At 36.2% G+C, this 72,089-nt stretch overlaps 2 protein-coding genes across 9 annotated transcripts; both read right to left on the bottom strand.

Annotated features, from left to right (window-relative positions):
* Nucleotides 1-35,115: 35,115 nt before the first annotated feature.
* LOC148843957 (uncharacterized) lies at nt 35,116-35,670 on the bottom strand. Its single transcript, XM_088959475.1, has one exon. The coding sequence runs from the start codon at nt 35,668-35,670 to the stop codon at nt 35,116-35,118; it is 555 nt and encodes a 184-aa protein (XP_088815601.1).
* Nucleotides 35,671-36,122: 452 nt separating this feature from the next.
* Nucleotides 36,123-57,972, bottom strand: LOC148843956 (uncharacterized). Of its 8 annotated transcripts, none has more exons than XR_016103758.1 (8): nt 57,537-57,969; nt 56,946-57,437; nt 48,247-48,396; nt 47,124-47,207; nt 43,886-43,933; nt 43,336-43,766; nt 40,020-40,093; nt 36,123-36,417 (listed from the first exon to the last, which is right to left on the bottom strand). XR_016103758.1 is itself a non-coding variant. In XM_088959676.1 (7 exons), exons 1-7 carry the CDS (start codon nt 57,589-57,591, stop codon nt 36,187-36,189), a joined length of 1,491 nt encoding a protein of 496 aa, XP_088815802.1. In that variant the 5' UTR covers nt 57,592-57,969; the 3' UTR covers nt 36,123-36,186. The 8 variants fall into 8 exon arrangements, 6 of the variants coding, with proteins under 6 accessions (XP_088815802.1, XP_088815797.1, XP_088815799.1 ...); XR_016103757.1 differs by lacking the exon at nt 36,123-36,417 and adding an exon at nt 38,496-39,316; XM_088959676.1 differs by lacking the exon at nt 40,020-40,093.
* Between the last annotated feature and the right edge of the window lie 14,117 nt (nt 57,973-72,089).

Below are 72,089 nucleotides of genomic sequence, written 5' to 3'. Positions count from 1 at the left end.
CGCAGATGTCCAAAACCATCAGGTTCATGACCATTGTCTTCGGATGATGGGTAATAGTAATGAACTTGAGGCTCTTGGATCCGGGCTTGAACATGTCACGAAGGTGGATGCCATCCTAAATTCTTTGCCTCCTTCCTTCTATCAGTTCATTATGAATTATAACATGAACAAGCTAAATGTTAGCAACCAGGAACTCAACAATATGTTGTATAGGGCCGAGGAACTGATTAAGAAGGATAAGCCCATTACCATGCTTGTTGAAATCGGCAAGTCGGGCAAGAAGAAGAGGAAGGCAAAGAAAAAGCCTCAGAAGAAAACTACTAAGTCTAAGAAGCAGAAAAAAGACAGAGCATCGGATGCTTGTCACTTCTGCAAACAGGCCGACCACTGGAAGAGGAACTATCCTCAGTACTTGGAATCTAAGAGACAAGGTATATTCGAATCCTGTGTCATAAAAACCAATTTGTTGGTAAGCTCTGCTTCCTAGTGTATTGACTCCAGGGCTTCGACTCATGCGTGTAACTCACTGTAGGGGTTTAGGATAAGCAGAAGACTGAGTGACGGAGAAGTAACTCTTTATTTTGGGGACTTCTACAAGTGTTGCAACTATAGCTATAGGAACTATAGAGTTAATTTTCAGAGAATGAACTATTGTATTAAAAGATTATCTTTATGTACAGAATTTGAGAAGAAATTTGATTTCTATATCAAAACTGTGTGCGGATGGATATTCTATAACTTTTACCGATGATTACTCACGATATGATTACGTGTACCTAATGAGACACAAGTTTGAATCATTTGAAAAGTTCAAAAAGTTCAGACAAGAGGTCAAGAAACAGTTAGGGAGAGAAATTAAGACCCTTCAATCAGATCGAGGTGGCGAGTATCTCTTTGACGAATTTAGGGATTACTTAAAGGTCAATGGGAGAGTATCACAGCTAACTCCTCTTGCTACACCACAACTAAACAGTGTGTTAGAGAGGAGGAACCAGACATTATTGGATATGGTCCGATCACTACTCGTACACTCAAAGTTGCCTACATCATTTTGGGGTTATGCATTGGAGACTGTGATATACGTGCTGAACCGGGTTCCAATCAAATCAGTTTCGAAGACTCCCTATGAGCTTTGGACTAGAAAAAACCAAGTGTGAGAACTTAAAGATTTGGGGTTGTCCAACACAGGTTAAAAGAACGAGTGCGAACAAATTGGAATCTAAGACCAATCGTTGCCTATTCGTAGGCTACCCCAAAGGCTATGTGGGTTACCTATTCTATGACACAGGAGAACAGAAGGTGTTAGGTAGTCGAATTGCCCATTTCTTGGAAGATGATTATATCCTGAACAATCATTGTCAGGAAGTTGTGCTTGATGAGGAGAGCTCAGGGGTAGTGGGAGGTGTCCCACAAGCTCCAGGTAATGACCAACCTAGAAGATCTACCCGGGTTTCCAGGCCTCTAGTTCATTTCGGCTATGACCAAGATAGTTGCCTGGTGAAAGCTACGACTAGTGAGGAGGATCCCGTGACTTATACAGAAGCTATGTTGGACATAGATTCCTTGAAGTGGATAGATGTCATGAGAGTTGAGATGAACTCAATGGAGACCAATGGAGTTTGGACTCTAGTAGACCCGCCCCCTGGGGTAAAAACAATTGGTTGCAAATAGATCTATAAGATGAAGAAGGGCCCCGACAGTAGGGTTGATACCTACAAGGCTTGTCTTGTGGCGAAAGGGTACACTCAAAAAGAGAGAATCGATTATAAGGAAACCTTTTCGTCGGTGGCCATGCTTAAATCCATTAGGATCATCTTATCTATAGCAGCATACCATGATTATAAGATTTGGCAAATGGATGTCAAAATTGCAATCCTGAATGGAGATTTTAGTGAAGATATCTACATGCAGCAACCACAAGGTTTCATAGCTGCAGGTCAGGAATACATGGTATGTAAATTAAATAGATCCATATATGGACTTAAGCAAGCTTCTAGGAGTTGGAACATCCGGTTTGACTCTACCATCAAAAGGTTTGACTTTGAGCAAAACCCGGATGAGCCCTGTGTTTACAAGAAATCCTATGGGGATAAGTTACGTTCTTGGTCCTGTATGTAGATGACATTCTACTCATTGGGAATGATGTAGGAACGTTAACTACAAAGAAAGTATGGCTTTCACAGCAATTTTCCATGAAAGATCTTGGAGAAGCCTCCTATATACTAGGTCTTTGACTTTATACAAATAGATCGAAGATGATAATAGGATTATCCCAATCTGCTTATATTGACAATATAGTCAAAAGATACAGCATGAAGAACTCCAAGAAAGGAAATGTTCCTTTCAGGCATGGAGTCAATCTCTCCAAGGGCATGTCTCCCAAGACACCCGAGGAGATTGAGGGCATGAAGGACATCCCTATCCCTCAGCCGTAGGGAGCATCAAGTATGCCATGCTGTGCACTCATCCTAACATCGCTCAGACAGTGAGTGTGGTGAGCAGATTCTAGGCTAACGTAGGGCAGGAGCATTGGACTGCTATGAAAAATATACTTAAGTACCTTCGAAGGACAAAAGAGTTTTGTCTAGTTTTTTATGGTAGTTCACTATAGATCCAGGGGTATACTGATGTTGACTTCCAGTCAAATCCAGATGATAGAAAGTCTACATCTGGGTATGTTTTCATGATAGGATCGTGTGTTGTTTTCTAGAAAAGTAGCAAATAGGGGTCCACGACGGATTCCACAACCGAAGCCGAACACATTGCCGTAAGTGAGACTCCTAATGAACGAATGTGTTCATTATGGAAATTGGAATTCAGCACATCACCCATTCCACTGTTGTGTCACAACACTGGATCTACGAGAGATTGATGTTAAGAGGTAGCATCAGCGGAGAATGTGGCAGACCCATTGACTAAGCCACTGACACAGAAAGTGTTTGAGAAACACGTGGAAAGTTTGGGACTCCGGCTTATACCAGATTGGACCTAAGTCCAAATGGGAGCTGTTAGACAGTGTACATTATGACATTTAATGTAAATGAATAAAGTACATATTTGATTCATGTTATTATGGTGTGTTTCTGTGCAATACCCTTAAACTGGACACATATGAGACTTGTGTTAGTTTAGAATCTTCACAGCCGTTTAGATCTGGGGAGATTTATCCTGTCAAGGCTGACATTGATGTACCGCCAAGTTGGTTTGGGTGGCTTGTCTCAGCTGCCAGGGTGAGACCTGGGGTACATGCAGTGTGAGTTTTCTTGAAACCTTAAACCGGATCAGAATTCCAGTATTGCCTTGGACCTTGGAGATAGATGGGAAAAATTGGCATGTTACACTGACCCCTAGACTCGATTATGATACTGACTAGGTGTCAGATTGGGTTGTCTTTGATATGCTAATTAGTGATATCCTTAGAGGGGGTCAAAACCTGGGTATGTTGGGATAGTCCGAGAATTCATCTGAGTGGGTGATCATAGTGACAGGATCAACCCCTTTGTCAGACAAAGTGAATGATCAGTTACTACTACTTTGTATCAGGTATATCCCTCTCTTACCTTTTGGTTTCAGATCTGGTATGGTTTAGGGTTCAAGATTGATCTTTGAAAATGCAGTTTTCTAAAATAGGGAATGTGATTCTCACATGGGAAAGAGAGAAATTTTTGAAATTTTGCCCAACCTACATAAAAGGTTCGTCCATCCATATGATAAATCTCTCATCCCTTCAATACTTTCATCCTTTATCTCCCTTTTTTATTTGCTCACTTATTTAACTATTTGCTTTCTCTCTTTGCTTTTTTACATACCCTTTTATGTCTTTTTGTTATTTTATTATTTTATGTATTATAATCATTTGTTTGTTTGTTTATATATGTACACATTTTTGGTCCTCTACCTAACTCAAAATTTACTCTAACTCCTATAACATTTAGAGCAGCATAGTTGTTATTCTTGAGGTAATTAATTATTCATTTGTCATTGTTCTAAACCCTCTCCTTTTTTTTTTTGCTTTTTTAAGTCGCGTATTTTTCTTACTTAAACGACAACATCTTTGGTGGATACAAAATCCCCTTAAATGCAATTCTAATTCTAGATTAAAAATTCCCCAAAACAAATACTCCTAAATCAACTATCAACTAGAGAAGTAAAAGAAATAGGAAATAAAATTATAATCCATTATGTATAAGCTTAGCAAACATACACCATTCAAACCAATCCACGTGTCAACAACTTATAGGAACTAGTTTTCTAGTTCTATCGATTCTCTCCCCTCCTTCAACTTCCAATCATGGCAAGATGTAGAGAAAATAAAGCTTACCTAAATGAAATGAGCTGTTGCAACAGGGGGTATTCAATTTCACATCACTTTGGATTGCTTACACTCAATCTATAATGCTGATTCGGGTAACCAGGACATCAGTGGGAGGAGATGAGCTTCCACTCAAATAATGGTGGCTATCGTAGGTTCTATTTTGCTAGCAAAGAAGTTAGAGAATAGGGAGGGGTCTTTGTTTGGTTGAGGACCTGAGAATGATAAAAGGGAAGAGAGATTGAGAGAGGGACGGAGAGAGGACGAGAGAGGAAAGAAGGAGAATAAGGAATGAGAAAGGGGCCGAGAAGGGGATGCTGCCACTACAAGGAGTTGCAACGGTGGTCCACACATGTTTTGATTGTAAACAGAGATGTTAAAGGGCAAAAATGGTTGTGGTCAATAGAGAACAAGTGAGAGAAAAGAAAGAGAAAAGGAGGAAAAGAGAGGGGACAAATAAATTGTGTGAAAGAAGGGACAAAAAAAGGGATACCACCGTAGCTAGGAGTTATATTGCCAATAACGTGAAGCGGATTGAGCATAGGATGTCGGGAGAGGGAGAAGGAGAGAGAAATGAGAGAAAGATAGAAGGAGAAAGGAAAGAACATGAGAGAAGATATCAGAGGGAAGGAGAAGGTCGCCATTGTTATCTCAGATTGGAAAAGATGATGAATGATGGGGGATTTTGGGTAAAAAAAGAAGGGTGGAGATGGGTTTGTGTATAGATAGTGTTTTTGTGTGTATGGGCCAATGAGATTAGCCGAAATGGAACAATTTTAGATGAAGGGGCAAACAATGGTAACCTTGGCTGAAAATTGTCAAGGTAAGGTTTTTAGGTATTTTGGATCGATTGGTGGGGTCAGATTAGCCCTATTGGGCCCACATCAAACATGTTTGAGGGGGTAGTGATTCAATTAATCTAAAACTTCAAAATGGAATCTTGGTGTTAAGGAGGGGAAAACAAAGGTATTTTGAGGTAAAATTTTACAAGTGGGTGTTTTAGCATTTTCGATTGAAAGGAAAGATTATATTGGCCCAATTGGGCCTGGATCAAGCATATTTAAATGGCAAATGATTCGGTCATTTTAAGCTGAAATTTCATAAGTAGGGACTTTAGGATGTCCAAGATCATATGATAACATCTAATTGGTTCCGAAAGGTCAAGATCATGGGAGTTCGGGTCTACAAAAAGGGTCAAAATGGAATATTGGTTTGATAGAGTAGTCAATGGAGGAATTTTAGATTAAAATTCTATGGGCAGGTATTTTGACATGTCCGAAATTAAATTTTGTAGTTAGTTTGATTCAGAGGTGTTAGGATCAAGGGAGCCTAGGTTATGGGTGTTTAGGCTAATTAGATGGCTTGAAACACAAATTTTGTTCGATTTTGGGGTAAATTGGGGGATTTGAGCTATAATTTTACGGGTCAACATTTTAGGAGGTCTTGGGTCTAATGGTGGTGTTTGATTTAATGGTCGAGGTGTAAATGGGGGTTAATCAAGGTCATCATATTGATATCAAATAGCTTTAACAGTGGATTTAAGGGGCTTTTATGCTGAAATTCAGGTTCTTTGGTTTTTTGGTGTTACAGGGGGTCTAACTAGTTCAGGGGGTGGAGGCGCCCTAAACCGCCCCTTGAACCGGTTTCAGAAAAAAATAAAAAAAAATAAAAAAACAATATCGATTCATCTGATGTGCCCCTAACAGTGTATCAAGCATATCGATATTTTGAACCTTGCTATAATTATCAAAAAATGACTAACATAGGCTGGTTTGGAATCACCACCCGTCACTTAAGTGAAGTGGAAGTGATGGGACCTTTTGGAATTATGTCAAAAATCATCTTTGCTTAATACTTATTCAAATCCCAAGGCACTAACTCTTTTGGGTCCATTAGGTGGGGCCTACATAGGATTCCAAACGAGCATAAGTACAAACACAAATGCATAATCATAAATCTCCATACAATGAGAATCTAAAACATCGACTAGAAAACAAAATGAGATTATCCTATTGTAAGGAAACCCTTTTTGCTAATGTTTATTTACTCATTCATTTTATTGTGTTATTATTTGCTTATTTACCCTTATATTTTTTTATTTGTTTTATCCCTTTCTTTTTTTTTTCTGTTTATTATTTGTTTAATTCCCCTATTTTTTACTATTTTAGTTTATTTACTTGTTTTTTTTATTTTTCGGCTTTCATTTCATCCTTTATCTCCCTTTTTTTAATTACTCACTTATTTAACTATTCACTTTCTCTTTCTATTTTTTACTTAACCTATTATATCTTTATGTTATTCTAGTGTTTTTTGTATTATTATCATTACCATTTTGTTTGTTTGTTTGATTGTTTGGTTATATATGTACACATCTTTTGTGTACTTCCTAACCTGAATTTTACTCTAACTCCTATAACATTTGGACAAGCACAGAAATCAGTTGTTATTCTTCAAGTATTAATTCTTCAGTTGTCATTATTCTAAATCCTCTCTCACTTTTTTTTTTTGGTTTTTTTTATTATCTTATATTTGTTTACTTACTTAAACAACAACATTTTCTGTGGATACAAAATCCCCTCAATTGCAATTCTAATTCTATATTAAAATTTCCCTAAAACAAATACTCGTAAATCAACTATCAACTAAATAAACTATACCAAAGAAGAAACATAAGGTCTTGTTATTCCACTATTCAACCATCAAATGAGATAATCAAACATTAAGTTAATATTAATCCGAACATAATAAAGAGAGAAAATAAACTCTAATCTTCACAGCATAATGCTTCTAAACAAATGACAACTTCATGAACATTGGAAATTACCAATGAAAGAAAATAGATAATAAAGAATTAAAAGAAACAAAAAATAAAACTATAATCCATTCTCTATAAGCTTAGCAAACATACATCATTCAAACCAATCCATGCAATGGTCAACATACTTGGAGAAAACTACAATGGAGTTGGGAAGGCGTTAAGAACTTATAGGAACTAAACTCCTGATTCCGTCAATTCTCTCCCCCCTCCCTCAACTTACAATCAAGGCAAGATGTAGAGAATACAATAAAAGAAAGCTAGAAAGAAGACTAACTATAGGGGGCATAAAGCTTACCTAAATTGCGTTGTGGCTTGGAATGAGCTCCTGCAACAAGAGAAATTTAGATTCACTTTGTTTTGGATCTTTTGCACTCGAGCAATAATGTTGACTTGGGTAACCAGGAAATCGATGGGAGGAGATGAGCTTCCAGGTGTGAGTTGATGATGACTTCAAACAATGGTGGCTATTGTTGGTTCTATTTGGTGGACAAAGAAGTCAGAGAACATGGAGGGGTCTTTGATTGGTTGGTGATTTGGCCCGATCTCGTAGCATGGGGACACGTGGACATGACCTAGCATAAGTGGCAACTCAGCATGACAACTTAGCCACAATTCAGCGTAGCAAGTTCGTTGAAGCCCGGCCGAACGACTCGGCGGGTGTGACAACTGGCCGGGAAGCAAGGCCCAGCTCACCCCGAGCCCTAAGGGCGGAGCGCCCCGAGCTCCTTACGTGCAAAGGGGCCTGAGCTACCCTTGAGACCCGAGCTCCTCCTAAGAAGTTTCAAGCTCTTCCTTCCTAAGAAGGGAGAACCTCAACTTTTGGCTAAGCGTCCCGAGGGAAAACCACCTCAGATCCTCAAGCTGATCTTGGCTGGCCATTGGAGGGAGGATGGTGGGTTCAGCGAAGGTTGCTCCGAATGTAGAGGGAAGTGGAACAGTCACGGGTGCCATCGTCTGAGGCACAATTAAACTAGGAACCCCGTCTGTAGAGAGGGGGACAGTGAACTGTCTGATGCAGACGGTGGGTAACTGGGGTTGTTCCTTAGGGGTGTTTCGGTGCCCGGCATTGCTAGAGGAAGCCATGGGTGTCGGTGATGCTGATGAGTTCTTTGGAGAAAGTTGCACAGAATTTAAAGGAAGGTCTTTTGAAGCGTTCCCACAGACGGCGCCAAATGATACTGCATGATCTGGGCACTCCTAGCTGGCTGAAACCTGGCTCCTAGCTGTGACAAACGGCACCTGAGACGGAGAGGAACATGAAGGATTCCTGGGGAACTCTCCCGTCAGAAACACTCCGATGGCTAAGTTAGAATTATGAGGAAAACTCAAGGAAAGCATAGAGAAACTTAAGAGTGCTGAAAGTGCTAGCTTCAATACCTTTGCTTTGCGAGGGTTGGGGTCCTCTCATACCGGAGCTCAGTCACGTCAGGCATAACCACCACTGCCCTAGTGAGAGACATGGGCGCTGCCACCAGATCCGGCATGTACGGATGTCAGGCGAAACTTCCCTGCAGGTTGCCAAGCTACTTTGCACCGAACCGCCTAGGGCTGAGTTACCCTCCACCAAGGTGCCGAGGTACCCCAAGGTGCTTACATTGGAGGCTAACCTTAAGCAAGTAAGAACAGGAGTGTCGACGGTGCTGTTCTGAGGTGGTTCTCCCTCGGGACACTTAACCAAAAGTCAAGGTGCTCCCTTCTTAGGAAGGAAGAGCTCGGAACCTCTTAGGAGGAACAAATAGTACTAGAAACTAAGTTAGGTTGTAACTAGGATAGAGACAACCTAGTTACGTAATAACTAATAAGTAATAAGTAGTTATATAACTCAATTCGGTTCGGTTTCAGTTTTCATGTGAAAACCGAAATCAAACCAAACCGTCAGTTTACCCATCTTTGCAACCCGAAACCGAATGGTGGTGAAGAAAAACCAGCTAACTCAGGTTGGGTCAGACCGGGTTGGTCGATTTGATCGATTTGAATTTTGTTATGAACAACCCTAACTTTTATGGAAATATTGTTTTGCAAATATTTGAATCACTTTAGTTTCTTAGATTTATTGCTAATTCATATTCTTCCTCAAAGCCTTTTAATATGTATTTCTCTTAATACTTGTGAAATAGGGAAAGAGAGTGGTCTTGGTACCTTGAGGCTTATCTCTTATTCTTTAATGGATGATTTCTTCCTTTATTGCTATCAACATATCCCTTGAGATATTTTTATAGAAAAATTAAAAAAATGTTTCTTGTAGTTTATGAAAAGCACTAATTACTATTTGCCAAAGTTGATTTTCAGTCTTATTATAAGTGCTCCCCATTCTACTTGTTTTTACTAGTTTTTAACTTGATACCCTACTACAACATATTGCCCTCTTAGCTTTCTATTCATTATGATACCTTTAATTTCATCACCAACTAGAGCCTAATGCCTAGGTCTATAATAACTCTTACCTTTAATGCCTTCCAACTATATACCTTTAGTTTGGAGGTATTGGACTAATACAAAATGTTTTATTTGGGAACAAAGTGATTTAATGCGAAGTTTTAAAGAAAGAATCATATAAGAAAATGGCATTAGTGTTTAAACCCCCACAATTTTTATTTCATTCTAATTTTGTAAGTTGTTTCCTAATTTTTTTAAGTCCAATTGGATAGGTAGTACACCATTATTGTATTGGCTAATTTCGACCATCCATTAAATAGGAGCAATTAGATTAACCATTTTTGTAAAGTAAAGTTTAGAAATATTTGTGTTGCTAATATACAAAAGTGAGTTATGAATCAAATTTGTTCTTTTAGAAAACTATTCCAAAGTGTTATATAAGCACAAAAATAAAATCCACAATAGTCTTGAAACTTATAACCTTAGTCCTATTCTTACAAAATTGTAGTATTTAATACATCATTGGTGAAATTGTGGATGCTTATATCATGGGTTAATCGAGGTTCTCAATAATAAATAAAAGTTAAATTCATGAACGAATGTACTTTAATCAATAATTTCTCATTTTATTCTCTTGCCCCTTCTTCAAAATAAATTTTTTAATCAACATATAAAATCATTATTGGATAATGTAGATGTCTCAAGCATACCTAAATGGAGTTACCCAATATAAAATTAATTTGTAGCGATAGTATCTGGTGTTAATGTAATATACTACTTTTGAGTTAGAAGACACAAAGCATGCAGTCATATTATATGAGGGGTTTAATAATAATTACACCCATTAGATATTTCATCGGAAATATATATCTTATGGCATGTTTGAAAGTGGTAAGACTATAAATAATGATTCAGACTTAGGGGAAGACATGCATTGGCTATTGTATAATGCATTTAAGTTCCAAACTCAATAAATAAAACAAGTGATTTAGAGCATAAATCTATACATGAACATTATGTAGTAGTTGAAAAGTTTTTTAGCTATTTAGAAATATTAATTAGGAATTATATCTGAGATGTAAAAAACTTACCAAATTATTTTTCTTTGTTTAATTATATCATATAAAATGTTTTTTTTATGGAGCAATAAATCTTTTACAATATTGCTAGAGTTGTTAAAAGATATATATTCTTTATTAGTAAATCATTATCAAACTCCGTTTATGAGACCAAAAAGATTATTAATGACTTAATACTAAACTGTAAAAAAGTCAATGCATATTAAAATGATTATATGTTATATTAGAAGAAAATTGTTAATAATTAATTATGTTCTAAGTGTAGTGCTTATAGTGAAACATGATCAAATATTTAAATGATGAGACATCAATCTTGAAAGGATAAACAAATTTAAAGAAGATATTACACAATTTTTCATTGATGGAGCATTGTGTCATCCTATTGATTCCCCAACTTATAAAACATTTAACAATCAACATCCAAATTTTATTTCAAATAATCATAATGTGAGACTTTGTTTAACATTGAATTGTTTTAACCCAATTAAGATAAATAACATTAATTATAACAAACATTTTATTGTTTTAATTGTATATAAGTTGCCACTATATTTATGCATGAAGCAATGATATTTCATATTATCCTTATTTGCTTTTGATCCTAATGAATAGGGCAATGACAATGATATATATTTATAACTTCTAATAAATGTATTAAAAGAATTATAAGATGTTAGAGTGGATACTTATGATGTTTCAAATAACAAAAACTTTTGAATATGATAGTTTATTTAGATGGAGTACTAACGAGCAATATGTTTGTCCTTATTGCAACAATGATATTTATTTTTAATACTTATAAAGAAAAGTCATAATGTACATTATATGAATTATCAATGATTCCTCCTATTTGGTCATACGTTTAGAAAAGATATAATATCTTTTAATGACAAATAAGAATGTGTCATGCATAAAAGAAAATAAGGGCTTTATTTTTTGTGATACAAATTTTGAACTAGGTTATTGTCAAATTTGTGATTATTTGTTTGACATGCAAAATGCAATGATTAAGATGTCAAAAATGTATTTTCTGACATCTTTGTGTCATGAAAGGAGCACATTACTGTATCAATTTTTTGAATACATTTTGTATTTTTATAATAATTGGTCTATTTGACTAAAACTTTAAGGCATTTAATAATAGGGTCCATCCTTATAATGATTTCAAACAAACAAGAAAAGTGCAAAAATAAGTATATTGTGAATTTACTTTACAATCTTAAATTGAAAAAAGACTATTTATGCAGAGTACATATTTGTATTTACATTACAACCAAATACAATCAATGGTACAACTAAGACATAATAATGATAGCTCTATTAATTACTATAATTAAAAAAAATCTTTTTTTAGTTTTCATATTAGAAAAATAATTTATTGTGTCACAATTTAGATGTAATGTATATTGAAAAAAATGTTTGTAACAAAGTGATTGCAACCTAATTGAATATATAAGATAAAACAAATGATGACATGGATGTTTGCTTGAATTTAAAATACATGACTGTAAGATAAATACTTTATTCACAGTCTACTACAAAAAAAAAAAAATTACTTATTACATTTTTACATTAACACCAAGAGAGAAATTTTCTATAAAGTGTTAAGGGAATTGCTATTTTTTATGGATATGCCTCCAATAGTTTATGACGTGAATTTAAAGAAGCATCGGATTTTATGAGTTAAGAGCCATGATTGTTATATTTTAATGCAATTAATCTTGTTAATTATATAAAGAATTTACCCAAAAGTGTTAATTCATGTTTAGTTACTAAACAAAGTCTTAAAAGTATTGTGTTTTAAAGTTGGAAAAATAAAAGATATAGAATGTCTAAAGTCCTAAATTGTATTTATATTTTTTCATTTAAAAAAAAATTCTCATTCATTTTTTAATATTATAGTACACTTGCCTATTCATTTAATTAGTGAGGTAAGAATTGGTGGTTTAGGCATTTGCTAAAGAATTATATATTTTATCTATAGCATTAATATTACATTTTCTAATAAATTATATATGTTATATTTAGGCATTTTCTCAAATTAAAGTTTTATATGCAAAGTAAAAGTTGATTAAAGGGTTCTATCGCAAAAAAAATATATAGTAAACCAATCTACTATATAGTAAATAATTTTTTTTTGTTCAAGGTATTTGCAAAATATAGTAAATCATTTTGTATACCAAACTATACAAAATGATAAACACGATAATCTTACTATCGAAAAACAATCACTTTTCGTACAAAAGGTTATGCTATGGAAAAAAGTTATATGTTTGAGTTATATTGTGATTCAGTTATACAAACTCACTAATATATGTTATTTAACAATGACAAACTATGTCTCTCTCATGAATAAACTCTTTAATTTTATATAATAAAAAAAAATATATTTTTATCTTATCCATGTTAATTCACATGTAGAGAACATATAAATGTTATTAAGTAATAATTCGTCATGCACAACCAAAGGAAATTGAATACATTCATAATAGTACTTAGTATGTTTCATACACAATTTAGGGACAATGTAAGTGATTTAGATATAACCGTGACATTTAGTGCATGTTAATTCACATGTAGAGAACATATGAATGTTATTAAGTAATAATTCATCATGCACAACCAAAAGAAATTGAATACATTCATAATAGTACTTAGTATGTTTCATACACAATTTAGGGACAATGTAAATGATTTAGATATAACCGTGACATTTAGTGCATGCCTGAACTTTTAAATTAATATATCTTATATCTAAATAAGCTTATCAGTTGCATATTTCAATTGATAAACAATTGTTAAAAGAATTAAATGGATGACATTATTTCAAACAAGATTGTAAGGAGATTTAAGAATTATATTATAAATGATTTTGAGTTCCACGCTAAAGATTATGAGTAGAGAAGAACACAATATATAGTTATTTTAATTGCCTAAGCATTATACTTTACGAGTGAAAATAATATGAATCTTATTAGTAAAGATGTAACATATTATGGTGTCTTAATTGATATCATCGAGTTGGATTATAATGCCAGTGTAAGTGATAAAAATCCTATTGTTAAAGATATGATATATTATGGTGTCTTTATTAATATAAGCATTAGAAAAATCGGCTCACTTTGCCACTTGGGCAGGAAATGGAGTTGCCACCCATCAGATTAGGAAATAGAGGTGATGGGATCTCCAAGAATGATTTGACTCCAAAGCCTGTGGCATCGGTCCAACCAATCCGATTAAGACTCAGATGGGAGAGTGAAGGGGTTAGGCACCCCTCTCCTAGGTCTAATAGGTGGAGCCCACATGGGATACTAAAAAGCACAAACACTGCATATTAGACAAACAAATGAATAACGGGTATCCAAGCAAGATTATTTTAAATTCAATAATTTGACAAATGCATGATTATTTTACCTTTTTTAATCGTTATTCTATTTGTCCATTTTTAATATTATATTTTATCATACACTTTTTTCTTACCTTTTTTTTATTTCCTTTCCATTCGCCACTTTATTAATATTTGACATTTTGAGATAGGGAATGCAACATACATAGATTTTGATAACAATGAAAGGGCAATTTATGAAAATTTACGCTTCAATGATACTTATTGAAAACAACAAGAATAATCTTAATTTACTTCCAAAAATGCTAAACTTATAAAAATATCAGCTTATTCTATGATGAGCTAGAGCATTGAATTTAATTTAATATGGAAAACAAAAGAAAAAGGGAGAGATGTCAGAGGGATGAGAGGGATAGATAGTGGAATCAATGGAAAAGGAGGGGGAGAAAACAGAGCTAGAATCGGAAATCATACGATTCGTATCGTCGGTACAGTTCATGCTGCAGTAGCATCAAGTTTTTTCATATTTCGATCAAAACAAAAAAAAATAAAAAATAAATGAGAAGAAAACAACACAGTCAGTTGGGTTGACTGTTAAACTCATATAACTCGCCTGAAATGAAAGTAAACCAGAGGAAACGACACAGTCATTTGGGTTGATCGTTAATCTTGGTATACCTCGCATGAAATGAAGGTAAACCAAAAAAAATTGTAAACAACGCACATAAAAAGATAGAGGTTAATAAGAAAACAATAAATAAAATTAAAGTAACATCCATGATTTGCAAAAGTTGGTTCAGTGACTACTTCATCACCAACTTTGATTATCTTTTCAGATCCCACTCTATTATAAGGACACAGAGGCATCCAAATTTGCTTAAACATAGAACAAGAAGAGATGAACCAAAAGAAACAATGTTGTTATTATCATGAATGTTAATATCAGATAGTGCCCATTAAATGAAAGTAAATTGATGCATTAAAAAAAAGAAAGCAAAAAAGAATGCACATATTAAAGAAAGAAACAAAGGTTAATAAGAAAACAAGGAATAAAATTAGCAGAAGTTGGTTCGATGACAACCTCATCACCAAATTCGCTTATCTCTTCATATTCAACCTAAAATGACATAGACTTACTAAAAAGGTTACAGAACCTACTTTAGCTAATGTTGGCATGTAATAAAGCCAGAAACGATGGTCGAAATATTATTTAGATTCATTGCCATTCACTGCTACGAGTTATGGCTTCAATTCTTGATTGGGATTTGGCTTTAGCAGGGACTACAAAGTCGAACTACGAACAGGGCAGAGGATGGAAGAGAGGAAGAGGGAGATAGCAGAACGTGTAGGATTAGGGAATGAAGAGGGCTTGAAGATATTGCCGTTATCGCCTTCTTCTCTTCGAGAGGTAGGAGACGATCAATAGTGGCCTCCCCCCTTTCTTTCTACTCTCTACTCGAAATAAAGCTCTTGGTCTCCTTTGAAAGAGAAAACCGAGGGCAATTTCATAAATTTAGGAAAAACTAGGGGAAACAGACAACTTTGCTCACACGGGCCAAAGAGGGCTTAAAGGGTTAAACCAGGGTTTGGTTCGATGATTGACAGAAATGGAGTTTTTTCCAATGGGCGGGTAAATGGGGGTATTTTTTTACTGAAATTTGATAGGGTGGGGTTTTTGGAAGTCTCAAGTTGTCTAGTGTGGTTGGATTGGGCAAAATAGGCCCAGATCAGACAAATACGAAAAATGTTTGATTCAGCTAATCTGAGGTTTCAGAATAGAATCTAGGTGTGATCAAAGAGCAAACATGGCCTATTTTGGATGAAACTTCTCAAGGTAGGATTTTTTGGTAGTTTGAGATTATTGGTAAGGTCAGATTGGATCAATTAGGCTCAGATCTGAAGGATTAGAGATTCAGTCAATCTGAAACCTTGAAACAAAATCTAGGTATGATTAGGGCAAATGAGGAGTATTTTTGGTGAAAATTGGTAGGGTGAAGTTTTTGGGGGTTTTGGAATGATTGGCAAGTTAGATTGGCCCTAATTGAGCAAACCTAGAAAGGGTCAAAATGGAATCTAGGTGCGATAGAGGGGTACTAAAGGAGTTTTGGGCTGAGATCTCATAAGGTAGGATTTTTAGGCAGTTTGAGATGATTGGTAATGTCAAATTGAGTCAAATAGACCCAAATCAGGTAAATTTAGAATCCGATCAATCTAGAGCCTTGAAATGAAATCTTGGTGCAATGGAGGGGTAAGCAAAGTTGTTATGGGATGAAATTTTATAGGTAGGTGATTGGAGGTGTCCAGGATATGGTGGTGATGTTTGATTAGTCTTGAAGAGTCAAGATCATAAAAATTTTGGGTCAATAAGATGTTTCATAATGGAATTTTGGTTCGAGAGAAGGGATAACAAAGGTGTTTTGGGATGAAATTTTATAGGTGGGTGTTTTGAGGTGTCCAGGATATGATGATGATGCCTTATTAGTCTTGGAGAGTCAAGATCGTAGAAATTTTGGGTCAACGCGATGTTTTGGGATGAAATCTTGGTTCAGAGGAAGGCAAATGGGGAAATCTGGGGTTGATCGGTTTAGATGTATCAATATCAAAGGAATCTAGGTTATGAGAGTTTAAGTTAATGAGATCGACCAAAATGGAATCTTTGCTTACTAAAAGGGTAAATGGAGGAATCTTGAGCTGAAATTTCATGGGTAGGTGGTTTGGGAGGTTTTGGGTCTGATGGTTGTGCCTAATCTAATGGTTAAGGTGTAAGTGGGAGTCGATCATGCCATTAGATAGGTATCAGGATTTAACGGTGGATCTGAGGGCTCTCGAGATGAAATTCGGGTTTTTTGGGTTTTGGGTCTTTCAGATTGATCAGAAGGGTCTGATCGAGAATTTGGAGTGAATTGGAGGTTCAGACGGCGGATTGAGCAAAAATCGGGTGCTAACAATTGATACCATTGAGTTGGATTATAATAAAAGTGAAAAGTTATAATGTTGAAGAGTGATTGTGTTGATGTTCTATTCTAAGCTAAAGGCATCAAGATAGATAAATTAGGTCTCATCCTAGTGAATTTAAAATGGCTCTACTATATTGATCAACATTTATCTGATGAGCCATACGTGTTTGCATCTCGAGTGGTGTAACTTTTCTATGTTCAAAATCCTATTAAGCCAGATTGACATGTTGTTATAAGGACAAGACTTAGGACTTATTTGATATGCAAGGGAAATTATTGAGTAGATATGTTAATCAATATTTGAAGATCCATAATGCACTAATTAATGTTTAGAATATGTTATAAATGTTGGTGAAGATGTTGATAGTTAAATTAAGGAAAATATTAAAGGGACAAGGGACAAAAATTGATAGAGTTTTACCACTTAACATATCAATGGAATTGAATAATAAAAATGATATTGAGCTTGATAATAATGATGGTGATGATATCATTTATGGTGATAACAAAGAAGGCACTGAATATGACTTTAGGGACCATAACGAGGATGACATTGATTTTAGTTAAATGAATGAGAACGATAATGACTTTGAAGATGGTGATAGGGATTATTAAAGCATAAGAGTTTATAAATAATTAAATTTTTTAATGGAATTTAATTTTGGCCTTTTGGTATTTAAACATGAGACTTAATCTAGCTTAATATATTATTCTTTTTTAATCATGCTTAATATATTTTCTTTTTTTTTTTTTGAAGATAGTGGTTTAATTTTGGCTTGTTGGCTTCTTTCCTTGATCTTGGTTAATGTATATTTGTCTTCATTATTTTTTTCCTTTCTTGTTAATTGGTTAGATGCTTTTTTTTACTATTAATAATTGATTTTATGTTTGTCTTTGTCTTAACAATAATAATCGTATTCAATTGGAAAAAAAATTGAAGAAAGACATCTTTTTTATCCCCCACTAAGTTTAAGTGTGTTGGTTGACTTCCATTTGAAGGTCTCTTCTTTCTTCTCAAAGTGATTAGAACCAACCTCAGGATTGGAGCTTTAATCTTTTATGATACCACTGCATTTATGATACTAAACTCTTTTGATTTCTCCAACTTTTTTAATTGCTAGGTCTATAGTTTGAAGTTTAAGGGAAATGGCAAAAATTTACACCAGGCCTTTGGAGGTAATATTTGCATTGCAAAAATTCACTAAATTAAAGAGAATTTTACCTTAAATTGCATTTAATAAGTAAATGTGAAGAACTTACACAACATACCCATCCATTTCTAGCATCTAACTTATGTGGCAAACTAAGTAACATAAGTGCAATTATTATTCCCATCAAGGTTCAAAATTTCGCAATGTATCGGTCCGTATCGGCTGATACGTAACATATCTTTAAGGGGTCGACACGGGAAACACTATAAAATCCTTTCTATCATCTTTTTTGCCGTGCCAACCCGTATCAGGGGTGTATCAAAGGGCGTATTAGGGGTGTATCAAGGTGTATCGGCGGATACAGTGTGACTTTTTTGTAGCCAAAAAACAAAATAAAAACTTTTAAGAAAAAAAAGCTTCTAACTCTCTCTAAAAGCCTTATATCTCTCAAACTCACCAAATCATCCCTACACATTCTTTGGTTATAAGATCTTTAAAAAAACCCAAAAGGAACATCCAAAACTCAAGATTGTTTATGTTTTTTTTCAAATTTTTCAAAATTTACAAAAATATATATTTTTCCAACTTATTTGATAATATGTTGCAATATTTTGTATTTGTTTTTTGGTTTTGATGCTTGGAAATGCTTGTATATAGATTGATATACTCTCCTTGTATTGATAATCCTATATGTTTTTTTTTTGTGCTTTTAATAGATCTATGTAATTTTTTAAAGAAAATTCAATAAATATAAAATGACAAAAAATGAAAATTTTATATTTTTGCTGTAATATACCCATAAAGATTGATTGTGTCATAGATCTATGGGTGATCTACCATCTCCATATATCTATTGAAATTTTTATAAAATATTCATTTTTTGTAATTTTTGAAAAAATTATTTATTATTATTTTATTGTAAAATAAAGAATATTTTTTTTAACTTTTTGTAATTTTAGAATAAAAATATTTATCTTTTCTAATTTTTTAATTCATAGATCTATTGAAATTTCTTGTAAAATATCTATTTTTATTGTTTAAGTATTAGAATATAATTTTTTTTCTAATTTTTGGCCTGACCTAACCATAATATTTACCATGTTGTAAATCTATGGATGATTTATCACATCCATAGAGTTATATATTGTTACATTTTTAAAATTTTTGTTATAATTTTTGGAATAGAAAATAAAGCAATTATTTGAATAAAAATAAATAATTGTTTAAAAAATTATAGAAAATGTTTCCTTAAATAATTATTAGGCTTATACTTTGTAGTTCTAACCTTATTAGAGAATACCCTTATGTGTGCATATGTTCATTATGATATACTTTTTCATAAAAATCACTAAAGGATGTGATTTTCATTTATAAATAGCTTATTTAGGCCTTACATTATTGATTTATTGGAGTATCTATAGTGTTTCCATGTGTTTCCATGCGTATCTTAATTTTTTGTCTATATTCATGTGTATCCAAGGTGTATCCCAATACATCTCTTAAATTTGTCTTTTGATACACTTAGTGTTTCCGATACTTTAAACCTCGACTCCCATAAAGTAGGTTATGAAGGAAAGCAAATCCTTTAATCATTTTATCCCCTTATGCCCTACTCTTCCCCATTCCCAACACCTCTTGAAGGAAAGGGGCATCAATGGGAAAGAAGTTTCATTTGCTACCTCCATAAACTCTTGGAGGTAACTCAACCTCTAAAATTTTGGAGGTGTTTTACGACAACTGGAGGATATGTGTGGAGGTGCAACCAAATGAGCACCAACTACTAACTATGTGTTTGGAAGCATGGGCATTTTATGGGACCGGTTTTCAAGAAAAAATTGCCCATGCTTCCAAGACCCATTTTTCACAAAAAAAAAAACGCTTTTGCCACGTAGGCAGTGAGCAACACTATGTTGTTTGGTAAGGTGATTTTCATTACCGTTTTTCATACGCACCACATAGGATCAGTCAACAATTGGGGAAAATGGTTCACCGATGCGTGAAATGTTGGGGGGGTCCCAATTTATGAGGCATGCCCGATTTTTCAATAAACGCCTGAACTAAACATTCATATATATGAGCGTTTGTTGAAACGCCTATGTTGATCCAACATGGCACCGTTTTTTGAAAAACAACCACGGTTCCAAACATTCCCTAAAAAAAGCAATGTTTTCAATGTTCAAAAGTCTGCTCAATGCTACTAAACACCACCTTAGTGAATTTATTAATCAAGAAAACCATACTCGAAAAATAGATAAAATTGTTCAAAGAGTAGAAGGGATGAGAGATTCATCATATGGATAGCCGAACCTTGCAGGTAGGTAGGGCAAATTTTCAAAAATTTCTCTTTCTCCCATGTGGGAATCACATTCCCTATTTTAAAAAACTGCATTTTCAAAAATAAATCTTGAACCTTAAATCGGACCAGATCTGAAGCCAAAAGGTAGGAGAGGGATGTACCTGATATAGAGTAACAATAACTCCCAACGAAGGTGTTCACGCCCAAGGAAAATGCCAAAGACTGCTCCCACTGAAGATGACACAGCGTAGGGTGTAGCAGAATCAACAGGTGGTGGAGAACTAACTGGCAATGGCGGCAGCAATAGAGGGAGGCAGGAGCAGAAAATGGCGTCAGTCTTACTACAATTGTCTTCTCTCTTGAATCTATAATCAGCTTGGGTGAATTGGGGTTCGCCCTCCTCCTCTATTTATAGCCTTAAAGAGAGCTCCTCCTAATCCTATTAGGAGTTTCCTAATCCAAAACTCATTTGGATCTGGACTCTCTTTAAGAGATAAGGATAAACCCTTATCTTATCTATAGATAAAGATCAGCCCTCATAATCTTATTAGGAATTTCCTAATCCAAATCTTTATTTGGATCTGTACTCTCTAAGTGGATAGGGATAATTCCCTATCCTATCTACTGATCTAAATCCCAGAACTACCCCTCTTTAATTAATCAAGTTAAACCAGTTCAATTTGGGCTTTAGGCCCATTAAATCTATGTGCTCATTCAGCCTCCAAACTGCTGCCCAGTTGGGTATCCTTGTATGGCATGGGACCCAAACATTGATCCACACATCAACCACATGGGTTCAACCCAACCTCTATTACAAGGCCTGGCCGAATTCACTGTAGGAAACAATGAACCCTTGAGCCCATCACCATGGGATCTTAATGGGCCCAACACTCACACTAAGTGGTCCCTAGGTCAAGCCACCTTATAAAATCCCAAGGACTATGGGCAGATGCAAGATTAGCCCAATCAGGTATTACCCTCAATGGTCTTACACTTAACCTCTCAGCCCATAATGATCAAACACTGCCTGACAAGAGAGGACCTCTCCCTCGGCTGCAAGGAACAGTGCTGCACTCTCTACTCACATGGATCCCGGGAATTAAAACCTTTTGCAAACATTTTGAAACAATAATATATATATGTGCATCCTCGATCATTACCTTTGTCCGACAAAGGGGTTGATCCTGTCACTATGATCACCCACTCAGATGAATTCTTGGACTGTCCCAACATACCCAGGTTTTGACCCCCTCTAAGGATCTCACTAATTGACTTATCGAAGATAGCCGAATCCGACACCTAGTGCAGTATCATAATCGAGTCTAGGGGTTAGGTGTAATATTCCAGTTTTGCTCATCAATCTCCAAGGTCCAAGGCAATACTGGAATTCTGATCCAGTTTAGTGTTTCAAGAAAACCCACATTGCATGTACCTTAGGTCTCACCCTAGCAGCTGAGACAAGCCACCCCAACCAACTTAGCGGTATATCAATGTCAGTCTTGGCAGGATAAATCTCCCCAGATCTATCCAACTGCTGCACAACTAACACGAGTCTCATATGTGTCTAGTTTAAGGGTATTACACAGAAACACACCATAATAACATGAATCAAATATGTACTTTATTCATTTACATTAAATGTCATAATGTACATCATTTTGATTGGAGCTAAGGGCATACACTGTCTAACATCTCCCACTTGCACTTAGGTCCAATTGGGTACAAGCCGGAGTCCCAGACTTTTCACGTGTTTCTCAAACACTTTCTGTGTCAGTGGCTTAGTCCATGGGTCTGCCACATTCTCTGTTGATGCTACCTTTTAACATCAATTTCCCATAGATCCAATGTTGTCACACAATAGTGGAATGGGTGATGTGCTAAATTCCAAATTCAAGAATGAACACCTTCATTCATTAGGCAACCTCACTTACAGCAAACAGCACATGATCCTATCGTGAAGATATAACCAGATGTAGACATTCTACCATCTAGATCTGACTGGTATTCGGTATCAGTATACCCCTGGATCCGTAGTGAGCTACCATCGAATACCAGACAAAATTCTTTTGTCCTTCGAAGGTACTTAAGTATGTTTTTCACAGTAGTCCAATATTCCTGCCCTGGGTTGGCCTGGAATCTGCTTACCACATTCACTACCTGAGCAATGTCAGGACGAGTGCACAGCATGGCATACAGGATGCTCCCTACGGCTGAGGCATAGGGAACGTCCTTCATGCACTCAATCTCCTTGGGAGTCTTGGGAGACATGCCCTTGGAGAGATTGACTCCATGCCTGAAAGGAACATTTCCTTTCTTGGAGTTCTCCATGCTGTATCTTTTGACTATTTTGTCAACGTAAGCAGATTGAGATAATCCTATTATCCTCTTCGATCTATCTCTATAGACTCAAAGACCTAGTATATAGGAGGCTTCTCCAAGAACTTTCATGGAGAATTGTTGTGAAAGTCACACTTTCACCGTAGTCAACATTCCTACATCATTCCCAATGGTTATGTCGTCTACATACAGAACCAGAAACATAATCTTATCACCACTGGATTTCCTGTAAACACAGGGTTCATCCGGGTTCTGTTCATAGTCAAACTGTTTGACAGTAGAGTCAAACCAGATGTTCCAACTTCTAGAAACTTGCTTAAGTCCATATATGAATCTATTCAATTTACATACCATGTGTTCCTGACCTGTAACTATGAAACCTTGCGGTTGTTGCATATAGATATCTTCGGTAAGATCTCCATTCAGGAAGGCAGTTTTGACATCCATTTGCCAAATCTCGTAGTCATGGTATGCTGCTACAGCTAACAGGATCCTAATGGATTTAAGCATGGCCACTGGCGAAAAGGTTTCCTCATAATCGATGCCCTCTTTCTGAGTATACCCTTTCGCCACCAGACGAGCCTTGTAGGTCTCAACCTTACCATCGGGGCCCTTCTTCCTCTTATAGATCCATTTGCAACCAATTGTTTTTACCCCAAGGGGCGGATCTACTAGAGTCCAGACTCCATTGGTCCCCATTGAGTCCATCTCAGCTCTCATGGCATCTACCCGCTTCAAGGATTCTATGTCCAACACAGCTTCCGTATAAGTCACGGGATCCTCCTCACTAGTCGTAGCTTCTACCAGGTAACTATCCTGGTCATAGCCAAGACGAACTGGAGGCCTGAAAACCCAGGTAGATCTTCTAGGTTGGTCATTACCTGGAACTTGTGGGACACCTCCTACTGACCCTGAGCTCTCCTCATCAAGAATAACTTCCTGACGATGATTGTTCAGGATGTAATCATCCTCCAAGAAATGGGCATTTCGGCTACAGAACACCTTCAGTTCTCCTGGGTCATAGAATAGGTAACCCATAGCCTTGGGGTAGCTTAAGAATAGGGAACGGCTGGTCTTGGATTTTAATTTGTCCGCACTCATTCTTTTGACATGTGTCGGACAACCCCAAATCTTCAAGTGTCTTACACTTGGTTTCTTTCCGGTCCAAAGCTCATAGGGAGTTTTCAAAACTGATTTGGTTGCAACCCGGTTCAGCACGTATATCACAGCCTCCAATGCGAAACCCCAAAAAGATGTGGGCAACTCTGAGTGTACGAGAAGTGACCAGGCCATATCTAATAAAGTCATATTCCTCCTCTCTGAAACACCATTTAGCTGTGGTGTAGCAGGAGGAGCTAATTGTGATGCTATCCCGTTAACCTTCAAGTAGTCCCTGAATTCATCAGAAAGATACTCGCCACCTCGATCCGATTGAAGGGTCTTAATTTCTCTCTCTAACTGTTTCTCGACCTCTTGTCTGAACTCTTTGAACTTTTCAAATGATTCAGACTTGTGTCTCATTAGGTACACGTAACCATACCAAGAATAATCATCGATGAATGTAATAAAATACACGTGTTGGTTACGAGTCCTAAAACTCATGGGACCACATACATCAGTATGTATAAGGTCAAGTGTGTTTGTACATCTTTCAGGCTTACCGTTAAATGGTCGTTTCGTCATCTTACCCTGAAGGCAAAGTTTACAAGTCAGAAGATCTTCTACAATTAGAAAATCCAAAGGACCATCCTTTACCAACCTTGTGATACGATTTAAGTTAATATGGCCATGTCGGTAATGCCACAGGCACGTGGGATGAACTGTATCACGGATTCTTTTCTTGGGGATGTCAACCAACATAGTTTCAGCTATGTTAGTTTCCAGAGAAGGATGAAGAACATAGAGACCATTCTCAAGCTCTCCGTATGCGATGAATTTGTTATTTCTTTTAACAGTAATCGTATTACCAAAAAGAATAGAATATCCATCCGCACACAATTTTGAAACTGAAATCAAATTTCTTCTCAAATTTTGTACATAAAAACAATCTTTTAGTACAATAGATCATTCTCTGAATAATAACTCTACGGTTCCTATAGCCATAGCTACAACACTTGTAGAAGTCCCCAAGTAAAGAGTTACTTATCCTGAACCCCTACAGTGAGTTACACGCATGGGTCGAAGCCCCGTAGTCAATACACCAGGAAGCAGAAGTTACCAACAAATTGGTTTCTATGACACAGGATTCGAAATTACCTTGTTTCTTGGATTTTAAGTACTGAGGACAGTTCCTCTTCCAGTGGCCGGTTTGCTTGTAGAAGTGACAAGCATTTGATGCTCTGTCCTTATGCCTGTTAGACTTGGCAGCCTTCTTCTAGGGCTTTCTCTTAGCTTTCCGCTTCTTCTTGCCCGATTTTCCAGCTTCAACAAGCATGGCTATGGGCTCATCCTTCTTTATTAGTTCTTCGGCCCTCTGCAATATATTGTTGAGTTCTTGAATGCTGGCATTCAACTTGTTCATGTTATAGTTCATGATGAACTGGCTGAAGGAAGGAGGCAGAGAATTCAGGATGGCGTCTACCTTCGTGACATGGTCAAGCCTAGATCCAAGAGCCTCAAGTTCATTAATGTAACCCATCATCCGAAGACAACGGTCATGAACCTATTGGTTCTTGGACATCTGCGTAGTCATGAACTGTTTTAGGACCTTCTGACGAGTAGAACAATTCTGCTCCTCATACATAGTCCTTAAACTATCCAATATGTCCTTGGACAATTCGATCTGATTTAACTGTCTCTGAATCAGATTATCGAAGGAGGCAATAATGTAGCAACGGGCTAGGGAATTCTTCTCTTCCCATTCCTGGTAGTCCCTCCTTCGGGCCTTAGAAGCCCTACCATCCGGACGCTCCGGGGCAAGATTCTTAGCTACTTTGTCTAATTTTTTAGATGTTAGGACCAGCATAAGATTTCGGTACCAATCAACATAGTTAGGTCCCTTAAGTTTGTTGTCGTCCAACAGCTTAGCGAATTGTCCGTTTGCCATTTCTGATAAAAAGCAAACATTAGTCCACAACCATATTTGATTCATGTTATCCACATAGATATGGCTTTTAATCTATGTTTCATTCCCATTTGTTCATCTCCGAGATTTCCCTCCTATCTCAGTGACGGAAACTGTGAATTGTGTCTTTGGGAATGTGGGAAATCACATAGGGTGCATGGAGCCAACTGTTTCAGCTACATAACCCCACCACCTTTCTATGAAAGATCATATCCACTCATCGTATGAGCTTTCCCTTTGGCCTCTGTCAGAGAAGGTTCATTGCCATTTTAGGTTAAACCTTTCTGTCTAGTGAGTGCTCACCCATCATTTTTGTGAACGCCAAGGTACCATGAGAGAGTCTTTCATTTTAGGATAAGCCCCTCTCACATTGGTCTATGACGCCCCTATCATCTTATGAAACATTCCAATAGATCCAGCAGCAAATGGATAGCCCAATTTTATGATGCGTTTCCTCATTACTGAATGACCCACCTTCATGCTAATGATGGAAGGCCTTCAGAGAGTTCATCATATGAATCTCCCTATCACATGCACTCATATTTCAGGAGGGAACAAAAGTTACACCCTATTTTAATTTAGGTCAAACCAAAGTGGCTCCCGCTGACTTTCATAAAGCCAGATTTCGGTGGGTCTTAAATGGCTAGGGTTCCGGATGGTTCCTCTTTAGGAGAGGTGTGGGGCCCACCACAAAGGGAGGACATCCAATGATCTTAAGGACACCATGGCAATGATGTGCATTCAGCCATGGTGTGCACAAGAGCCACTACCGTATCAGCATGGCCCAAGTGCTTATAGCACATGAACGTTGCACATCACACATCCATACATTGATAAAATTGATCCAATCAATTAATATCTATAAAGCCCATTATTAAGGCCCATATTTATCCATAATATTACTAATTAATATTATCTAGGTATATGGGTTGAACTGCAAAGAGCAGTTCGGCCCATATAGCTTTTATGTAATTAATGGGCTTAAGTAGTTTTAACACTTTAAAACTGAGCTTTACAAGTGTGGTCCAAATTAGGTCTTGCAATTAACCATCAATCCATTGACCCAAGAGTAAAAATTAGGGCTGAGAACAGCCCCCATCGAACCGCAGATTCGGTCCAACCGGTTTGGTCCAATCTGATTCGAATGGGTCTAGGGTTTCATTTTAAATCCAAGAATTAATTCAAGATTTGACCTGAAATTAAATTACTGATTAAAGATAATCAAGAATCAGTACTAGGCTATTCGCAAATCTGCTACCTACAAAACAAATGTCAGATTACAGTTTGCAGTTTCATAAAATCTCCTCCTTCTGTGCAATCTACTTCGATCTTGAATGAAAATAAAATAGAAAAAACCTAAATTTGTATTAATATTACATCAAATTGAATTCTTATACATTCAGTCTAGAAGATTAAAAAAAGATTATTACAGACCAAAAGTAAAAGAACTGCTAAAACACAGATTTCTTGTGCCAATAAAGACTTCGATCTCCACCGTACAAACAACCCATAAATCAAGAAAAATATAAAGAATCATTCTAAATATAATTCATATTTATAAAGATTTAATTTCAAATCAACAGCCCTTAATCTAGGAACCGATTTCCCATAAATCAATTATCTGCACAAATCGGGTAGAATGCCATCTGCCCATTTGCGCAGTTTCAGATCAGATCTATTTGGGTTCAAGATTTGAACCTGGCTCTGATACCACTGAAGGGATGAGAGATCCATCATATGGATAACCGAACCCTGCAGGTAGGTAGGGCGAAATTTCAAAAATTTCTCTCTCCCATTGGGAATCGCATTCCCTGTTTTAGAAAACTACATTTTAAATGATCAATCTTTAACCCTAAACCGGACCAGATCTGAAACCAAAAGGTAGGAGAGGAATGTACCTGATACGGAGTAACAGTAACTCCCAACGAATGTGTTCACACCCAAGGAAAACGCCAAAGACTGTCCCATTGAAGATGACACAGCATAGGGTGGAGCAAAATCAACAAGTGGTTCTTCAGTAAGAACCAAACTCTTCAACAAGAATTCGATGGAGGGTGTGAGAGCACAACTTCAGATCAGATTTTCACCAAAAAATTATATCAAGAACATTTCTTAATCACTCCTACTGGTGGAGAACGAACTGGCAATGGCGGCAGCAATAGAGGGAGGCAAGAGCAGAAAATGGCGTCAATCTTACTACAGCTATCTTCTCTCTTGAATCTGTAATCAGCTTGGGTGAATTGGGGTTCGCCCTCCTCCTCTATATATAGCCTTAAAGAGAGATCATCCTAATCCTATTAGGAGTTTCCTAATCCAAAACTCATTTGGATCTGGACTCTCTTTAAGAGATAAGGATAAACCCTTATCTTATCTACAGATAAAGATCAGCCCTCATAATCTTATTAGGAGTTTCCTAATCTAAATCTTTATTTGGATCTGTACTCTCTAAGTGAATAGGGATAATTCCCTATCCTATCTGCTTATCTAAATCCCAGAACTGCCCATCTTTAATTAATCAAATTAAACAAGTTCAATTTGGGCTTTAAGCCCATTAAATCCATGTGCTCATTCAGCTTCCAAGCTGTTGCCCAGTTGGGTATCCTTGTATGGCAGGGGACCCAAACATTGATCTACACATCAGCCACATGGGTTCAACCCAACCTCTGTTACAAGGCCTGGCCGAATTCACTGTAGGAAACAGTGAACCCCTGAGCCCATCACCATGGGCTCTTAATGGGCCCAACACTTACACTAAGTGGTCCCTGGGTCAAGCCACTTTATAAAAACCCAAGGATTGTGGGCAGATGCAAGATTAGCCCATCAGGTATTACCCTCAATGGTCTTATACTTAACCTCTCAACCCATAATAATCAAATCCCTTGGCTGCAAGGAACAGTGCTGCACTCTCTACTCACATGGATCCCGAGAATTAAAACATTTTGCAAACATTTTGAAACCATAATATATATATATATATATATATATATATATATATATATATATATATATATATATATATATATAAATATTTTGCAAAACAAATATCAACAATTGAAATCAAATATTGGCAGTTTTGGTTTCCATCAGAGAAAGCGCATCCCCGATCAATTCCTTTGTCCGACAAAGGGGCTGATCCTGTCACTATGATCACCCACTCAGATGAATTCTCGGACTGTCCCAACATACCTAGGTTTTAACCCCCTTTAAGGATCTCACTGATTGGCATATCAAAAACAGCCCAATCTGACACCTAGTGCAGTATCATAATCGAGCATAGGGGTCAAGTGTAACATTCCAATTTTGCCTATCAATCTCCAAGGTCTAGGGCAATACTGAAATTCTAGTCCGGTTTAGCGTTTCAAGAAAACCCACATTGCATGTACTTCAGGTCTCACCCTGGCAGCTGAGACAAGCCACAACAACCAACTTGATGGTACATCAGTGTCAGCCTTGGCAAGATAAATCTCCCCAGATCTATCCAACGGCTATGAAGATTCTAAACTAATACGAGTCTTGTATTTGTCCAATTTAAGGGTATTACATAGAAACACACCATAATAACATGAATCATATATGTACTTTATTCATTTACATTAAATGTCATAATGTACATCATTCTGATTGGAGCTAAGGGCACACACTATCTAACATGAGTCCCTATTTATATTTGAGACAAGATGTGAACCATTCACTTACCTTCATTTCCAAAGAATGATGAAATTGTATGGAGGTTGGATTCAAATGGAACATTTGCAATCAAGTTTGCTTGCAATCTCGTGATGAGGAGAATTTAGGCCCCATTTAGCTCACGGGAATATGGGTTTGGAATCGGAATCAAAATGGTCTATTCCAATTCCAATTGTTTGGTTGGGTGAAATCGGAATCCCATTCCCATTCTTGTTGGAATGGCATTCCCCCAATTGAGGGAATGGCCATTCCCTACCCCTCCCTTGGGAATGAAATCCTATTCCTACCGATTTCAATTCCCATTCTCATTCCTATCTAAACCAATTAGACTATGGGAATAGATCATTCTATTTCTGATTCTGATTCCGACTACAAACAAAATGGACCCTTAGATGAATCTAGAATTGGGACATGCAAAGATTTGTAAAATAAAATACCCCTCAAAAGTGAAAATTTTCATGTTTTTACTTCTAAATAAAAAAAATGCTTAATAAAGAGAAATCAAACAATTAGAGGGATAAAGCTTGACATTAATTGTCCATTTTGTGGGTAAGAAGAAGATATAAACCACATTTTTGTCTTCTACCAATTAGCAAAATAGATTTGGCTTACATTGGACCCTTTCATCCCTAAACCCTTGACGATGAAAGGGTTTTTTTATAGATTGATGGAAACATGTGGAAATTGAGGGGCATCGCAATAAGTGTACTCACCCTCCTGTTAGTGAAAAAGGTGAGGCCAAGCTTTAAATTTCCTCAGTTGACATGGCTGAGACATGGGCATGCTCATCACGTTGCTGTGAAATTTTATCCAAAAAGGATTATCATTGAAGGGAACTCTAGTATTTAGGGGTGCAACGTGCAAGTCAGGTAACTGATTTTAGGATTGTACACTGCATTGGGTCCAAGTTTTCAAGCCCAAGGTTTTTAAAATTGACTTGGAGAATGAACCGATCAGGGTCTGGTTTTCAGGTTGAACGGTCAGCCCGTTCTAATAAAAAAATAAAAAATGGTCAAAACCTTTCGAATGGTTAATCGCCCGGGTCAATGATTTACTGACCAAAATCAACGGTTTTTAAAAAAAAATCCAATTTTTTGAAAAACTGGAACAGTCCCTATTTTCCGATCCGACTGTCCGGTCCAATCCGGCTTTGAAAACCATGCTCCAGCCTATTCAAACTTTGACCAAATCCCAACCAGAGCCCATCCGAGTTGCAAGCCGACTAATATTTGTAATAAATGGATTAAGAGGTAGGGAAGACCCCCTCTTGTAATGTCAAGCCGATTCTGGACGAATGCTACGAACTGGTGAGTATTTGGGCTTACAATTGCATTAAAATTTTGTGGCTGACTGGCTTGCTAACTCTAAATTTGGACATAGGAATTTGGTTGCATATCCCCATCTTCCTAACTGGAAGCTTGTATACATTTGTTTTTGTGATACATGGGTATGGCCTTCCTGTGTAGCCTTCTTCTGGCCACCAGTTTTCAGATTGATAGTTCGATTACCCGGTTTGAATGGATGGCCCATTTTAATAATAAAAATTAAAAATTAAAAAATATAATTAAAATAAAAAATATCTAAGCCTGTTGAATGGGTTGAACGGGTCAACAGTTCAATCGCTCAGGTCAATGAATTATTGACCGATTCAACAATTTTGGGCCAGGGACCAGGTTTAGGGTAAAACAGAACCAGTTGCCTAAATGATTCCCGAGCTGAACGGTCCGACCAACCAGATCAACGATGGTCCGAAAACCATACATTTTATTCGAGGGTTAATTACTTAAAGTACCCTGAAACTATCTGATAATTAATTAAAATAATCCTAAAGTATTAAACCCTACTTAAACTACCCCTAAACTATCAGAAATGTGATACATACTACCCCTCTGGTGGTTGTCCATAACATTTCATATTTTCATTTGCATGTGACATTACATGACACTTTCAATTTTTTAAAAATCTAAATTTGCCCTCACCCTACCGACACCCAAAATCATTATTCACTTCCCATCTCTTTTTGACTCAATCTGTTCCCAGGATGCTGCACTTGATAAGGAAAGAGGGAAACATGAAAGAACCAAAATCTATTAGTAACGACAAAGTTTCCATAATTTGTGAGAGACATTCATCTTGGAACAAAGTTTCCCTTTTAGAATAAGAGCAAACCTATGAGAGAGTTGAAGGCTCTGCTCTCCTCTTTCTTCTCATCTCCATATAAGTTAAATGAAGAACCTATAGAAACTAGAGAATAAAAGAACTTTTTCTAATATGGGTTTTGTTTCCTATCGAGTTGTATGATGCGGGTTCTCTTTATTATTGACACTTTCGATTTTGGTCACCTCTGTTATAAAGTTTTTTTTTTTTAGGGAAATATTGAAATTTTTATGTTTTTTTTATTTTTTTTTTCAAAATCAACTCAGAGGGGTCGGTTTAAGTCCCAATTACCCTCTGAACCATGATCTGACCCGATACAACCCCTTCAAGGGCGTATGAGAAAGCCACTGGCATGATATGTATCAACCGACACGGACTAATACGTATCGATACTTTGAACCATGCTCTAGCTAAAAAGTGTTTATAAGAAGGCATACAAGGTCTTTGACGAGGTTGATATGTCTTTTAAATCCAAGCCAGGAGGTATTCCAATTTCCAACCTTCCTTCTTGCCAATACTCAATAGGGGAGGCCAGTTCTGTTAATTTGATGTTTTGCATGCAATTTTTTGTTTCTCCTAATTGAATGTCCTAAGTTTTTAGGGGTTTAACATTTTGATCAATTAGTGCTTGGTGGTGACTGCTGATTGATCAATTCTTTTAACATGTGAGTTTTTTTTTTCCGTTTTGAGATTTAATGTTTGTTAATAGAAACTCAAATTCTGGTATCCTGAAGTGACTGAAACCGAACTATGGTTCTACTTTCCTCTCTATCCATGTATTCATTTAAGTTATAGGGCCTCTATTTGACGCAATCACACAATGGATTGGAGCCTTGCATCTTCACAGGTTCTGGTTTTTGAAATATGGTTCTATTCTCTCTCTCTCTCTTCATTTTTTAAATGGTGATGCTGGAGAATGGTGAAAATGCTGGTGATTGTGGATTTTTGTGGGTCCTTGACTCTTTGGCATTTGGCAAGACATAATGAATTAGGTTTGATTTGGAATCTGGGTTTGAGTTCGGTATATTTTGAAATTTCAAAGAATAATTAAAGATACAAGTTTTCTTGTCTAATTTAATGGCAAGACATACCGAAAACATTTCCAAAAGTAGTTAAGTAGGGTTTGAAACTTTAGGAATACCTTAAGTAATGTCAGATAGTTCAGGGGTACCTAAAGTATTTAATCCTTTATTTAACAGTTAGGATTGACCCCAATTCGACCTAACCCCGACCAATTTCCATTCCCAACTAACATCTTGCAGTAATAGAACCACTTACTCGAACTCATGGAATTGAAGATGGTGCAAGGTTTAAAGTATCGATACGTATCCTATCATTGATTTCCCAATACGTTCTTACAGGAATTGTATCAGATCAGACCATAGTTCAGAGGGTAGCCGAGACTTGAACCAACCCCTCTGAATCGGTTTTAAAAAAAATAAATAAAACATAAAAAAACATCAATATACCGGTGTATTGATCTGTATCGATACTTTGAACCTTGAGACAATGTTTAGAGTCTAATTTTGGATTTTAAACCGGTTGTGAAGTCAATTTTTGTGTTCACAGTGGTCGTTTGAGGAGAACTACATTTTGGTGTCACTTTAAGAAATGGGCATGGCGATTTTCACTGCTACAAAGTTCTAGCCAAGCAATGTGAGCTTGTTTATGTGAAACCAGAGCTGGCTTATTCTTGTTTGTCTTTTATTCATTGAGAATTTAAGTATATATATACATGAATACAACCACCGAACCTCCTAAGCTTATGGCAACTATAACTCCTAAATTTACAGGGACTCAAATAAATCTTTCATCTCATATCTGAACTATTCATGATAAGGAAATGCTAAGAAGATATATACAAATAAGATAATACTGAAGGACTCCTAATCCTAACACCCCCCTCAAGTTGGAGCATGCAGATTGTGAATGCCCAACTTGCGGAGAAAGTACTCAAATTCTCTGCGACCCAGTGCCTTTGTAAAAATGTCTGCCAGCTGAACGGTAGTCGACACATAAGTAAGACGAATGCAACCATTTTGAATCTCATCACGTACAAAATGGCAATCAACTTCAATATGTTTCGTACGCTCATGAAACACTGAGTTTGCTGCAATATGCAAGGCTGCCTAACTATCACAGTATAATCGCATTGGGTTTGAATGTGTAACTCCAAGAGTCAATAACAATCCCTTCAGCCATTTTAATTCACACGTGGCCGTGGCCATAGAACGATACTCTACTTCCACTAAAAAACGAGCTACAGTGTGTTGCTTCTTAGTTTTCTAGGAAATAGGCGATTTTCCAAGTAGAATAAACCATCCAGACAGAGAACGTCGAGACAAAGGACAGCTCGCCCAATCTGTATCGCACCATGCATATAACTGTAAGTCACAATCTAAACGCAAGAGAATTCCTTGACCAGGATTTCCTTCCAAGTAACGCACCACTCATAATGCAGCCTCCCAATGTTTTTCTTGCGGTTGTTGCATAAATTGGGACAGAACATGCACACAATAAGACAACTCTGGACGAGTTACTGAAAGATAAATAAGTTTGCCCACCAAGCGCCTGTATCGCTCAGGATCAGATAAGAGAGGCCCATCTATAAATGTGAGATTGTGATTCTACTCCTGAGGAAAATGAGCAAGTTTTGCACCAAGTAATCCAACTTCAGAGATAATATCCAAAGCATACTTACGTTGAGACAGAAAGGTTCCTGTTGAGTTTCGAGCAACTTCAATTCCCAAAAAATATTTCAATGGTCTCAAATCTTTCATATGAAAGCAGTCACTCAAATATTTCTTGAATACTTGAATTGCCATACGATCATTACCTGACACGATAATGTCGTCCACATACACGAGAACAAGCACATGCACCCTATCTCGACGAAAGGTGAAGAGGGAGTAATCTGAACATGATTGTTGAAACCCATATGTCTTCAAGGTTGCAGCTAATTTAGCAAACCAACATCCCGGCACTTGTTTCAAGTCATATAGAGATTTTCGCAACCGACACTCTATACCTTGTTTATCCGACTGAAAACCAGGAGGCATTCGCATGTAGACTTCCTCATGAAGGTCGCCATGCAAGAATGCGTTATGTACGTCCATTTGATGAAGCTCCCAATTTCTAGCTATTGCGACTACAATGATGGTACGGACAGTAACCATTTTTGCAACTGGGGCAAAAGTTTCATTATAATCAATTCCCCCAACCTGCTTGTTCCCAAAAATCACGAGACGGACTTTGTATTTCTCTACAGTCCATGTCTAATTATTTTCAAATGCATGTATTTCTTTCTGCATTGCATCCCTCCATTTTTCATCCTTTATGGCCTCAACAAAAGAAGTAGGTTCAACTCCTACAGTAATAGCTACCAAGAAAGCACGATGTCGACAAGAAAAATTGTTATAATTCACATAGTTATCTATGGGATAAAAACTACCTACAGAATGTGATTGGCCGAGTGAGCTTACAAAGGGACACGAAGAGGGACTCAAGTGTTGTGTAGTGTGAAGCACATAGTCTCTCAACCTTGTGGATTGTTGTTTCTATCAATGCCCACGCCCCAAATGAAATTCAGAGTGCTGTTGTTGCTCAACATTGCCACCCCCTTGACATCAGGACTATCTTCGCTTGCATTTTTTGTGGTGGCGTCACAAGAATGCATGGGTCCACCAGCATTTGCATTCGAATCTACGCAGGTTCCTTCTTCAGCGAGTTCACCTCGCTGATTAGCCTCCATCTCGCCATTTGCTAGTCCACGTAAATAAGTGGATGGTACCAACACCTCATCTGTCCCACCTATTCCATAATTAAATTGGCATTGTGCTTTGTTCGGTTGTGCATCTTCCTTGTGTGCATACGAGAACTCATGCTCTAAAAAAATAACATCTCTTGATGCAAAGAACATGTCGGACTCTAAATCATACAGGCTCCATTTCTTTCCAAAAGGATACCCAATAAAAACACACCGCCTGCTTTGACTAACAAATTTATCCCCTCCATGTCCATGATTGTGTGCATATGCTAAGCAACCAAAAACTCGCACGTTATCAAAAGAAGGAAGTCGCCCAAATAACATTTCATAGGGAGTCTTTCCCTTCAACAGAATGGACAGTGTTCGATTGATCAAATAACATGCGGTCATGACACATTCCCCCAAAAAATCAATAGGCAAGCTGGCTTGAAAGCGCAAAGTTCGGGCAACATTGAGTATGTGGCAGTGCTTGCATTCAACCCTCTCGTTTTGTTTAGAGGTCTCGACACAAGTGGTTTGATGAATAATACCATTTTTAGCAAAATAACTAACCAAGCATACAAACCCAGTCTCATTATCAGTACGGATCACCTTTACAAGTTTGTTAAATTGCCTTTGAACCATAGCAAAAATATTTCGAAGAACCCATCCCACTTCCGTCTTATCAACCAAAAGATAAATCCAAACGCCTCTAGAAAAATCATCTACTATGGTCAATAAATAATGAGCACCACAAGAAGCTGCAGTTCTATAAGGACCCCACAAATCACAATGAATTAACTCAAAAATGTCGGATGCTTTATTATTACTAGAAACAAATTCTTCTCGACATTGTTTAGCTCAGAAGCATGCATCACAACCCTTAATATTGTCATCATTACTATTCTTAATATTAATAAAATGTAGCAACTTAACAATTCTATAAGAAGGATGCCCTAACATTTGATGCCAAATATCACCATTCGTCCTACTTTTTGTAGTCTTCATTGCTCTTGTTGATGCAATGCTCCGAAAATAATAGAGTCCCTCTCGTTGCTCACCCGCTCCAATCAGCATCCTCGTAGTGCGGTCCTGTATCACACAGAATTTATTAGTAAACTGGACAATACAATTTGATTCATCAATCAATTGCGATACGGAAAGTAAATTGCAATTCAAACTAGGCATATATAAAATACTAGTTAGTTTCAGATGATCGTCCAGTGCAACTGTACCTTCTTTCTCCGCTATTGTCGCTTTCCCGTCTGGTAGCCCGACAGAGCACGGAATGACATTCTTTATGTCTCTCATCGACTCGAGGCTTCCTGTCATATGATGAGAGGCCCCTGTGTCTATTATCCATTCTGTCAATTTTTGCTTACCACTTAGTCGTTGACTCCCCTCTTTCTATGTGTTCAAAAGTTTGAGTAATATGTTCCACTGCTCACTACTCAGTTCATTTAACCCAGTCTTGGCTGCATCAATTGATTCTCCTTGATATGCATTGCCTTGCGTAGAGGCTTTGGCTGTATGAGCCTTGACTTGGCCACCAAGACCTTTTCCTCCTGCCCTTGCTCCTTGTTTTTGTTCACCCTGTTCTTTTTCTTTGTTTTCAGCCATACCGACTACTGTGTCTGAAAACCCACAATCGGTGGCAGAATCGCCACAAACGACAAAGAGTCAATCTCCGCTGCCGTAGAGGGTTGACTCGCTGGAGACTTGAGCCCTTGTTAGGACGATTGTCCGATCAACAATCTCGGCCAAACAGAACTTCTACGGAAGGAGAAGAATTTCCTCCTCTATTCTTCTGTACGAATGGCCTCCCATCTTCTCATTGCCTTTCTTCTTGCCTTTGCCTTCTGCTTACTAGCGGAGTCATGTCATGGAATCGTTCTCTTCTCTTCTCTTCAACAAACTCTCGTTGTCACTGCTTCACCCATCAGCCAAAAAGACCATGGGTGGAGGAAGACCCAAGACGAGTTGAACAAAGACAAGACCTGTCAATTTGATATCATCAGTCTCTCTCCGCCACAAGACGACCAGAGCCCATCGACAAAGTTCAAAACCCCAGATAGACTAACAGTGCTCCAAAGCTATTACTTCCTCTGCCGTTGTGACTCCTCTATATCCACCACCTCTAAGCTTTCCTTCTTCTTCCGATCTGAAAGATCAAGCGAACAGTCGACGTCTTCCACGATGATCACCGACTTGCTGGAAGTCGAGATCCAGAGCTTCCTCAACTGTGAATTACTCGATACAATCACTAATTCGAGGTCATAAATATCGAATTCGAGGAAATTCGCAATGGCAGTAATCAGGCTTGTCTTTCTAGTTCCCGGTGGGCCGTATTGTAAAACCAGAGCTTACGACTCGAACCAACAGAGCTTCGATTGGACAATCAAGAGAGATGTTCCCATGGCAACTTACTTTGTGAGGGCCTATGCTTACAACTCAGACGACCAACAAGTGGCTTTTGGACAATCTATGGACGATCAAAAGAAGACCGAAGAGCTCTACAAAAAACTCAAAGGGACAACCGCCGATTGCAGCCTTGGTAGGACGAAGGCGAAGATCGAACTCTGCAAAAAATGGAGTGTCGAACTGAATCCGGAGTGCAAAGTTTGTCCTTTGCCAACGTCGAACAACATCGCTTCCGCCACTGACCTCCAGAGATCTTGGAACGCAGACCTCTCACTCCTATTTCGTGGCTCTAATACCATGTGAAACCAGAGCTGGCTTATTCTTGTTTGTCTTTTATTCATTGAGAATTTAAGTATATATATATATACATGAATACAACCACCGAACCTCCTAAACTTATGGCAACTAGAACTCCTAAGTTTACAGGGACTCAAATATATCTTTCCTATCCTATCTAAACTATTCATGATAAGGAAAGGATAAGAAGATATATACAAATAAGATAATACTGAAGGGACTCCTAATCCTAACAGCTTAAGTGGTGGCAATTGAGGAAGGTGTTTTGTTCATCAAGGAATTGGAGATTGATAAGGTGATTATTTGAAGCGATTGCCTACAGTTGGTGAATTGCCTGACCTCAGCAACAACAGAATGCTTAAGAGAACTTGCTTTGTATTTCTCTTTTCCTCAGTTATTACGAAATGTTTTTCATACAAAAACAAAGATTAAAGTGCAGCATTATGCTATGGTTTTGGTAAATATTTCTTCAACTATAGTGTGGCTATGAAACAAATTTATCAATTTTGTAGGGTACTTATCAATAAACAAGCATTTTAATCCAATTGAACAAAATGAAACTGAAACTTCAATTCAACTTTTTTCAGAAGATGGCAACTACAACATGCATTCAGTGCATGTTTTCCTTTTCCTGGCCACTTGAAGATGGGAAAATTGATCTATTTTGTTGAAAGATGCCTGATCCATAGGTGGATATGGCTATTTCAGCAAGGAGACGAGCATGAGATAAAGCAAATAAGGTTACCGGAAAAGTGGCTAATGCAGCAATAAGAATGGAAAGCCAGGAAAATCTATGACTAAAAATGATGAAAAATGTGGCACTAAATGCTATCATCATAGCAGCTATAGAGAAAAAAAGAGTGACCAGTCCAATTATCAGCTTCGTGGGCAAGGATTTGAGGAAGTCTTCTTCTGCATATCGTGAAGTGAGGATAGACAGAAACATCAACACTGAACTAGTGGAAAAGAAGAGTGCTATTGCATCTGATATGACAAAAACCATGAATGAATTTTCTTCAAGGAAGATGGGTGATCCTTTGTCATAGTTGTTGCCACTATCACTGTTGTTTCCACCTGGAACTGTGAATGCTGCAGTAAAAACTACTGTTGCAATGAGTGTGGCTACAACCATGCATGATGCTGCTGTGTCTTTCATCCACCTTTCTGCCTTTTCAAGTAAGTCCTTGTGTTCTTCAGTAAACATATCTTTAGCTATTTTGCTACTTTTATTAATCCGTGTATTGTACCCAGGTGTTGGAATCTTCTCTACTTCCTTTACAACAATAAGAGATGGCCACATAAGTATTTCTTTAAAGTGATAATAGATCATAAAGTAATTAATTGACGTGAAAATTAAATCTTGTAAACCAAAATATTAGGTAAAATCTACTAAAACTTTGATCAAAGTTACAACGAACTTTAAGTCAATGACAATGTTCAATATATCAAATGAAAGACAATTTTGGTCAAAGTTGTAAGAAATTTAAGTCACTGTCAAACGTTCATAATATTAGAACTAGCATGTTTAATTAATCCATCAATATAGTCTTAACAGAATTTAAAGGGAGTATTCTCCAATGTAAATTAATTTTCTTATTTTGAGTTCCAAAACAAGGGTTCAGTACTTAGTTTAGAAAAGCATTGATTCTTAAAATAAAAAATAAAAAAACATGGAAAACATGTAATTGGTTGTGTTATGTATTTCTTGATTTTAAAATTTTAGGTGATTTAATTATTCCCATTTCAGAATCTAACTCCAATCCATGTATAATTTTTGGTGATTTAATTATTAAAAAAAGTAAAATTAAAAGGTAAGCTAAAAAAGAACTTGCCAAAAGGGTAGAATGTAAAGCACCAAAGATATCCCTTACAACACTAGGGGTGCAACTTGGATCGGGTTAAACCAAACGTAACCTGAAAATGTAAGGTTGGGTAGATTGAAGTTTGGATTAAGAATAAGGTTGGAAAATATGAACCTGAATTAACTTTGGCTTGGGTTAGTGTTGAGGCATTGGGCAACCTGACCCGCGAACCCAACATTTCTTCATATCTGTATATTAAAATATCATTATATAAATATGAATGTATTTATGTATAACAATTTTGTCAAAACAAAATATCTTCGTCCCTGTATATAAAATAAGGGTCATTTACTTAAGACACTCTTATAGTTTTGTGTATTTATTAAAACTTACCCTCTAGTTTGCATTTTGCTAAAACACCCCTATAGTTTGCAATTGCTTTTCTTAATCACCCATCTGTGAAGAACCTTTTGTATTTCTGTTTGAGAATGGTTATGTGACCTCTTAAAACTGAGTTAAAATGTGAAAAAGGCATGGGTCCAGGGTTTTTTATTTCAAAAATACCCGTAGTAATTCTCATATCAACCTTCAGGAAACAAAACCCTCCCCTAAAATTATAACCTTGGTATGGAGAAGGATGGAATATGCAATATATGAGAATTGTCAGGGGTATTTTTGGACTAAAAACGTTAGGCCCATGCTATTTCACATTATCAACTCATCTTAAGAGTTTTTGTGACCATTCCCAAACAGAGATATAAATGGTTCCTGGCGAAAGGTTGATCAAGTAAAGCTGTTGCAAGCTATACGCGATGTTTTTAGTAGAAGACAAACTAAAAAGTAGGTTTTAGAAAATAAACAAAACTATAGGGGGTGTCTAAGTAAATGACTCATAATGCTAAATAAGTTAACCTTAGTACCCTAATCTCAAGTCTGGAAAATAGAAGGTGCCAGCTGGCTCAGTTGGTAAAGTCTCTAGCTTGATGTAGCTGAGACTTGGATCGAATCCCAACTTCACTAAGGTTGGGGGTTATGGGGATTTGGGGATGGGGTCCATCCCCCATTGTGAAGTCCCATGGAATCAAAAAATTAAAAAAAAAAACTAAATAAATAAAATAAATCTTAATAAAAAGAAGTCAAGAAATTGGTCCAACCTGAACCCAAGGGTCAGTGTTAGCCTTAAACCCTACCTAACTTAGCCTGGCTTCCACCCCTACATTTTGGGTTGGGTGCAGGCTAAGGCAACCCAAGTTGCAGTCCTAAGTACAAACACGAAACAATGTTGAATTTAAAAACCAAGGGGCCATACTTTCTCAATGGCATGGTTGCTAGAAATTCTTTATCTGGAGTTAAAATCTGTAGACAAGCTCCAGTTATTGCACACCTCTTTTTTTACAGATGACAGTTATATCTTCACATCAACAAATCTTAAAGGAGGTGTCGGATGGAAGCAATTTCAGTTTATGATGAGGCATCCAGTCAAAAGGTGAATTATGGAAAAACATGCACCCAAAGTTATATAAAAAAAAAAAAAAAAACCTTGTAGCCAACTCCATTTAAGTTGATAGCCCTTCTAAATAGCTTGGAACTTTCCCACTTATTGGTAGAAGGAAATGTCATTTTTTAACTACTTAACTGAAAGAGTGGCAAATAAAAATTTGGGTTGGAGGGGTTTTCTCCTTTCGCAAGCAGACAAGGAAATTCTTCTAAAATCTGTTTTAACTGCTATTCCCTCTTACTGCATGTCTTGTTTCTTATTGCCCCAAAAGGTTTGTGATAATCTCTCCAAATTACAAAGAAGGTTTTGGTGGGGGGATTCTCAAGAGAAAAAAGAAAATAAGTTGGATCTCTAGGAATTAGATTAAGAATAAAATGAACAGTGGCCTAGGATTAAGAGATCCAAGAGCTTTAAATTGAGCCTTGCTAGAAAAATTGGCTTGGAGGCTCTGTACAGATCCCCAGTGTGCAGGATAAGCTCATGAAAGCAAAATACTTTCCCAATTCCAACTTTCTGAATGTTAAATCTAAGCTTCGGCAATCTTGGGGCCAGGAAAGTGTGTCATAAGGTAAAAGAGTGGTGGATAAGGGTATTCTTTTGAAGATAAATAAAGACGCTAATATAGATGTCTACTCTGACCCGAGGATTCCAGGGCTAGATGGTTTCAAGCCCATGGGTCCGAGATCCCTTTCTTCCACTAACCCGATAGTGTCTAGTCTTTTAGTTAGCAGTGGGAGAAGAAGGAATGTTGATCTGACTAGGAGTTTATCCATCGAGGAAAGGCTCAAAAAGTACTGGATATTAGACTTTCTTTAAATGATTGGGAAGACAAAAATTGTTTGGACTGCAAACACCTCAGGGTCTTTCTCCGTAAAGTCTGCCTATTATCTTGCTTTGCAGGTGTGTTTGATGAGCCTTCAAGGGTGAGGGCTCCCTTGTTAAATAAAAATTAGTGGAGATTGCATTGGTCATTGCCTATGGAGCCTAGGGTAAAGCACTTCCTTTGGAGATGCAATATATTGGCCTAGCTGTTGGTCTAAATTTGGTTAGGAGGAAGATTGTAAACACCCCTCTGTGTTTAAGGTGTGAAAAAAGAGGAGGAAAACCCCTTGAATGCATTCTTATGTGATAAAAGTAGATTCATTTGGTTAGGTTCAGGCTTGGGTTTGAATAGTGTTGGTATTAATCAAGATTTCACCTTTGGTAGCTGGTATAATAGCCAATTGCAAGATAAGGAATCTTCCCATTCTGAATTTCTGACGAAAGTGGCTATCTGCCTTTGGGAGCTTTGGAAGGATAGCCTGTTCCGTTTTGAAAACAAGGATTTTACTTCCTCTATCCACACTTCCACAGGTCAATAGTGGAGACATCTCTAACTTGGCATCAGGGATGGGAAACTCCTCAACAGTAAGAGGCAGAGTTCCTCCAGTTTTTTGGTCCCACCAGATTTTGGTTTTGTGAAGGTGAATGTTGACGGTGGTTTCACATCTCCAAAAATCTGGTTTTGGTTTCATTGCCAGATTTATGGATAGTTTTGGTTGGTGGGTTGGTTGTGATCCAGTGAATGCATCATCCCCTCTTGCAGCTGAAGCTCTAGCTCTTTTGGAGGCATTGAAGATAGTAAGATCAAAAGGTTTGGTCAATGTGATTTTTGAATTGACTGTCTTCAACTTGTGAACCAGATAAGAGATAATGTTGGATCGCTTCACCTAGATCTGGTCTTTTTAAAGGAAGACATTTTGAAGCTCTGTGAAGGGGTGAACATCAACTTCTCCTGGGTTCCTAGGGAATCAAATCAGGTGGCACATGTTTTGGCAGAAAAAGGTTTTGATATGAACCTGTGGTTTGATGACCACCTACCACTCTGGCTTTCTCCAGCTTTCAATTTAGATTGTGGTGCTAGTTGTCGTAATTCTAAGTTTGGTTTTTCTGTTCTTGTTTTGTTCTCAGTAGTATGTGCTATCTCGACTAATGAAAGGTAGAGATAATCACCTTAAACCACTGTAGCTCTCGCTGCATTTGTAGAGCTGCACCTGACACTGAGTTGAGTTTTGAAGGTGGTGCCAGTTTTGCCGCCAAATGAACTATGCTGTTTAGGTTCCTCAGTCTAGGATTTGCCAAGATGTTAAAATATGCACCTGATCCACGTAGAATGTTGAAAACCTCTTCCTGGCGATATTCAATTGCAAGATGGAGAATGTTGCATCCATCGTTTTCATACCACAACACCTCAGGATATGCCTGAACACAAATTTGAATGAGTTCAATGATCCCAAATTTTGCAGAGACCAAGACTTCCGTGAACAGCTTCTTAATCTCCTCTTTGTCATTGAGATGTAGCACTTGAGCACAGATGCAATTGATAAGTTTCTGGACTTGCATATGCATTAGTTTCATATCATGGACATGCTTAATGCATGGGACTGCAATTGAAATCAAAACCAACACAATAAAGAATGATTGAGTTAAAATAGAGTAAATGAAATGTTAAGCACTACAGCAGAAAATGTCCAACCAGGAGAAAATAGTTGTACACATTTACCTTTTAAAATCACAGCATCCCGAAGAAATGTCTTCAAGCTTTGAATGACTACAACATCATACTACGTTATAGTTAATACATTTGATACATTCATCTAGGGATGTTAATGGGTCAGTTCAGTACAGGTCTGATGAACTTACAATTTATCTATATTTTATGAGGTTTTTGCATGAAATTTTATGATGGTTTAATTAAATTTTGCCCTATTTTAGCTTGATTGCAAGAAAGATTTCAGGGGGAGCCAAATCAACAAAAAGAAGGCAAAAGCAAGAAAAGAAAACCCAAAATTTATCAAGTTCAGCCCGGCCCAGCCATGAGAGCAAGAGAATTTCATTCGGCCCAAAAAGAGCAAGTGAAACTCTTTGGAAAATCCAAGGGAAGAAGCCTAGCAAGAAGGAAATTTCGGCCCAGCCCATTTTTAGCCCAAATAACAGCCTAGAGTGTAGCCCACTTGAGCTCAAAAGCAAGCTAAGTTGTAGCCCAAATAGCAGCCCAAAGGGAGCTAGGGGCGGCAACTCCTAGAAGTTTCTTGAAGAGAAGGAGGGAGCACTCTAGAAGGTTCATGAGGGGTGTAATACACCCCATTCTAGAGGCTTCAAGAAGGGGCAAGAGCCCCTTTGAAAAACTATATAAGGAGGCTTCTAGGAGGGGAGAAAGTTGTTCAATTGCTTGAGAGGAAGGCTCTCCCACTCTTAGAGGTTCGGCCACCTTGAGAGAAGAGAAGAGAAGAAGGCTAGGCGCAAGGAAGAAGAAGAAGAAGGGCTGAAGGAAGTTCAAGACAAGCAAGCTAGAAGAAGAAGGTGAGTTCGAATTGAGGGTTTGTGATTCAAAGATCTTTTGTAATAAATCATTTGTAGTTTCATTCTCTTTTGATTTGAATTCAGTTTCTTAGTTATATGTTCTTTCTTCTTTCTCCTTGTTTCCATTCTTCCTTGATGTATTTCAACTTGTAAAATTTCAGTTCAGCAATCTAATTCTTTTTTATTCATTCAAATGGTCATGCATTGTACTTGAAGTTTCTTGAATAAGGGTGTGATTGTAGAGTAATTCGGCCAACTAACCTTCAAAACTCAGATCTGAATTCTCAGATCTGAAATTGCAAGATCTGAATTGCTTGAAAGAGAATTCAGATCTGCAATTTTCAGATTGGGCGAATTAATCTACAGCTTGGAATTCCTAGAGTGCTTGAGAGAGACTCTAGGAATTCAGATCTACTATTCAAGAACTGAATTGAGTGAAAGGTTAGAGATAACTTGCACAATTCAGTTGGTGATCAATTCATATTTGAATTGATGCCTTAGAAGTGTTTGAAGAAATGCATGCATGGGGATTAGATTCTTGCTAGAGACAGAAGAACCGTCACTCATGCATAGGATGAACATGCGCTTGAGAGAGGCTGTTCATGACCTTGGGGTTTCACCAAACCAAGGCTCAATCATGATTTATTCGAATGATCCAAATTGATAGATTGCTGAATTCTGAGATTGACATTTACTGCTTACTCTTCTAACCTGATTTGAAGGCAATTGGGCCAATGATTTAGATAGATTTTAATTTAGGATTTCTTAGCTTTCATTAGAGTTTTGATTTATTTGTTGATCAGATAAGAAGTGCTCAATTTAGTATTGGTAATTGTTTCCTAAATCCTCGTGGGAACGATACTTCATTCTCTACTTTATTACTTGAACGGCTAGTGCACTTGCTAGTGTCACAATGAGCAACACATCAAGGTCCATCTCAACCTGAATCCCGTGTTAAACCTGACGCAACCCGTTCAACATATAGTACATTCATTACTCAATTAAGGCCTAATATACAAATATTTCAATGCTGTAATGCCAATGGGTCGGGTGTAGCAGGAATTTACCCTTGAACCTGAACTGAAACTCGAATACGGATGACCGGACTCTAACCTGAAAAGGTTGGGTCAATGTGATGTTATCACTTAAACCGACCCACTGACATCACAGGTTCATCCTTTATTAATTACTAGCTATATATGCAAAAGAGTAGTTATTATTTAGGCTCATAGGTCAATATCAAGAGCAGTTATTAAGATGCAACTTGATGCTTGCCGGTGCAACTCAGGTGGGGTTAGGTAAGTTTGAAACAATGTGTTTAACCATCAACCCTAATCCTAACCCAAGAAGACGATTTCAACCCTAACTGATAATACATCATGAAATCATGTTGTTCGGATTGGGACCTTAATAATGTAATTTACGCTCATATGAAGAATCAGAAACACATTTTAATTGCAAAATGGCATCAGGACATCATGTTATAGTAATATTTTTATAGAAAATCCCTCTCTCCCCTCTCTCAGTTGCCAATTCGTAAATTGCAAACCAATACAAATAATGTTAATCCCTGCTATATCTGTGACATTCAAAGGGGTAGACTGAATATACACCTAGTCTATGCATTTTTAGCACAAGTTGGTCATTCTTAGAGTTGAACCCATATTCTCATGCTTGTAAACCTAAGCCTAAGATTACACTAAGCAATGACCCTGGATATGTATTCTCAACCCCAACCCAACTCGATTTCAAATCAAGTTGGCATCCACTTCCAATCCTATCCTTAATGCAATTTTCAACACCTGATTTCTCAACCCTAACCTAATTCGGGTTCAAATCAAGTTGGCATCTGCTCCTAACCCCATCCTTAACCCAATCTTTTATGGTTGGGTTGGATACTAGTTGGTTTGGCCACCCAAGTTGCACCTCTAGTAAACTGCCATGCGCACATGAATGATTCTACTAATCTGGATTAACAGCACTGATGGCTGTGTTAGGGGCTATTTACCCAATAATCATATCCCACGTCAGCCATGCATGCAAAGTGGGAGATTGGAGTGCATTCCAAATCCTGTACTGGCCAGTAAGGAGAGGATCCTCTACTGGCCCAATGATATTACGCCAACTTATTGAGTTGTTAGTGGGTAAATAAATAACCACTAATAGGGGAAAGACATGATACCAGAAGAGCTTTGGCCAATCAAAACCATGTAAATTTTCATGAATACTATCTTAAATAAGTTAGCATGACATAAATGGACCAATAGAGGGTCCTCTCCTCACTGGACAGCAGAGGATTTGGAGTGATTTGACTGATCATAGGATGGCTGGCATGGGACATTAAAATTGATTAAACAGCCTCTAATAAAGCCATCAATTGCAGCTAACCTGGGCTCTGATTCAAATATCTCCAAGGAACGGAAATGCAATGAGAATACATGAGCAATTTGTAGGACTCTGCATGGAATTCTCTATATCTCCTTTTGTACAGCAGCAAGTGGAAGCTTGTTCGACTTCAACCCCTGCAAGAGAAATCAACAAAATTAATGAGTATTATATTTGGCAGAAGGTAGTTATGAGTATATTTAAACATGTATAGGTAATGTACTAAGTGACAAGTGGTCTAACAGATAGCTATTATTTTTGTGCGAGAAGTTCAAAGATAAGACTGATGACAGAGCTTCCACAGAGAAACAGTGCTTTATTTTTCAACATAAAAATTGTAATTACAATTTTCTAAATTATAAAAAAAAAAAACACACAATACAAAGGTTTTCAACTCAAATTAAATTTCGATGGAGGTCTTTGGGCATTCAAGGGATGACTGGTATAGGGGGGCATTTTCCATGACTCATATGGAAAGGTGCTGGCTTTCTATTCGGGGTGTATAGGAGGAGGTAACTCATTAAAAGCTGAATTGATGGCATTGCTGCAAGGACTTAACTTTTTGGAGGGAAGGCTTAAAATTGGTCATTTTTTGGACAAGATGCAATAATCGAGTTCTTTGGATCTACAAGCACACTTTTAGAGAAATTGTAAGCCTATTAAGGGAGTTAAAGTGTAGTTTAAGTGGGTGCAAAATGACAGATGTTCTAGGGTTAATAGGTGGCAAATGTTTTGGGCAAAAATGTAATTCATTTTGTATTTTGTGATGGATGATGCCTCCCAGTCTATTGTACTCACTTTCATTTTTAATAAATCTCTCTCTATCAAACTGGCATGGGCCACCCTTTGTCATTCATTGAGGAAATTACCCATTCATAAGAAAGCAAAACCATGAACAAGAAACAGTCCCATCAAAACCTAGGTTTAAATCCACAATCTAAACTTGATATCTGCTCTAACTCAGTGAAAGATGCTCTACTTCTGTTAACAGTATTCTTTTCTGATACAGACCACTCTTTGACACGGAATCATTTCATTGGTCCCTATGATTAGGAAATATTCATATTGGCATATGAACCAAAGTTAACTCAATGAGAAAAATTCAGAACTCCGTTATAACAAACATCTAAATTAATTAAAAAATAACAAAAGTAGGAGTTGAAAGTAGAAACTCACATGAGTAGATACAATTTTGCCAAAATCCCAATCTACTTCCACTCTTGAATGCCACCGGCTTGTAGGCCAAAATACGAAATGCAGTATTTCCATATCGATCTCTTTCAGTAGCTAGTTTGGGGAACTTATTAAGCAACTCCTTTGCAAAATCTATGCAAAAGTTGCAAAGAACAAAATGAGTGATTGATTATGATCAAAAACAAAAAACAAAGTGTAATTCTTGTTCAGAAACTAGTATGTCAAATAGATTTTGGATATCCTAAATAAAAGTAAATGGACCACCAACAAAATAAATAAGTTACTTATACCTCCCTTGGGATTTTGGTCAAATACTCTACCATCCCTCAAGTTTCCCTGATAAGTGATAACTCAAACTCCATTTGACCACAAATCTACAGGGGTTGGATGACAGATGAGTTAGAATCAATACAGAAATCGGTATTTTATCAAAATACCCTTAATAATGAAAGTATTAGCTTCGCTTCCTGGTCAGCCTTTTACACAACTCATCTTGGTATGCTCGTCTCAAGAAATTTGAGTTAAAACTTCTCATCTTACTACTCCTTCAACAAATGTTGTATCTCAGGCCTCAAAGCTCTCTCCTCTGGATCTCACCAATAAATCCTTTTAAGCATAACAAAAATCCCTCTCAAACATGTGGGAAGAATCATCCAAAAAGATATTGAAAACTGAATCACATTGCTCAAGTCAAAGGACAAAGACTAAATCATTCAGTATTTGCAACAACAACACATAATCCCTTGACAAATGACTTCTGGATTCAGGTGCCACTCACCATCTGACATTAGACCATGGCAAGATGCAACTTCACCTAGACTATGATGACCTAGATCATATCACAACTGGTTATGATTCAGGTTTGACCATCACTCACTTTGGTTCTTCTGTTACACCTCACTCTTCTAAGCCATATTATTTGAAGTATGTTCTTCACATACCAGATATTTCTTTAAATTTGCTATCTATCGCCAAGTTCACTTCTGGCAACAATGTTTTCTTGAATTTCACCCATTTTAATTTTTCATAAAGGACCTCAAGACCAAGGTGATTTTGTTTCAAGGACTAAATAGAGATGGTATTATATGAGCTGCATCTTCCTAGGCTTGCCTCCAAGTCCAACCCAAAGAAGGCTTGTGTTGGGTCATGTGTCAGTCTCAATGTATGGCATCTCTAACTTGGCCATCCTACAGCTAGAATTACAAATAAAAATTGTGCGTGATCATTGGCTTACATCCTTTTCATAGCCATTATCTTTTTGTCACTCCTATCCACTTGGCATATCTCATTGCCTTGCACTCCAGCGTAGTTACAGTAAAGGTCCCACGCCCATGGAATTAGTTCATTGTGATCTATGGGGATGACTCCCATTGTATCTAGTTGTGGTTTTTGTTACTCTGTTATTTTTTAGATGACTATAGTCACTACTCACTACACTTGGTTCTTTCATTTGAAGAATATGATGCATTGTCTATATTTCTCATCACCAAAGCAATGATGATGGTGAATTCAAATCTTTTGATTCTTATCACCAATAAGAAGGCACTACTAGATACAGGGTTTGCAATTACATGAAAGCTTAGAATGGTAGGGCTAAGCTCAAGCATTATCATATTGTTGAAATAGGGCTTACTTTGCTCGCCCATGCATCTATCCCTCACAAATGCTGAGATTATGTGTTCTCTACTGCCATTCTCTTGATTAACTTGCTTCCCTCCAGTGTGCTGCAATTCAAATCAGCTTGGGAGGTTCTTTTCAGTCATGCGCCTAATTACACTATGCTATGTATATTTGGGTGTGGGTGCTTTCCCACACATTTGGCCTTATAAAGATAAAAAATTTCAACTATGCTCCCATAGTTGCATGCTTCCCTCATGCACCTAATGTACGCCTCATATGAAAAGAAAGAAAGAAGAGAGAAGAAAAAAGAAAAAAAGAAAGGGAAGGGAAGGGAACAAAAGGGAAAGAAAAAGAAATAAAGAAAGAGAAGAAAAAGGAAGAAAAGGAAAATTAAGAACATAGAAAGAAAGTTTGTGTTGGGGGTTTTGCCCCCCATACCCCCCCCCCCCCCAACACCTCCTTGGCAGGGGGCTCCCTCTAGCTTTCTCTCTTGGAAACATTTTTCATAAAAATGAAATAAGAAAAGAGGTCCCCTTCCTCTTCTCTTTCCTGTTCCTCCTTTTCCTCCCCTTTAGGAGGCTTACACACCTCCTTGTGCTCAGGAGGCTTAAAACTCGTATGTTTAAACTACGCCTCACGCCTCCAGGTAGTGGAATGCCTTGTGTCATGTCTCTATGTTTTAAAACATTGTTTTCTATATGTTGAAGAGTACAACGACTCCTCTACATCTACTGCTGCTATTACACCTTCTTTAGTCAAGCTACCACTTGTTATTAGGTAGCCACCCATTACTAAGCCTTCCTCTCCTTCTATGGTACCATCCACATTGGAATCTTAATCTCCACCTTCCACTAACTCTACATGTGTTGAGACTTCTCTTACCACTTTTTCTACTCCATCTGACCAGTCTGAAATGGTCTTGTTACAGCCCAAGATTTAAAATTATAAACATGGTGTAAAAATTATAAAGACGTTTTATGAAATGATAAAAGAAGCATAGGCACACCTTTTTAAGTTATTATCTTGTGCAAATCATTAAACAAAGCTAAGAAACTAAGGTTATAGACAAAGAATACGTCTTGAAGTTGCCCTGTGAACTTTAAGATTCAGAGCAAGAAAAAATTTAACTCATAGGAAATGTAAATGATTGTAATAGATCAACCAAATAATGTATTATACAAACAAAAACTAATATTTAACTTCATTTTTGAAATGAATATTGAGTTTGCTCAAAGTGGTAATCATGTAAGTTAGGTGGACAATAACATTGTTACTTAACATATTTACAATAGTGTACCATCTTACGTTATAAGTTGATTCTAGTAAAATTTCATGTCGCTACCTATGGAAGTGGAAATGGAAATATGTCATGGAAACTATTTGTTGTACTCCACATGGTGTTGGTAGTGTTCATTGGGGAAATGTCGATTCCGGTAAAATTTCGTGTCACTACCCATGGAAGTGGAAATATGTCATGAAAATATTAGGGAATTTAGGGACATTTTAAACCATGTTACCACCATCTCATGCTACACCACTTTCTGGTGGACATCCTATGGAAATAAGACTGAAGAGAGGTGTCTTCAAGCCATGCCAAATACTTAATCTTTTAGCATCTTGACATCCTCTCTCCCACACTTCAATTGAGCCTACATGCTACTCTCAAGTGATGTAAGATCGTAACTAGCATCAAGCCATGGAGGAATAATTTAATGCACTTCTTAAGAATGGAACTTGGGTTCTCACTCCTCTGCCTGATGCTAATTTTGTAGGTTGCAAGTAGGTATTCCATCTCAACAGAAACACAATGACTCCATAGAGAGGCATAAACCCATCTAATTACTAAGGGATATAATCAAAGAGCTGGTATTGACTCCAAAGAGACATTCAATCTAGTCACCAAATCCACCATGATTCAGCTGTCTCTTAAGAATGAGACATTCGCTAGTTAGATGTCAAAATGCATCCTTGCATGGTTCACTTGATAAAGATGTTTATATAATAGAGCCTCTGGGATTTGTGGACAGAGAGTTCCCTGTTCATGTTTGCCATTAACAGAAGTTTTTCTATGGGCTTGAGTAAATCCCAATGGTGTGCTACCAAAAACTTCATTCATTCTTTCAGTCTACAGACTTTACTCCCTCACTTTCAGATGCCTCTCTTTTTATTAGACGTTGTGATGATGATTTCCTCTTTGTTTTGATCTATGTTGATGATACAATAGTAACTCGATCCAATTTGACTAGCATCTCCTCATTTCTCAAATAAGTCCTACCTTTGTAGTAAAGGATCTCAACCAACATTATTTTTGGGCATTCAAGCTACATGAATCACATCTGGTCTCTTTCTCTCAACATCAATACATCCCTGAGTCAATGATTTGATAATTAGAGGACTTGAAGATATCAAACCTATAAAAACACCAATGGCCCATAGGTGTGCAACTAAAGAATGATGATGGTGATCCTCTTACAAATCCTACTCCCTATCAATGCCTAGTAGGTGCATTACAATATCTTACCATCACCCATCCTAACATCTCCTTTGCAATAAACAAAGTGTGCCAGTTCATGCACTCCCCTACAATTCATCACTTTACTACTGCAAAAAGGAAAAGGATTGTACGGTATCTCAAGTATACTGTTGATGCTGGTTGTGTATCATACCTTGCGCCTCAATGTAGCTTCCAAGTCTGGTACAGAATTTGAGTATCAAAGTCTGACACATGCTATTTCTGAGATTTTGTGTCTTGTTGCCCACTCCATGAACTTGGGTTTCCTCTTACAGATAGGGGTGCGACTCGAGTTGGCCCAAATTGGTATTTTACATTGCTATAGGCTCAATCCTTTGGATCAAGTCCATTCAAATTTTGGCAAAATCCCAACTCGAGCCTACCAAAATTGCATCCCTAGTTACAGATCCGCCTATATTCTATGCTGTGATAATGTGGATGACACATACCTCTTTGTCAAGCTTGTATTTAATTCTCATAGCAAACATATTGAAGTGGACTTCCACTTCGTGAGATAGCAAGTTAATAAGAAAGCACTCCTTGTTAAGTACATCTCTACAGTGGATCAGGTTGCAAACATCATAACCAAAAGCATTGAGCCTCCACCAATATCAACTATTGCACACAAACTTAGCATCTCCTCTCCAATGTAAAGTTTGAGGGAGGGTCTTAGCGTAACCAGCTCATACAAGAGAGAAAAGAATCCTCATGCATGTCAAACACTTCTCGTTTGTGTTGTTATCAATAACAACCTTGTTATTTATCCTTTGTAACTATTCTCCTAAATTCCTGTACAACTAAAACTCAAACACAAGCTCTATACATATGTACTATAACAATGCAATACAATACAATAAAAATTTCAAGAGAGAATTTATTCTTTTTTAGTTGTCACTTTCTTAGCACCAATAGAGCTGTATATAATGAAAAATATTCATTTAAAAATTCTATTATGAGCTTATATTAAAATAAACTAGAATATACATAAATTAATTAAATCAATAGATTAGTTCATTTAAGTAGAGAATAAAATAAAAAGTAAGTATACAAATTGGCTACTAATGAAATTAATTGTACCTCAAAATGCATAAAGAAGCTAAAAATAAATTTAGTTTGATCATACATCTATTTATGTATTAATAAATTAAAATATATGTAGATTGCACAAACAAATTATTACACTAGCATATGTACACATGTTTTTGCACGTGGTAATTTTAGATGATGATGATGATGATATTAATAATGTGTCCAATTTTTTTTATATTTCTATTACCACACTTATTTTTTAATATGATGTGTGTGTATATGTTAGAGATGTGCTCAAATGTTTTTTACAAAACCTATGTATTTTTGACAATTTTTGTGTTTTATCTTTTTAAATTTTTATTATTTAATTGTAACATTAGAGGTTGACCCATTTGACCTGGATGGTTGAATTGCTTACCAATAGAATTTATTAGGACAGTTTAGAAAAACACATGGGTTTTATATTGTTAAAAGTATTGGATAAGGATCTAAGCAATAGAATTTATTGGTGAGAAAAATACCTTAAATATAAGATGTAATGAGAGGGAATGGGAGCCAGGACCACTAGGGCTCAGGCCTAGGATTGTGTTGTGCTCCCCTCTTGGCAAATTCGACCCAAGCAGGCAAAGCCCACCACAGCCCGCTACAATGCAAGCAGCCCAAAAAAGTGGGTCATGCCAGCCCAGCACAGCCCACATTACACCTCTACTTACTCCCTAACCCAATTTACCAAGGCTAGTTTTGGGTCTCTTCTATGAGACAAAGCTCCATCTTTTTTTGTACTCACCCTTGTTGGTGATTTGTAATGGAACCTTAATTTTATAAGTTTTTTCTCTTTTTTTTTCAATCGGGAAAAAGAAGAAAAACTAACACAAGAAAGGAGCAATACAGCTCCACAAATCAACTAACCTTACCTCTCAACCAGAAGAAGGTCTAATCTGAAATTTGGACTCAAGGTTCCCAAGCAAATCAGCAAGCTTGTTTCCTTCAGGAAAAAGTTTGCTTGAACTGGATAGTGAAATCTCTATTTTCCAAACCATTCGAAATATCTCAATTATATTATGGAAAGTCCAGGGACTTGGGCTCTCCTTATTGATGCGGTCAATGATGATCTTGGAGCCTCCTTCAACAATGGCATCCATCCAATTATGATGAAAAATTGCATCCAAGGTTTCTCTAGCCATCCAAATTTCAGCATTATTGATAGGAACCTTGCCAGTCCTCTTAGAAATGAAAGCAATGATCTTCCCACCATAGTCACAAGCAACCCAGCTGATCGAAGGTTCAGTATCCCTCTTAACAGCAGCATCGAAGTTGACTTTGATTTGTCCCTGAAAAGTGAGGAGATGAATTGGAGAGGGAAGTGCAACTCACAAGGAAGGATTGAAGATCACTAGCAGATTTTTCCAAAACAAGAACTGGGCAAGGATTGGAATCGTTAAAGATTACTTTATTCCTCATAACCCAAATATTTCAAATAAGGTAAGCTCATTTGGATGACACATCCTTTGATTAACTAAGGATTCAACAGCACCATGTTCTTGTTTTTGTCCTGATTTGGGCCAATGTCCAAATGGCTAGCAAGAGCCCAACATTGTGTTACAAATGGGAATGCCATAAATATATGTTCCTCAATTTCATGTTCCAGGTTACAAAAGGTGCAAAATGGATCAAAGTTCATTCCTCTACTAGCTAATTTACTCCTAGTAAGAACTTTGTTATGTTCAGGAACCATAGGAAAATCTTAATTTATGATTTGAATGGACCAACCTAACTCCTAGTAAGAACTTTATTCACGCTTAGGAACCATAAGAAAATCTTAGGAGGTGTTTGGCAAGTCTTTTTCATGTTTTGGGCTTTTCAAAGCTTGGAAGACTAAAATTTGGTTTTTCTTTGTTTGGCAATGAAAGATAGAAAGCCAGAAAGACATATGCCCTAAAAAGCTCATTGGAAGCCCAAAACGGCCAAAAAGTATTTTTGCACCTAAAATCTTTCATTTAACAGCTATGTAGACCATGGTAGACTAGGATACTTTCCAAACAATCTAGATCTTTGAAGACAAGACCCCAAAAGCTCATTATATCTTTTGGTCATCTAGGATGTCGGAAGATATTCCTGAAAAGACTTACTATGAGTTGAATGGACTAACCTAGGGCTTAAAAAAAAGATCATATAAGTAATAAATTTTCACGTACCCAACTGTCTCACCTCTGCCTATAGCCTTTTAAAACCTAGAGGGAGGGAGGTATGCCATGTATGTAATATATCCTGAATAAATAAAAACAATATATAATAGAGGGTAAAAGACTTAAGACTCTCTTCACATTTTTCATAAATAGTGAAACCTCGCCTCACTTTTCAAATTGGACCAATAACTCCCCTACTGGGTGATGTGATCAGACAAAGGCCTCCCCTCCAGTAGCACTCCCTCTCAACCGTTTACATGTGACATCACATGCTGTTAAATATTTTCTGAACGCAATTTTGCCCATTTATGGTCATTTGACCATGATTTAGAAAATAACCTCAAATCCTGAAAATGGGAACAGAGACAGGTTTAGGAGGGCTCGTCCCACTGTGGAGGTTGATCAATTTCCTGATGATCCACAAAAGGAATAATGGTAAGACGCTCATGGCTGACTGAACTGTGAAGAATGCCATGGAAACCATCCATATTCTCTCACAGACCAAAATCTTATTCAAGTGATTGTTGTTGTGATTAACAAGGGACCAAGAGAAGATGCAACTCAAATTGGTTCTGCTCGTGTTGTGAGGTGCCAAGTTGTTGATATTTCTCCCTTGAGAGGTGTTAACCAAGCAATATATCTTCTTACATCTTGTGTCTAACAAAGTGCCTTCAGGAGCATCAAGACCATAGCAAAATGCTTGGCAAACGAGATCATTATTTCTACCAAGGAATCACCCAATAGCTATGCCATAAAGAAGATAACAGGATTCAAAGAGTTGTCAAGGCAACCGTTAAGAGGGATGCTTTGGTGGGTATTATTATTTGAGGACATTGATGGTAAGAAATTAGGTTTGTTTATCATCCATTCAATAGTTAAGTCATCTAAGTATACAAGTTGATAAACCAATTCCAGTTTTGTTGACTTATTTCTTGTTAGAATGAAAGAATAAATAAATAAAAATCTATCAAACAGGAAACAGACTAACCGAAGCATCTTATTCATCAGAATCCTTGCTACAGCAAATGTTGATATTGCTAACAATTCCTTCCATCAGACAATCAACCTCCTTTCTGAGTTTCTTGTCCACATTAGGACTTTTTTTCTCATAGGAGTCAACAATCACTCCCCATTGGATTCTACTATTTTGGAAATTTTAAAATTTATCAAGAACAAAAACACTTTTTATGATTCCATTGGACATACCTATAACAGCACCAGGGAGGTTTCAGTATTTATGAGAGATAATGAAATATGAAGGAAGGTTTAATTCTTTTACCCTATAATATACAATACATACCATAGAAGTCTGGAGCGAAAAAAGAAAAACGTACCATAGAAATCAGCATAAAGTGCATTAAAGAGTATAAAGGCGCCTTTCTCGCCTCGGAAAGGACCCCCATCTTCATCCTTGGTTACTAAAAGAAGAAAGTACAGCATCTCCTTTTGGCACAAGATTGCTGCTTCTAAGATTGGAAACCAGCCCTTCTCATTCTGGATCTGTGTCAAATTATCGTTTTTTTCCACCAAGAGCTTTGCGATCTCTACGTTCCCACTTCTAACCGCGTAAGTGAGAGCAGTACACTTGTTATCGTCTTTCAACCCTAGTTGTTCAGCAGACATCGATTCCAACAGTTTCTTCACGAACTCTGTTCTTCCGGCCAAGGCTGCAACATGAAGAACATTCTTCCCTGTGCAAGGGATATTTTCAGAAATGGAGTTGGGGTTGGTTTCGAAGAATTCATTAGCCTTTTCCCAATCCCCATAGAATGCAGCGTAGTACAGGGACTGGTAGCGCTGATAGCTGCTGCTGTCTCCATCCCCACCTATGGAATATGCGTGCAACGAGATCACTGCTGCTTCCAGCCTAATAATAACTATGGTCTAAAAGAAAAAAAAAAATTAACAGGGATTTATGTGCTTACCGGTTGTTGGGGTTTGCTGGGAAGCAGCGGAGGTTTGGCCAGCAGTTGACGCCATTCTTTTGGAATAATGTTTTGCAACTGATTGCTGCACTTGCAGAGAGGGGGGATGAGTGGTTTTATACTCTTAGTGAAGTAAGAAAAGGCTCCACACTCTCACTCTTTCAGGGAGTATTTATCGCTTCTTGGGCCGCTCTGTCATCTGTCATGAGCGTGGAGCTTGACTTGTCTCAATTGATACTGCATTATTGGCAAGATTACTCAGTGGATTTCGTCCTCACAGAATCCGCCATAGAAACAAAGAAGTAAGGATAGGTTTCCAATGCACGCAAGTAATGGCTGTGAAGAAATAAGGATAGGTTTCCAATGCACGCATAGAAACAAGATTACTCAGTGGAAAGGAGGTATTTGCAATTATTCCCAAAACTATAGGGAGGCCTTTGTTAGGGTCATACGAAGGTGGTTTATACAATTGTTAGAAGATGATTTTTTTTAATAATTTTATCTAAAAATAATAATAAACCAATAAAAATTAATAAAAGATTTTTTCCAAAAAATTAATAAAAATTAGCATTAAGATAAAAAAAAATAGCACAATTTTATCTAGAGAATAGAAAATTGGCCACTCTCAATAAAATGCAAATTAGATTGTGATTGGATAAACTAGACATAACCCCAAAAAATAATACTTGAATTGAACTTAGATGGACACCATTTATTTGGAAGTGTCATCGAGCTCCATCTTCAAATTTTCTAAGAAATACATAGGTCCTGACTAGTATCTCCCATAAATGACAATATACAAGTATTGGATATATCCTAATTTGCAGTGCAAATACTGTGAGATTGGTGTATGTGCACTCTAGGCTCAGTTCGGAAGGGGTATGATACAAATTTGTAGAGTGTAAAACCGTATACTTGGTATATATTTATATTGTATGTAATTGTATTTGTATTCTTTTCACATTAAGCCCCAGGAGCAAATCTGGTCTCTTTCTTTAAGGGAGCACAATTTTTTTATAAGAATCCGAAGTACAAGTTGTTTGGCCCTTTTTATAGAACAACAAGTCATTAGATCAATCATCCCCACAATAGGTCATCCCCTGATGTTATTATTTATTAATATAAGAAATTTTTAAATAAAAATTAATGTAGAAACTAGAAACCCATTGAATATGTCAATTCTACCAAAAAACATTAAATAGGTCAAATAGGTCAATGGTTCAACCGTTTTGTATGAATGACATGAATTTTTGTAATAATAAGAGGTTGAGTCAATGGTTCAACCATTTCAATCCAGTCTCCAAATAGGTCAATAGATTAATTATTAAATAGACTAGATATGTGCACATGCTTTGCATGAAGCAATTTTAGATGATGATGATGATATTAATAGTATGTTTTCAAAATTTCTACAATTTTTTATATTCTTATATGTATAAAAATAATTCTTCTTTATTACAGTTTTTTATTGTTTAATATGATGAATATATGATATTAAAGGTTAACACATTTGACCCAAATGGTTGAACCATTGATCTACTACCAAATAGAAAAGCAATTCCAATATTATTGGGTCAGTTTAAAATTTTGTAATTTTTTCCATCATCAACAAAAAATAATTATTTTTATCACATTCATTTTTCCTTAATATTTTTAATATAAAATATTAAAGATGTTCCCAAATATTTTCTACAAAACTTATGTAACTTTTGTGTTTTTATCTATTTTTTATTTTTATTATTTAATTATGAAATCAATGCTTAACACTTTTAAGTTCAAATTTTGAACTATGGGCCTCCACCAAAAAATAACCATTTCACTTTTGGGTTAACTTTAAATTTTGTATTTCCTTCCACCATCAATAAAAACAATTCTTGTTTATCACACTTGTTTTCCTTTAAAATAATTAATATAAATTATTAGCAAAATAACCAATTATTCTAGTTTTTTTTTCATTTTTTTAATATTTCTAGGATGATATATAATATTAGAGATGTGCCCAACTATTTTCTACAAAATTTCTACACTTGTTCATAGTTTTTGTACTTTTATTATTTTAATTTCATTATTTAATTGTGATATCAAGGGTTACATTTGATCTAAAGGCTAAATCGTTGACCTCACACGAAATAGGAAAATAATTTCATTTTTAGGTTTGTATTAATTTTGCATTTTATTTCTAATATCAATAAAAATAGTTATTATTTATTAAACTTAATTTTATTTATTATGAGTAATACTAAAGTTAGAAGTGTGCCTGATTTTTTTTTCTACATTTTTTTTATTTTATGTATTTGTACTTATTTCTGTTTTAGAAGTTTTATTATATATGACATCATGGATTGACCCATTTGACCCTGATGGTTGAATTGTTTATCTACCACCAAGATGAAGAGCAATTTCATTTTTTGGTTAGTTTTAAAATACATGGGTTTTATATTATGAAAAGTATTGGATATAGATTTAATTGATAGAATTTATTGGTTAGAAAAAAACTTAAATATAAATTTCAATGAGAGAGAATGGGAGCTAACACCTTAAATATAAAAAGTAATAAGAGGAAATTTAATGAGGTGAAAGGTATAGTTCAAATTACATTTTATGTCTACACAATTAAAGAGGAGCCAAATGCAAAAATAGGAGTATTTTAATCAATAATAGGATTCAATGACAACACTTTTGTGTATAAAAGCATGTTTCATGTTACATTGACTTTATGGGATGAGGCTGGAGACATAAATCCAACTACATCTTTTGAGATAAAAAATAACTACTATTAGTTACTAGCTAAACAATTAAAGTGAGTCCATATCATGGTAAATACAATCATGTAACATTCAATAATTAATTATATGAATAATTTTCATACTAACATTTGATATATTTTTAGGATTGTTATAGCAAATTCCATTGGAATTTCAAAATCAACGAGGCAAAGCACCTTCATTCTTGGTAGCAAAAAATCATAGATAATTTTACTTTACCATTTTCTTTAATGCTTAGTGCACATAATTTTTTAAATGTAAAAGAATCCAGGAATAGGGCAAGAGAAAATGAAGAAGCGCAAAGAATGATTTGGTATTATAGAAATGTTGGTCCCCCATCTACCTAACTTGTATAATAAAAAACAATCACCGTTTCTCAGTTGAATTCTCTTCCATTTACCAGTCGATCTAAGAGTGTATTTCTCAATAAACAAAAGAATGATATATTTTAAATGTATTCATATTAATATCTAACAAGCTTATGTTTATAATTGCAATGATATCAAATGACTAACCACATTACATAAATTGATATTGATCAAGGTCTTTGGTATGAAGCATGCGTATCTTGCAAAAAAAGACCATTCAATTGAAGAACATAATATTGAAGCAATACAAACCATAAGAAGTAGGAATGGCAATGGGGCAGGTATGGAGCGAGACACCCCCTCCCTGTCCCTGCCCCTAACCTATCCCCAGTATTGGGGCATTAGTTAGCCCCTATCCCCGTCCCTGTCAGGTATGGGGAACCCCAAAATTCCCCCACCCTGCAACCATTTACCTAGGCCAAATCCAAAATAGTAGGCTATTATATAGGCTTAATACTAACTTTAACCTTGTATTCCCAAGGTGGAATATACCACCACATAAAAGCAAAGAAAATTTTCTAAAAAAATATGTTATAGTTTTCTCTATAAAAAAATAATCTATTATAGTTTTTTCTATTAAAAAAATCTGCTATAGTTTTCTCTATCAAAAAAATATCTGCTATAGTTTTCTCTACCAAAAAGAAAAAAAAAAAAAACTACTATAGTTTTCTTTATAACAACTTGGCTATAGTTTTTTGTTATAGTTTTCTCTATCAAAAAGAAAAATATGCTATAGTTTTCTCTATAAAAAAAAAATTGTTATAATTTTGGAATCAAATAAAACAAAAATAGAATGGCAATTTTTCTGAATAGCAAGCTAATAGTATGCTTAAAGCTAGGTAGGTAGTCAACCCAACCCAATTGGATAGTGCCCAAACATTTCAGCTTATTTTGGACGTAACCTATAGACACAACATATTCACTCTAGGCTTCTTATCCATGTTGGACTTATAAATAAAACAATAGATTTTTTAAATAAGAACACTTGCATAAGATATTTCATTAATGCAAAGTCAAGTAAAGGAAAAACTATAAAAAGAAATTCAACAACAACTATCAAATATCTACCATCATCTAGTTCAAAATTATCAGTGACTATTAGTCCGTTTAGCAAAAACCTAGTATATTAAATATTCTTTTCACTCTAAAGCATCCACCATTAGCGAAGCATCCAAAAAACACATGCACCAAATTCCATTTCTTTTGCAAAGGAAAGTGCTTTGAAAAGAGAAAACAGATCCCTATTCCGCCTCAACTTGATCCTGGAAAAAAACAACTATCCATATGTCAAACTTCTTATTGTGTTAAGTTTATGCAATAATTTATTAATTTTGATGATAAATAGCTCGATTTCAACAAGAAAAATAACATTGATTTGAAGCGAAGAACCAACAAAATTCTTCCTAACTCTAAAATCTTACTTGAAAATCAATTAATCAATTAAAGAATTTAAAGTGAAGAGACAAGACTGAGACTGAGAGGGTTCAACAAAGTTAAAGGCTATCTCATTAGACAAAAACCATCTCAATTAAACAAATTCTACTTCAATCTACAATCTTGCTTTCTTGAAACAACTAAAAAGCAAAAGTACATGATGATTAAGATAAAATGACTTTAACTCATATAGAAATTTGAATACTAATTATTTTAATTCATACCTCATCTTCTGCATTAGAATCATCACTATTGATGATATCAAAACTGAAAGGATTATATAGATAAATTTCAATTAAAATAGGATTACCTTGGATTTCATACATAAACCAATTTTGAGCACACATCAATGCCTCCAATGTATTAATATGAAGTTACTACGATGTGGGCTTACTAATCTTTCCCTAATGCTAAATGTGGACTCTGAAACAACTATAGAAATAGGAATAGGTAGCACATATCTAGTAATTATTTGTAAAATATGATACTTTAGCCCATTTGACTTCCAACTCTAATTTCAAAATCATGTTACTTAAACTCCTATTAACAAACAAGTCATACTTGCAAAGAGGATCTTGACCTTTCATTACAACATTTTCATAAGTGCAAACTGGATTACATAAAGTTCCACCATTGTGTCCAACCTCCTTATTCAAATTGGATATGAATTGGTATTCATGAAATAAGTCATAACATAATTAGTGAATCTTCTCAATTTCATCTAATGCACCATCCCTATATATTATAGAAAAATAATATCCCATCAACTTCATCTTATACTTTGCATCAAACATAACTGCTACACCCAAAATGCCATTAGTTATACACTAATACTTATTAACTTTTCTAACATTTTTTTATGACATATTCCTTATAATCTTGCATGAACAACTAATCCACTTAAACTATGCTATTCTAATCTCACAAACTTTGGGAAAATACATATTTGTTAAGGGGTACTTAGATCTCAAGAACAATTTAGCCACATTATAAAATAATTTTAATCTCCCACAAATTTTCTTTCCCAACTCCCACTCTTCCTCACTTGACAAACATTTATATTGTAACTCATATTGCCTTATGTGAAAGAAAACATCCTTATAAATCAAAGCATTATGAAGCATCTAATATGTTGAATTCCACCTAATTTTACAATCAAAAGACAACTTCTTATACTACAAGAAAATATGTTTTTAACAATAAGAAAACCCATAGTTAAAAGTCTAAAATTTGTCGTCGGAAATTTTTAATGATGGGAATATATTGTTGCCACCTCTCGGTAAAAGCCTTGCCACTAAAAGTATAGTGACGAGTTAAAATTTTTGGTTGTTAAAAGTATTATAGTAGTAACAGAAAATCTCATCACTGTTAATTTAAAACTATTAACAATGACTTATTCCGTTACTACTAAGTGCACATTAGTGACCACAAGTTACTGTCACTAATGAATTCAAAACTATTTATCACAAAATATTTTGTTATTATTGAACACATCATAATAACTAAAAATACCATCATTAATAAGCTAAAAAATAATGACCATTGTATGCCATTACTATTGATCTCATTTTGAGCCTACTAATGCAATTACAATAATAACCACTTTATGTTGTGATTGATTAAATGGGATTCATTGAAACAACAAATAACCAATGTAATGCATAGTTGAAATTTCTTATATTTCATTATAATATTGAATATCCATACATTTTATCCAAACAAGTACAAAATTATAAAATTTGACATTAAAAGACAAAAGGATTATATACTTAAACTAACAAAATTATCCCAACTCAGCATACTTAGCTACTTTATGAGTAGCCAAAGTACCAATTCTATTTAAACTATTAAATAAAAGTAAAAATATTGTCTAGAATATATCTTCATGGACTACCCCCTGAATGACTATTAAGAGCTTTAATCCCCCCAAAAAACAACACTTTCTATTGAATAACTCAGCTACTCTCAAACTTCCACTTGCAAACATAAAATTCTATTTAGAGGAGTTATATAAACAAACCATAATAAAGTTATCATTATATGATTTATTTATTTCAATTAAAGGATTTATTTGCAATCAAAGAGATATACTTAGGCACTTACGTAACTCTCCATCATAACTTCTACCTAACAAAATATGTTAAGTAATTCCCTTCTAATTGAAAATAATTAGAAATTTAAATAATAATAAATTTGCAAATAGATTGTATGGCAAATAAAGATCACTAACTTGTGCAAACATTTTAAGAAGGAACTTCAATTCACAACCTTTGTATCAAAATCAAATAGCAAATCAAGCTTTACATATAAACTAAAATCCAACGCCTCTAATTATTTAGGAGTACAAAACCTAATTTTTGGAAATTTAAGATTGACATTTAAATCTAAAGTGAAAACTCACATTTGAAACCAAAAGAGAAAAATTAAAAATAATGGAATCCAAATGAAATATTAAAATCTACCCTATCTTATGTAATACAAAGAAATAAAATAGCACTTAAGAGACACAAATGCAGACCTCCAATCAAATCCAAAACTTATTGAAATTTAAAATTGAAAACCAAGGGAAAGAGGGAATTGAAAAACCACTTTTAGTTTATGATTCTATGCAAATGTTTATTTTCAAAACCAACTTGTATGTAATCAAAGACTTTGAAGCTACTTGATAACATAAAAAATGGTTGAATTGAAAATATTTTTGTTTTATCTTAAATCTCTTTGAACCCCTTTCTAACTCTCTATTAAAAAATAAGCTAATATGTGCCCTAAAATGGAACTTGTTCTGGACACAAACTAATTCCAAAACTCAAAATTATCATTCAAAACCTAACCAAATTTCTATTGAACGCCATGCATTGCATGGGTTTCGATGCTAGTACACATATAAATTGGTGCATTTCATTATTAGGAAATGGTCATTTTACAAAATGAATTCATTGGAGTCATCACCTTGTATTTATTATTACATAAAATGATGTAGAGAATGAATGTACCTTGCAATGCTTGAATCTAAGACTTTAATAAAGTAGCCCAAAAGGCAATGGAATACATAAATACCCTATCAAGAAAGCAATAGAATCTAAGATTAGGAAAATAAGGCAAACATGAGTTATTTGGAAAAAAAAAAGTGTATACTTGATTCATTAAACATAAACAACAACTCTAAAAAATATATGCATGCAATAGAAAATTCATTCCAAACTGAATATCTTGTACAAGTGGTTTTCTAACTAAAAAAAATGATGGGAGAACTTATGCCTATCCTCATATAACTTGAGGCCAGAGGATTGCATCACTAGAAAACAAATATAAGGCAAACTAATATGCCACCAAAGAGAGCAACAGAGAGCACGATTAGATTAGCAGAAAATTCTATAATTTATATTAAAAGATAGGTTGTCATACCTTCACTTGGGGAGCCTTCTTTCCAAATCCAAAATGAATTTATATATGCATCTATATAAGAAATAGTTGCTCTATCAATGAATAATGAGTGTGATACTATCAACTAAAGCCTAAGTTGTGACACAATTAGTACATTGAGCCCACAACCATAAAAATTTGAAATCCGCAGTTAATTGAAACCGCCACATCCTTCTCTTCTCATAATGTAAGAAAGTATGAAAGCCTTATGCAATACAAACCATTCATTTTTTACCTAATGATGGTTTGAGTGGGTATATTATAATTAGGGAATTTTCTACGGAGAATAGTAGAAAATATAACTATACTTTGATAATTCCATATTTCAAGTTGAACAAGGACAAGACTTTTCCATATGGATCTTCAACTTGAGTATTCAACTACAGTTATAAAGTCATTTTCACTCTTGTCCCTCCTCCCACAGTTCCCTTGTTCAAACACCAACTTTATACCAAGTAAAGGTTTCACCTACACCAATAATAGAAAAATAGAAAGTCAACAATATTAGGCAAGTCAAAGACAAAACAACTTAAAGTTCCCATAAATAGAATAATGAAAGTGAGTAGCCACACTGTCTACTAAACATATTTCAACTTTGAATTCAAGGGTGCCCCCTTCTCCCTCTCAAATGCACAAAGGACATACTAGAGGCTCCATGTGTGACAAGAATACATTTTTCTTGATTAATTGAACAGACTTGCATTTGACATAGTTGAAAATAATCCAATTGTTATATACCATCCACCTCCATATGAATCCAATGCAATTATTTTTGAATTATAAAATGCCATGAGTAGTACTAATCTAATTTAAGCACCCTTGAATGATAAAATGTCATAGAGAGTTTTCTAAAGCACACACAAGTACACAAAGTATTGAAAATGCAAATGACATACATAAAATTGATCACCTTTATATTTTAGTTTTAGATCACCATAATCGAATATCCATAATAATAGTCCATGATCTTTAAATGATAAAGATATCATTACCATTACTTAGGGTAAAACATTACATGACAGTCAATTCAAGTGGCAATTTTGGTCACATTTATCTGCATGTTTTTCCACGAAATGGAAATTCCATGTTTGATAAGCACATGTGGCATATATACATTAAAAATGTCCTATGAATTGGATAATACAATTCCCAATAAAATTTATATGGACACAGGGCATCACAGAATCAGTAAAGATAATTAAGTGCATCTATATGATTATCTCAAAGAAACTTGAAAAATTTGCTTCCGCTTGGGAGAGCTCAAATTAAAAAACAAACCAACAAGAGATGTGAATCTCTATTCGAAAAATAGTGAAGATTCTTACCATTGGGTTTCTCTAAGCTCAAAAATATGTTCATCTTCACTAGGTTTCTTTTGAAGCTGAAAGGAGCCATGAGAGTCTATCAAAGACCACCCTGTGGTCTTATTTATCTATTTTTGTCTATGTTAAATTTATATTTATTATTAATTTGATAATTTATTAAGAAATTTGAAAGGTTATCTTCAATCAATTATTTTTGAGTATGTGCTCTGTTCTCATTTGTTTGAAGTCAAGTGTCCTCTGTTTCCTCATCTTTCACTTCTCTCTTAGCAAGTCATGTGTTAAAAGTTTCTAGTTTTTTAAGGAAACACTATTGCTACTTCGTGTAGTGCTTCCAAAATCTCAAAAGCATGCCCTTCCACCCTAGAAGGTAGGTTTTTTTTTGTTCTTAGAATAATAATTTATTAATTTTAGTAAATTTAATTTTTGGATAATTAGTTTCTAATAGTTCTGTTTTTTACGAAATTACCTATAAGACATGTACATTAATTGCTTAAGATCAAGAGCTAAAAGAACCTAATAATTTTAGAAATTAAGAAGCACTTAAACTTAAACTACCTATAAATTTGAAAAACAAAACCTATATCATCTAAAGGTTCCAAAAAATGATTAGGTACTCTACATGGTGATGTATTTTCTCAATTTATATAACTTATTTTCAATATATATATTTTTAAGAGAGATTCATGGATCAACATCCTATATATTCAGGTACCCATGATTCATGGATTGGCCTTTGGCTCCTAAAATAGTAAAGTACTTTTGGCTATACCTACATGTTTATGGGTATAATTCTATCTCTTATAAAAACCAAACCTGAATAACTTTTGTTGTATCTATTTTTAAAAAGAAAAACTCTAGTGGGGAGACACGTGTATTTCATCACCTTCACAGATGATTTCTCACGATATGGTTACGTGTACCTAATGAGACACAAATCTAAATCTTTTGAAAAGTTTAAAGAGTTTAGACAAGAGGTCAAGAAACAGTTGGGGAGAGAAATTAAAGCCCTACGATCTGATCGATGTGGCGAGTATCTCTTTGACGAATTCAGGGACTACTTAAAGGACAATGGGATAATATCACAATTAGCTCCTCCTGCTACACCACAGCTTAACGGTGTTTCAGAGAAGAGGAATATGACCTTACTGGATATGGTTTGGCCACTTCTCATACACTTAGAGTTACTAACATCCTTTTGGGGTTACGCATTAGAGATTGCGATTTACCTGCTAAATCGAGTTCCAACTAAATCGGTTCCGAACACTCCATATAAACTTTGGACTGGAAAGAAACCAAGTGTCAAACACTTGAAGATTTGGGGTTGTCCAACACACGTTAAAAGAACGAGTGCAGACAAGTTGGAATCCAAGACCAATCGTTGCCTATTTGTAGGCTACCCAAAAGGCTCTGTAGGTTACCTTTTCTATGACCCAAGTGAGCAAAAAGTGTTCTTCAATCGAAATGCACAATTCTTAGAGACCGATTACATCCTAGACACCCATCGTCAGGAGATTGTTCTTGATGAGGAGAGCTCAGGAGCAGCGGGAGATGTCCCACAAGTTCCAGGTAGGGACCAACCTAGAAGATCCACTCGGGTATCCAGGCCACCAGTCCGTTTTGGTTATGACCATGATAGTTACCTGGTGGAAACCTTGAATAGTGAGGAGGATCCCGTGACTTATGCGGAAACTATGTTGGACGTAGATTCCCAGAAGTGGGTGGAGGCCATGAGAGCAGAGATGGACTCAAGGGAGACCAATGGAGCCTGGACTCTAGTGGATCCACCCTCCGGGGTAAAAGCAATCGGTTGCAAATGGATTTACAAGAGGAAGAAGGGCCCCGATGGTAGAGTCGAGACCTTCAAAGCTCGTCTTGTGGCGAAAGGGTACACTCAGAAAGAGGGCATCGATTATGAGGAAGCTTTTTCGCCTGTGGCCATGCTTAAATCCATTAGGATCCTGGTAGCTGTAGTAGCATACCATGATTATGAGATTTGACAGATGGATGTCAAAACTGCATTCCTGAATGGAGATCTTACTGAAGATATCTATATGCAGCAGCCACAAGGCTTCATTGTTGCAGGTCAGGAAAACATGGTATGTAAACTTAATAGATCCATTTATGGACTTAAGCAAGATTCTAGAAGTTGGAATATCCGTTTTGACTCTGTTGTCAAATCGTTTGACATCGAGCAGAATCCAGATGAACCCTGTGTCTACAGGATGTACAATGAAAATAAGGTTACATTCTTGGTTCTGTATGTAAATGACATTCTACTCATTATGAATGATGTAGGAATATTGACTACGGTGAAAGTATGGCTTTCACAATAATTCTCCATGAAAGATCTTGTAGAAGCCTCTTATATACTAGTTCTTCGACTCTATAGAGATGGATCGAAATGAATAATAGGATTATCCCAATCTGCCTACATTGACAAATTAGTCAAAAGATACAACATGGAAAACTCCAAGAAAGGAAATGTTCATTTCAGGCACGGAGTCACTCTCTCCAAAAAGATGTCTCCCAAGACTTCTGAGGAGATTGATGGCATGAAAGACGTTCCCTATGCCTCTACCGTAGGGAGCATCATATATGTCATGCTGTGCACTCGTCCTGTAATTGCTCAAACAGTGAGTGTAGTAAGCAGATTTCAGGCCAACCCAGGGCAATTGCACTGGACTGCTATGAAAAACATACTTAAGTACCTTCGAAGGACAAAAGAGTTTTGTCTAGTATTCGATGATAGCTCACTACAGATCCAAAGGTATACAGATGCCAATTTCCAGGCGGATCCAGATGATAGAAAGTCTACATCTGGATATGTTTTCATGATAGGATCGTGTGTTGTTTGCTGGAAAAGCAGCAAACAGGGGTCCACTACAGACTCCACAACCGAGGCTGAGTACATTGCCGCAAGTGAGGCTGCCAAAGAAGCCGTGTAGATGAAGAAGTACATTGCCGCAAGGGGGCGGCAGCCTTTAGATATGCAATGCAATCTACAGATCCTTGTCTTCAGAGTTGAGATTACTAGAAGAGAGAATTTTGCACCCTACAAATACTCTTTTGCCGCCTCCTTCCTGCAGCCGCCGCCTATAGTAGTTTGATCTCCAGTTCTTGGGAGAAATCAATATTTGATCTTGACACCAATCTTTTGGAAAAGATTGGTGTAAGTTGTATTCACAAGCCGTTCAGTTGATTCTTGCGAAGGGTCAAGTTCTTTTGGAAGAACACTGCTGATTCTGCTCTACCCTGCACTGCGCCATCTTCAGCGGGAGTAGATTTTGGATCCTTCCTTGGGCGTGAACACCTCCATTGGGAGATACTGCTTCTCTGTATTAGGTATTATCCCTCCCTATTCCTTTTGGTTCAGATCTGGTTCAGTTTATGGTTCAATAATGATCATTGAAAATATGAATTTCTAAAGAGGGAATTCGATTCCCAGTTGAAGGGAGAGAAAAAATTTTTGAAATTCGCCCCCTTATTACGCAATCTTTGGGCGTCCATGTGATGGATTTCCTATCCCTTCAAACACTACACCCAATACTTCCTTGTAAACCTATTTCCCCTCCAATATTCCACTGGTTCTTTCACTCCATATTGCCCCAAACACTGCAACTGGAATGTTGCCCCATGTAACCCTACCAGCCTTGGTTAAACCCCTTGTAAATTAACCAAACGCACCCATGAATCCATTCACACCACAATGACTCCAAATAGGTGCAACACCCTTCCCTAAATACAAAATTCAACATCACTATGAATCAATAAGTGATTAATGATTTCTAAAATGACTTATAATTTGGGAAAAGTATCAACATATGAAAACATATATCGAAGTTAAACAAAAAGCCACTTTTTTTACAAATAAAACAAAAAGCCACTTTGCAGCAACAAAAAATCAAGAAAATATAGTGGATAACTTACCGACAATGGTGTTCAATTGTCCACCTATGAGTAGGGTGGTGGTGTTTAATCCTCCATCTAAGACTCTGAATAGGTATTGGTTTAAGAACTAAAACTTCACCTATTGCACCATAGTTTGGATGAATAAGCACTCCTGTGCGCCACCAAAATCAAAGACATGGTTGAAAAATATTGGTATAGAATTTATACATATGTCACTAGTGAGTTTAAAAGGTTTATCTTTGATGTCCTCAATAGGGATAGTTGTATTCCCTTCTTGAAGTCGATCAATTATCCAACCAAAATAGGGTCCATGCTAAGGAACTTGATATTGAGGTGGAAATCAATGAAAGCATTCTTTGTTGGCACGTTGCTACCGATATTTTCTTTTACTTAGATGAAAAAAGTAAAAACAATCATAAGAAATTAATTATTCAACTAAAATTATTGACAACAAAAAGAAAATGTGTAGGCAAATATAAGTTATATTCTTTGGTATCACTTCCTTTAATGTTGGTAGCAGGAATTAGCTAAACCATATTTAGGGACACGTGTTGAAGCCAAGAAATGCTTCTACAGACATGAGAAAGTAACTAAAGAATTTAATACTTGCAAGAAGTTAGAGGCATGGAAACTAGTGTCACACATTAACATTGAAAGTGATATAAACAAATTTGTGTTTTTGATGGATGTAGGTTTGCAAACGCATTGCAAAAATTAGATAAAGAGCAGAGGTGGAAGACCATTAATCACATGTGGGTGTTGATGTTATGGAAAGCTCTCAAAGGAAAACAAGAAAAGTAGACATTAACGTCAGGGACTTGGGGCAAGAGGGGGTGAAGAGAGGGAGAAAGGAACTTATACATCTGATAGTCCTCTGCATCCATTGGTACTATTTGTCTCCAAAACTTGCTTGTGTTTTATTGCAGCAACAACAAATGAACCCTTTTATCACTAAATTGTCCACCCTTTCATTTCTTCAACCCTTTTACATTTGATTGCAGCAACAAAAAATCAACCCTATTGCATTAAATTGTTTAATGCATTTTGATTGTTGTGGTAGGAAATGACCAAGGATAGGGGCGAGATAGAGAGGGGTAGGGAGGCAGAGGAGGCATTTTGAAAAACAAAAAGTTTAAAAGGCTCAAACGAACAATCGAGATTGAAAATGTCAAAAAGAGAGAGAGGAGAGAAAGGGAAATGAGAAACCAAAAAGGATTTGCAAGAGAAAGAAAACCCACGTAAGAAGCCTGTGCGCGACTATTTTATTTTAGATTTTTTATTATCTTTATAGTGCCTGAAATTGACGACGGAATTACTTAAGCAATAACA

The sequence above is a fragment of the Nelumbo lutea genome, chromosome 8 (assembly GCF_056320005.1).
Source record: "Nelumbo lutea isolate HS-2025 chromosome 8, American lotus-T2T, whole genome shotgun sequence".
Classification (NCBI taxonomy): domain Eukaryota; kingdom Viridiplantae; phylum Streptophyta; class Magnoliopsida; order Proteales; family Nelumbonaceae; genus Nelumbo; species Nelumbo lutea.
Note: the sequence above shows the minus strand (reverse complement) of the source record. Positions and strands in the feature narration are given on the sequence as shown.

Coding starts and splice junctions, on each gene's coding strand:
- LOC148843956 (XM_088959671.1), bottom strand. CDS start 57,591: ATGGCGTCAACTGCTGGCCAAACCTCCGCTGCTTCCCAGCAAACCCCA. Junction 57,438..57,536: donor CCAGCAAACCCCAACAACCG/GTAAGCACATAA, acceptor CATATTCCATAG/GTGGGGATGGAGACAGCAGC. Junction 39,317..43,335: donor GAGAGCTACAGTGGTTTAAG/GTGATTATCTCT, acceptor ATTGTTGTAAAG/GAAGTAGAGAAGATTCCAAC.
- LOC148843957 (XM_088959475.1), bottom strand. CDS start 35,670: ATGTTATTTGGGCGACTTCCTTCTTTTGATAACGTGCGAGTTTTTGGT.